Source organism: Nicotiana tabacum, chromosome 22 (assembly GCF_000715075.1).
Source record: "Nicotiana tabacum cultivar K326 chromosome 22, ASM71507v2, whole genome shotgun sequence".
In the NCBI taxonomy this organism is placed as follows: Eukaryota; Viridiplantae; Streptophyta; class Magnoliopsida; order Solanales; family Solanaceae; genus Nicotiana; species Nicotiana tabacum.
Genome location: NC_134101.1, coordinates 181,928,735 through 182,000,823, shown reverse-complemented (window position 1 = coordinate 182,000,823; position 72,089 = coordinate 181,928,735). Strand labels below are relative to the sequence as shown.

General features: G+C 39.0%; 5 protein-coding genes across 5 annotated transcripts; 3 read left to right on the top strand and 2 right to left on the bottom strand.

Moving 5' to 3' along the window:
- The first annotated feature begins 25,371 nt into the window (after window positions 1-25,371).
- On the top strand, window positions 25,372-26,905 carry LOC107788092 (uncharacterized). Its single transcript, XM_016609752.2, has 3 exons — window positions 25,372-25,452; window positions 25,602-26,092; window positions 26,380-26,905. The coding sequence occupies exons 1-3, from the start codon at window positions 25,372-25,374 to the stop codon at window positions 26,903-26,905; spliced, it is 1,098 nt and encodes a 365-aa protein (XP_016465238.2).
- An 11,678-nt stretch (window positions 26,906-38,583) lies between these two features.
- LOC107784776 (3'-5' exonuclease-like) lies at window positions 38,584-39,564 on the top strand. The gene is made up of 2 exons (XM_016605957.2): window positions 38,584-39,183; window positions 39,487-39,564. Exons 1-2 carry the CDS (start codon window positions 38,584-38,586, stop codon window positions 39,562-39,564), a joined length of 678 nt encoding a protein of 225 aa, XP_016461443.2.
- Window positions 39,565-40,620: 1,056 nt separating this feature from the next.
- Window positions 40,621-44,934, bottom strand: LOC107784775 (peptidyl-prolyl cis-trans isomerase FKBP62). The gene is made up of 13 exons (XM_016605956.2): window positions 44,547-44,934; window positions 44,359-44,445; window positions 42,929-43,189; window positions 42,764-42,838; window positions 42,601-42,681; window positions 42,329-42,523; window positions 42,133-42,231; window positions 41,855-42,030; window positions 41,646-41,768; window positions 41,404-41,550; window positions 41,193-41,320; window positions 40,986-41,103; window positions 40,621-40,899 (listed from the first exon to the last, which is right to left on the bottom strand). Exons 1-13 carry the CDS (start codon window positions 44,716-44,718, stop codon window positions 40,849-40,851), a joined length of 1,713 nt encoding a protein of 570 aa, XP_016461442.1. The 5' UTR covers window positions 44,719-44,934; the 3' UTR covers window positions 40,621-40,848.
- A 4,677-nt stretch (window positions 44,935-49,611) lies between these two features.
- Window positions 49,612-55,213, bottom strand: LOC107784777 (peptidyl-prolyl cis-trans isomerase FKBP15-1). Its single transcript, XM_016605958.2, has 6 exons — window positions 54,985-55,213; window positions 54,767-54,816; window positions 53,660-53,722; window positions 51,901-51,991; window positions 50,717-50,821; window positions 49,612-49,927 (listed from the first exon to the last, which is right to left on the bottom strand). The coding sequence occupies exons 1-6, from the start codon at window positions 55,196-55,198 to the stop codon at window positions 49,851-49,853; spliced, it is 600 nt and encodes a 199-aa protein (XP_016461444.1). The 5' UTR covers window positions 55,199-55,213; the 3' UTR covers window positions 49,612-49,850.
- Window positions 55,214-57,786: 2,573 nt separating this feature from the next.
- Window positions 57,787-61,304, top strand: LOC107784778 (receptor-like kinase TMK4). The gene is made up of 2 exons (XM_016605959.2): window positions 57,787-60,219; window positions 60,463-61,304. The coding sequence occupies exons 1-2, from the start codon at window positions 57,966-57,968 to the stop codon at window positions 60,960-60,962; spliced, it is 2,754 nt and encodes a 917-aa protein (XP_016461445.1). The 5' UTR covers window positions 57,787-57,965; the 3' UTR covers window positions 60,963-61,304.
- The last annotated feature ends 10,785 nt before the right edge of the window (window positions 61,305-72,089 follow it).

The window sequence follows — 72,089 nt, the reverse complement described above, 5'->3', positions numbered from 1 at the left end:
TCCTGGTAGTAAGCTTTGAAAAATTCTTTTCAAGACAAATTTTAGGAAGAAAAGATAAAAGATAGCGGAAAAAATCTGTCTGAACCCATATTTGGTGGGGAGAAGAAACTCAAAAGAACTTATCTGGAGGACATGACTGGTCCCCGTGATCATGACGTGCACCAAGATTCCCGACCCAGTCTATTTGTATCAATCGATTTGCCGTATAGTCTGACTTGCTGGGGATGATAAATGACTGTCCATTTTGTTGCAAATGTGGTAGCTTTTGCTGATTCGTTTTGTCGCCTCATAGTGCCCTTCGAGGGGTTTTCACTAATGAGACTCTCTCTTTTCTCTCATCTCCCGGCGCCTTATGGTGCCTGTGAAGGTTTTCACCAATAAGACTCTCTCATTTCATATCCCTCATCTTACATCGCCTCTCGGTGCCTGCGAAGGTTTTCACCGATGAGACTCTCTTATTTTATTTCTTTCGAGGGATTGGGGCGTTGTAGATACGACCCTCCTGTCTGGAGATTCCCTTGACCATCAATTCATTTCCAACCTTACGATCCTCTTCTTTGCTGGGGATCAGTGTATTATTCTCGGCCTTATTCGCCGGACTTGGCATCTCTCGAACATTGATCGGGAGGTCTTTTGGATGTTGATGTTGGTTCTGGTGTGGGGTTAAAGAAAGGCTATAAAATTGAAAATAATTTGATGGGTGATGTGCTACAACTTTTGGAATCCAACCTTTGTTGGAACTTAAAAACATAACCTCTGCCCCAGTTTTCTTGCTTGGGGAATTTTTTTTTTTACTTATGTTGCGCTATGTGCGTTACGCACGATGTGCTTATTATGCACACTATGTACATTATGCATCCTATATTCACTATGATGCGTACTATGACCGAGCCGTGAGGCGCCTACGTATCCTCTTTGAGGAATCAGGTCAAACGTAGTTCCCACGGTTTTATATTCCTTTATTTTTTCTTTTCTTTCTTTTCATTTTCTTTCTCTTTTCTTTTCTTTTCTTTTTTTTTCTTTTTTTTTTCCATGTCTTTTCCATTAGTGATTCCAAAAGAGGGGTATGAAAGAATTACTTAGGCTCGAAGGGGGAAGCAAAGGTTAAAAGTGTTTGGATAGAAGAAAGAATTGCCTCCGTCATCTCATTATTCAACAAATGCCAAATACAAACAAATAAACCAAAAATTGCCATAATTAAAGAAATTACGCATAATATCTCTTGACTGCATCTGAATTGATAGCCATGTCGACACATCTACCTTCGACATCTGTCAAACACAAAGCACCGTTGGACAATACTCTGGTCACGATATAAGGCCCTTGCCAATTTGGGGCGAATTTGCCTTTTGCCTCGACCTGATGTGGGAGGATCTTCTTTAATACCTGCTGCCCTACCTCAAACTTCCTGGGGCGCACCTTCTTATTATATGCTCTTGTCATTCTCTTCTGATACAGTTGACCATGGCACACTGCTGCCAATCTTTTCTCATCTATCAGGCTCAACTGTTCCAATCGAGCTTTTACCCATTCATCATCATCAATCCCGGCTTCAGCGACAATTCGGAGGGACGGAATTTCGACCTCCGCTGGTATCACGGCCTCAGTTCCGTACACCAACAAATAAGGAGTTATGCCTATGGAAGTTCGGACCGTAGTGCGGTAACCCAACAAAGCAAAGGGTAATCTCTCGTGCCATTGTCTGGACCCTTCCACCATTTTTTGCAGTATCTTCTTGATATTCTTATTGGCTGCTTCGACTGTTCCATTTGCCTTGGGACGATATGGGGTGGAATTGCGGTGTGTAATCTTGAATTGTTGGCATACCTCTTTCATCAGGCTACTATTAAGATTCGCACCGTTATCCGTGATGATCACTTTTGGGATCCCAAATCTGCAGATGATATGAGAGTGAACAAAGTCCACCACTGCCTTCTTGGTTACCGATTTGAAGGTTTTAGCCTCAACCCATTTGGTGAAGTAATCAATGGTCACTAGGATGAACCTATGACCGTTGGATGCTGCCGGCTCGATGGGCCCAATGACATCCATGCCCCATGCCACAAACGGCCAAGGTGCTGACATCGTATGTAACTCTGTTGGCGGAGAATGAATCAAATCCCCATGTATCTGGCATTGATGGCATTTCCTCACAAAAGTGATGCAATCGTGTTCCATGGTGAGCCAATAACACCCTGTTCGAAGGATCTTTCTTGCCAATACATATCCGCTCATGTGCGGTCCGCAAACTCCCGCATGTACCTCTGCCATAATCGTCGTTGCTTGACTGGCATCTATGCATATCAACAATCCCAAATCCGGGGTTCTTTTGTACAATACTCCTCCACTGAGGAAGAAACCATTCGACAAACGTCGAAGGGCTCTTTTTTGGTCTCCAGAGGCATGTTCTGGATATATCCTCATTCTGAGGTATTCCTTGATATCATGAAACCAGGGTTTGCCATCTGCTTCTTCTTCTATGGCATTGCAGTAGGCGTGCTGATCACGGACCTGGATGTGTAGAGGATCAACATAGATTTTGTCAGGATGGTGCAGCATTGATGCTAAGGTGGCCAAAGCATCCACAACCTCATTGTGAACTCTAGGGATGTGTTTGAACTTCACCGATCGAAATTGCTTGCTCAGATCATGCAAGCATTGTCGGTATGGTACGAGTTTTAGATCTCGTGTTTCCCATTCTCCCTGAATTTGATGTATCAAGAGGTCCGAGTCTCCCAAGACCAAGACGTCTTGGACATCCATGTCGGCAGCCAGGCGCAGACCCAGAATGCAAGCCTCATACTCGGCCATATTGTTGGTGCAATAGAAGCGTAGTTGAGCCGTAACAAGATAATGCCGTCCTGTTTCAGAAATGAGTACTGCTCCTATTACAACCCCTTTTGCGTTTGCAGCTCCATCGAAGAAAAGCTTCCAACCTGGTTCCTCATGTAATTCCAAATCATTCGCATGCATTACCTCTTCGTCAGGAAAATACGTTCTTAAGGGCTCGTATTTTTCATCAACGGGATTCTCTGCCAAATGGTCTGCCAGTACCTGGGCTTTCATGGTCGTCCTCGTTACGTAGATGATATCAAACTCTATGAGCTGAATTTGCCACTTTGCCAACCTTCCCGTGGGCATAGGTTTCTGAAAGATATACTTCAACGGGTCCAAGCGGGATATGAGATAAGTAGTATATGAAGACAGGTAGTGTTTCAACTTCTGAGCTACCCAAGTTAGGGCGCAACATGTTTTCTCGAGTTGAGTGTACTTGACCTCATGTACTGTGAATTTCTTGCTAAGATAGTAGATGGCCTGCTCCTTCCTTCCCGTGTCATCATGTTGCCCCAGTACACAACCAAATGAATTTTCCAGGACCGTTAGATAAAGAATCAAAGGCTTCCCTGGCTTAGGCGGGACCAATACGGGTGGATTAGACAGATATCCTTTGATTTGGTCGAAAGCCTCCTGACACTCTGCCGTCCAACCTACCGCAGCATCCTTTCTCAGTAGCCGAAATATGGGCTCACAAGTTGCTGTGAGTTGAGCGATGAACCTGCTGATGTAATTGAGTCTACCCAGCAAACTCATTACCTCTGTTTTGTTCCTTGGCGGTGGCAAATCTCGGATGGATTCAATTTTGGATGGGTCTAACTCAATCCCCCGTCGACTGACGATGAATCCTAGCAACTTTCCCGATGGAACCCCGAATGCGCATTTGGCCGGGTTAAGCTTGATATCATACCTCCGGAGTCTTTGGAAAAATCTCCTCAGGTCTGCTACATGGTCCTCCTGACGCCAAGATTTGATGATCACATCATCGACGTACACCTCTATTTCTTTGTGTATCATGTCATGAAACACAGCAGTCATTGCTCGCATGTACGTCGCCCCGATGTTCTTCAACCCGAACGGCATTACCCGATAGCAGTAGGTTCCCCATGGCGTAATAAACGTTGTCTTATCAGCATCCTCTTCGTCCATTAGGATCTGATGATAACCCGCATAACAATCCACAAAGGATCCGATCTCGCGCCCAGCGCAATTATCGATCAGGATATGAATGTTGGGTAACGGGAAATTGTCCTTGGGACTTGCTTTGTTGAGGTTGCGGTAGTCGACGCACACCCTGATTTTTCCATCCTTCTTTGGGACTGGCACCACATTGGCCAACCACTCGGGATATCGAGTGACCCGAATGACCTTTGATTGCAACTGCTTAATCACTTCTTCTTTGATCTTTACACTCATTTCTGTTTTAAATTTCCTTAGTTTTTGCTTGACCGGAGGGTATGCCGAGTCAGTGGGTAATTTGTGAACCACTAAATTGGTGCTTAATCCAGGCATATCATCGTATGACCAGGCAAAAACATCTTTGAATTCCCTGAGAATTTTGATCAATTCTGCTCTGACATTCGGCTCAATGTGGATGCTAATTTTTGTCTCTTGGACGTTATCAGCGTCTCCCAGATTCACAGCCTCGGTGTCATTTAGGTTAGGCTTGGGTTTCTCTTCAAATTGGCACAGCTCTCGGTTTATTACTTCGAAGGCTTCACCTTCGTCACATTCAGATTCACCGTCACAAACGACCTCTTGCATTATTGAGTCGGTTTCAGATCGATTTATTAGACTAGGTCGAAGATCCGCGGTGCATGCCATGACATTAGAACCAGTAAAAAGAGAACTGTTCAGAAAGAAAAAAGAACAAAACAAAATTAAAATGGGACGAAAGAAAAGAACTTTATTAAACTTGCGGGATAAAAAGGGTTCACACTTTTACAAAACGAAAGTAAAATTTGGATTACACCCTTGAATAATCCGATCAAACAAACAAAACATTAATCAAAGCCTACTACCAAGACTCCCATCGGACAGGAAGAGGAGTAACCGTCCAATTGTTGTTCTTGGCCTCAGGCCCCACAAACTGTATCTCTGCTCTGCTGGAACCTTCTCCAGCTTCCACCATACTGACATCCGCGAATAGCCTCTCAAAACTCTGATTCAGGTCTTCATTTATACCGATCAAAGGTCCTCGAATCTTTGGGATCGCTGACCCCTCGGCACTTGCTTTAACAAAAGACCTTGAGAGGCGTGGCACTGGTTTAGGCAAAAACCAGACCCTCTTCTTCATTTTTCGCGCTTGCTTCCTGTCTGTTGCGGTTGGTTTGAACCCCAACCCGAAAGTTTCCAGATTTTTAGGAAGGGAGACAGGTTGGACTATCCCTTGAAGCTCGACTCCCAGGCCTTTTCCCGGTACAAATCCATTACCCAGCATTTCCGAGACCATCATGACTGTTGCGGCAGCTACCCTAGGGTGCGGGATGATTTCTCCTTCAGAAATTTTGTTGGCCGACCCTGTATCGAGAATCTGGTAGACCCAAGGACCTTTGTCATCAGCGGTCTCTATGAAAGGTACAATGGTTCCGCCCATGGTGCATGTTGTATCCTCGCCGTGTAACACGACCTCTTGTCTTTCCCACTCGAACTTCACTGTCTGATGTAGGGTGGAAGGCACCGCTTTGGCTGCATGAATCCAGGGTCGTCCTAACAGCAGGTTATAAGAAACTGTGGCATCTAATACCTGGAATTCCATGGTAAACAGGACCGGCCTAATGGTCAGTTCAAGTACAACATCCCCCACAGTGGCTGTTCCGTTTCCGTCAAACCCCCGGACACAGATGCTATTCTCCCGGATTCTTCCACGGTCAATCTTTAACTGGTCCAGGGTAGATAATGGACAAATATTGGCGCTTGAGCCGTTATCCACCAATACTCGAGTTACCACCGAGTCTTCACATTTGACAGCTAGGTATAGAGCTTTGTTATGCTCTGTACCTTCCACCGGCAGGTCATCATCTGAGAATGTTACCCTGTTCACCTCGAAGATCTTGCTGGCAATGGTTTCCAGGTGGTTTACAGAAATCTCACTGGGTACATGAGCCTCGTTCAATATCTTCAACAGGGCCCGACGATGCTCCTCAGAATGGATCAGCAACGACAATAGTGAGATCTGGGCCGGTGTTTTTCTCAGCTGTTCGACCACAGAATAGTCATGTACTTTCATCTTCCTCAGGAATTCTTCAGCCTCTTCTTCGGATACGGGCTTCTTGGTTGCCACTGGGTTGGTTTTTCTTAGCTCCACCGGAGCAAAACATCGACCTGATCGAGTCAGCCCTTGCGCTTCACAACTGACTTCTTCCACCTGTTTTCCTTGGTACGTCACCACTGCCTTTTCATATTTCCAAGGCACCGCCCTGCTGTCAATCATCGGCAGTTGGACCACAGGCTTTATGGTCACCCGTTCTCTACATACCCCTTTCAACACGACTGCCGGTGTGGGCAGGATCCCTGGTATTACCAACTTGCTTGGCTCGGGTTTGCTTGCTATGATGGACGGGCTCTTCCCCAATATCACTACCGGCTTGACGCCTTCTCCCTGAGACTGTACACTTGTTCCTCCACTGGTTAAGACTTCTTTCGGGGCGGCTTGGATCATCATCACTGTTTGTGAGGGTTTTCTTAATTCTCCTCCCTCACACACCAACTCAATCATGTGAGTTTCGTGGTGCGCTGGCAGTGGGTTTTGGTTGATGTTAGGAGCCTCCGGTGTCTGGACCTCGATCTTATTGGTGTCAATAAGATCCTGTATGGCATGCCTTAACTTCCAGCACTTCTCGGTATCATGCCCGAGCATCCCTAAATAGTATTCACAACTGATTGATCGATCCAAATTCTGAGGTGGGGGATTTGGTTCTCGAGTCTGGACAGGACTAACCAAACCCAATTGCCGCAGCTTGTGGAACAAAGCGGTGTAGGTTTCTCCCAGCTCCGTGAAGGTTCTCTGCTTCCGCAACCTGTCATTCCTAGCATCTGGATTTCCCCGGAAGCCTGCCCCTGAAGGGTTTCTATATGCCCTTGGCGGAGGGTAGGTGTTTTGTGGTGGTGCATATATGTTCTGGGGAGCCGGTGCGCGCCATTGTGGGCGAACCGGAGGCTGAGTGTATACCTGGGCTTGGTGTACGGAACAATGTGGTTCTCGAGGTGGATAGAAATTTTGTGGTGGGTTGTATGGGTAGTTTGACCTGTGAGGCCTGGGTTGGTTGTAGTGCGGCCTGCCAGCCCTGGACCAACTGCCTGCCTCGATCGTGGCGACTTCTTCCTTTTTTCTTCTCAACGCACCTCCCGTGCCGCTTTGAATAGCCTGAGTTGTGGCCTTAAGTGCCGAATAGTTCAAGATCTTGTCCGACCTCAAACCTTCTTCTATCATGACCCCTATTTTGACCACCTCGTTGAAAGATTTTCCAACTGTTGTCACCAAGTGACCAAAGTAGGTTGGATCCAATGTCTGCAAAAAATAGTCCACCATCTCTCCCTCTCTCATGGGAGGATCGACTCTAGCTGCTTGTTCTCTCCAGCGGAACCCGAACTCGCGAAAACTTTCCCCGGGTTTCTTCCCAGTTCTCAATAACGTGAGACGGTCAGGGACTATCTCCAGATTGTACTGGAAATGACCTGCAAAAGCCTGCGCCAGGTCATCCCACGTGTACCACCTGCTGAAATCCTGCCTGGTATACCATTCCAGTGCAGAGCCGCTCAGACTTTGGCCGAAATAAGCTATCAAAAGCTCATCCTTGCCTCCTGCCCCTCTCATTTTGCTACAGAATCCCCGCAAATGTGCCATGGGATCACCGTGCCCTTCATATAAATCAAACTTGGGCATCTTGAACCCAGCCGGGAGTTGGACATCTGGGAAAAGGCACAGATCTTTGTATGCCACGCTGACTTGATTACCCAGCCCGTGCAAGTTTCTGAAGGATTGCTCCAGGCTTTTGAACTTTCTCAACACTTCATCCTGTTCAGGGGCCTTAACCGGCTTCTCAACCTCTGCCGGTACTTCCAAATGGGGATTGTAAGCCTGTGGTTCGGGTGCATGGAATGTAGGCTCAGGGGGATAGTATTGTGTATCGTGAGCCTGAAACAATGGCTCACTGGTCGTTCGCTGCAAAGGGGCTGATGCAGGTCCCACAAAAATGGGAATATTGGGTGTTGGGAGAGGTTGATGGGGTGGTGGAGCTTGGGAATCATGAGGGCTTCTTTCTTGATGATAGAGGGGATTTGGGCGGCTTGTGGAAGGGCCAGAGTGAGGGTACTCCGGCATGTGTCCCAGTGTTTCAGGACTCTTTTGTGTTTTAGCTAGGGCTAGTTGCATTGCATTCATTTCTAGTCCCATCCTTTCAATCTTTTCCATCGCTTCTTTTAACAACTGGCTCATCGGCCTTTCTTCCTCATTGCTATTCTCCGAAGTAGTCATGCTTGTTACTACCGGTCCTTTGGATCTGGTTTGGTATGAATGTGTTACCAGAATTCTTTAACAACTAACTGTCTGATATCAGACAACAAAAAACTTTGTTAGTGTTAGAGCTTAACAGATTTGATCATAACACATAGAGGATGCAATGCACCTAGGCAGTTAATCGTTTCTACATGCTTTGCCTCAAACAACATGCGTCATCCCGGTTTGCTCATTCGTCCTTTTAAAGTATTTGGAAACTCTGTGTTTTATTTTATTATGTACTTTATTTTCTTTCTTTATTAAAAGCGGTCGAATCTTATGGGGATTGCCTACGTATCACGTCCCCGCGTGAATCAGACCAGGCGTAGTTCTGCCTCAAAGTAAAGACACATAGAAATTCTTCCGGAGTCACTTAATTTCATTATCAAAATTGGCTATTACACATTGCTTAAACAAAACAGCAACAACACAGACTCCACGGTTCTTTGACCCTATTTGATTGAAGGAAAAATAGAAAACAACATAGGGGAAAACATTAAAGCTCAACTAAAACCAGACTCGACCAAAGGTTAATTTTCCAGCTTAGGGACCTGTGAGGCATCATTCGGCCTTTTCACGGTTCTAGGTGCGAGATCCCTTTCAAGCTGTTCCAACTCGTGCATGGTCTGTTTGACATAACCCACCACTGCTGGGAGAACGGTAACGCAAGTCATGTTTTCACACCGCCGACACCTTCTGATGATGGCATGGGCGATGGCCCTGATCTTGTCTCTGGTTTGTTTCTTTTCTATGAGTAGGTGCCTTATCTGATCACTGCACGTCTTGAATACCTGTGAGTCCTGTATATGCTGAACCCTCAGCTGCCGCACTTCTTCCTTCATTTGGGCCAACAAGTCGTAACAGCATCTACTCTCTATTTGGAAATCCCTGGCCTGCTTAACTGCTTTAAACTCAAGTGTAGCCATCTCCCTCTTTATTTTGGCAACAGTCTTCTCGTGGTCACGTTTCAATTGGTTCAAACATCGGCGATGCTTATCTACTCTTGTTCCCCACCGTGCCTTGAACTCTGTCATGACCTTTTCGGATTCTTCTAACCTGTCTCGCCATTCCGTGATCTCTCTTTTCAAACCCTTTATCAACCGCTGGTCTGATCGACTTCTGGATTGCTCATCAAGAGACAATCTCAATTTTTGGACTTGGGCCTTAAGTTCTTCATTCTGTTGGATCAACCTATTATTTTTGCTTTGATCCGCCGCGATTTGTACGCTGTTATCGAATTTCAGACTATCTATTTGTAGCTTCAAATCGCCAATCCCTGCCCGATAAGCCTTCTCTTTTGCTAACCAGTTCCATTGCCCTTGGGATGATTCTACGAAATCTTTGAGGTGCGGCCTCTTAGCTGGTCTTTCGTAAGACAGGTTACCCCTAAACCAAGCGTGATATCCTGGGGCGACTTCCCCTTTTGCCGTATCAATCACACAAGTGTTTGCTGTCAGATATTGGCATTCACTCAAGATTTGGCGAACTTCTTCTTCAGGGAAATGACCGTTCGGACTGATTTCAATCACTTGGGTACTCAAATCTTCATCTTTCGGCACCACTTGGTACCTCCCAAGTTGCCTCAAAACCCGATACGGCGCGTAGGGTTGGATACTTTTCAGCACCATCAACAGAAAGTGAGGCCGGGCTGCCGGCATGTATATGATTTCCTCGATAGGTGACCATCCGAGCGTCCATTGGATTTGGCTGGCAGTGAGAGTTCGGAGAAATGAGGTCCATGATGTGACTCCCTCAGGCAAATTGAGCCCCTTGATTCTCGTGTAGAATTCTCCAATACAAGTTTTCTCTGGCGAATCATAACCCAAAAGTGAGGAGCGATGGCATAAATGATCGGTCATCCACATTTGTAACAGTAGGTTACATCCTTCGAAAAAGTCACCCCTGGCTCGACAAGCAGTGAGGGCCCGGAAGATGTCAGCCACAATCATAGGCGCCAGAGTACTTTTATCTTGGGTAAGCAAAGTATTGACGACCCCGGTTATCTTTAGATCAATGTTTCCATCTTTCCTAGGGAATACTATAAGACCCAGAAAGGCTGTCATAAAAGCCACTAGCCTGTGTTCGTCCCACTTTTGTCGGTTGCCTTTACTGCACAGTTTGAAATCCGGCTTGTTGAATCCGCTCACGTGGTCGTATCTAGCATATATGAGGTGGAGACTGCAGAATCCTTTGGCAAGATCTGGATGGTGGAACGTTCGAGGTATTTTTAGGAAATCCAGAAACCTGTGTACCGTGACAGCTCTAGGTGCAATCAAGTATTTGAACCTAAAAGGGGCTTCATCACTCCCGACATATCCTGCCATTTCTTCCAACGTCGGGGTGAGCTCGAAGTCCGAAAAATGGAACACGTTATGTGCGGAATCCCAACAAGTGACCAATGATCTGATGATATCACCCCGAGGCTGAACGTTTAGTAGGTTCGGGAGGCCTTTAAGATATTTCCTTACTTTGTCTTGCCCTTCTTTGCCTAAGTCGTTCCACCATAACCGCAATTCAAACGGGATCTTGGTCATTACTGAAAAAGGTTCGTTTTGTACCGTGCTCATCCTGCACATTTATTGGGGTGATTATGCCAAGTGAATAAAAAAAAAATAACACTTTATTTCGTTTTTTTTCTTCTTTTTTTTTTGAAAATTAAGGGTCTAAAAACTCTCAAGACTTTTGGCAAGACAAATATTTTTTGCCACAAATAAAGACATATATTTATTTACATATATGTATAAATATATATATATATATATATATATATATATATATATATATATATTAAAATAAGACTCTTTTTCATTTTCATTTTTTGTGACAGGACAAACTATAAAAAAACACAGAACAACGACCCCTCTCTCTTTTTTTTTTTTTGCTTTTCCTTTGCTTTTAATAAAACAAAACTAATAAGACATGCTCTTTTCATTTTCTCAAAATTTCGGCAGAGTTTTGACGGTATTTTGGCATTGGCTTTTTTTCAAAAATAAACAATTTTTCTTTTCATTATTCAAACCCCGGTCAGCATGCGGGCTCGAGACAAATAAATGCAACGAAAAACAAATAGGATGGTCCTTTCATATCAGGTTGCTAGTCCTAGACGGACCCAACCCCTGTGTTGAGTCCCCTAAGTCAAATGCAACGTGATGCAAATAAGCGTTCTTACTAGGGATCCGGCATGAATTCATGTTATTCTATGTTCAAAAAACCTGGGTCAGTGTTCTAGACAGTGTACCCGAGTGGACAACTCGAGTCGAGGAGGGGCAACTTACCGGGAACCAAAAGGTCGTCCGGCTTCGTAACTTATCCGTCCTCTTTCTTATTTCGGGTATTGACACTAACAGAATAGGGAGTCTCGACCAGCGAGCTTCTCCCCGGAGGTAAGAAGAGAAAGGTTTCGGCACAGTTTATATACAGTTCAAATAATATCAAAGCGGTAAAAGCAGCATTTAGCACATTAGGCTCAAAACATGTAATAATCAGATAATAAATAAAGCCAAATAATAACAATTATTCTAAGCTCGAATTCTTAACCCTGAACCAGTGGTTCTGGGTCCCAGATCCCCAGCAGAGTCGCCAGAGCTGTCACACCTCCTTTTTCCGCACCCGCGGGGGCGCACGGGAGTTTTTCCAATTAAAGGACAATCGAAACGGGATTGGTTTATTTATTTCAGAGTCGCCACTTGGGAGATTTAGGGTGTCCCAAGTCACCAATTTTAATCCCGAATCGAGGAAAAGAATGACTCTATATTACAGTCTGCATACCAGAAATTCGGATAAGGAATTCTGTTAACCCGGGAGAAGGTGTTAGGCATTCCCGAGTTCCGTGGTTCTAGCACGGTCGCTCAACTGTTATATTCGGCTTGATTATCTGATTTTATACGAGTGTGAACTTATGTGCAAAATTTAACTTTAAAACCGCTTTTGTCGTTTACTGTTATTTTATCAAGAATTGCAACGTCGTGAAAACATATCTCGAACCACGTTACATCAATGCACCCGTGGTTGTTGACATATTTCGACTCGGTTGAGATTTGGATTTGGGTCACATAAATGTGCACCCGAATTAAGGAGAACAAATTATTAGGACGTGCCTAAAGCAACGAGCGTATTGTTGTTTTAGGTAAGGCCGGAAAATTCGCTAAATGGCATGTCCCGAATTCTAAGTGTTTTAATATATATACAGTTAGAGGGCCCCGCAGCTGTGTATATTTTTATTTGACGAGGCTCGTCTCATTCTACTTTTAAAAGGAATTTGCGACGTCATGGATATGCCTCTCGGATCACGTCACAATCAATGTACCCGTGATTAGAAATACATTTCGAATCCGTCGAGATTTGGATTTGGGTCACATAAATGTGCACCCGAGTTTAAGAAGGTAAGGCTTATTAAAGCGTATCCTAAAGAGACTAACGTGTTGTTATTTTAGGAGGGTTGTGAGATTTGCTAAGCAACCCATCCTGGAAACTAAATGCTTCAATAATATACATTTAACAAGGGCCCCGCATCTGCGCGTTTTGTTTATTTTTCATCGAGGCTCGTCTCGTTCTTATTTTTAAAAAGGATATCCTATAGCAACTACGTTTCTTGCCGTGTTTGTCTCTATCAATTGAAAGCAGTAAATAGCCTTAGTCGATTATAAAACCGGATTTAAAGTGCTTTTACAGAATAATAAAACGTGACTGCACTTATGGACAACTAGTCGCAAATTATGGGCCCAAACCTAGCTCATGCGTGATGGCCAGACTTGGGCCCTGTTTTTCCGATACAGGCCTAGCTGATTTTTTCGATTTGGGCTCGGCCTTCCTGAGCCTAGAACTGATTCTTTGTTCTTTATCAATATATATGTGACAAACTAGCAAAAGGAGAAAGAACTTTAACTCATGTGGGTAGTTTTCCTACTTGGCCTACATTATAGAATATACTACACCGTCAGACTAAGTCTAAAATACAACTTATTACACTGGGAATATTTTTTCACCTAACAGCATACATACATGACTATCATTCATTAACCTACATTGATATACTGAGCATGTAGGCTACTTCTATTATCCAAACGAAAATGCAACTATTTTATGACATTTAATGTAACAGTTCATGTATACGTAAAAACAATCTGCAGGTCCTCTCTTTTGCATTCATGCTCAAACTCTCAGTTACATTGGTGGTATCAATTGTGTACCTGGTATAGAGGAACAGAAGAAGAAGGAAAAGGATCAGCTGAGTAGCACGCAGCAAACAACAGCAATCAGCAGATTCACAGCAACAACACAGCAACAAACAACCAGCCGATAATGATGAAGCTCAGCAAATAGTCGGACAACAAATGAACAATCCCAGTGGTGTCCACAGTCCACAGACAAACAACAATATTTCCCAGAACCAAAGAGGACCAGCAAATAGTCGAGTACCAAACCAGTGAACCCAGAAAAGAATGATGAAACAACAGCAACAACAGAGTATTCAATGCAGCAATACTACCAATTCAACAACTAGAAACAGTTCAGTCAATGCAAACACAGAACTTGGCCAAGACAGCTTGACCAAAAAGCACTCTTATACAGCTTTCAGACAGTGTTTGGTTGCAATGTCTTACTGGAACTCTCTTATGTTTTCAGTCTTTTCTTTTAACTCACAAACCTTTCTTAAGACTTAAAGATTCCAGACTCAAGACTCAAAATTCTTCCTTTTTTCTGAAGACTAAAAATCCACTTTGTTTTTCTCTTTTTTTGAAGACTAAAAGTCCAGCCCCGTTTTAGTTCTCAAATGGCCTATTTATAAGCCAACTGACTCAGTGCAGCTAGGCTGCCCTCATGCTGCAACTTGCAGCCTGCCCATACCCTGTTAAAGCCCATGCCTAAGCATCTTTTGGTGCCAGCCATTGGTTCCCCACGCCTGGTTTTGTTTAATCAAGAGTGATGGGCTCATTTTATTATTCATTTTAAGCCCCATACCCTTGTGTCTTGTTCCCCATTAGTATTAGTTTAATCTTAATTAGTATCCTACTTGTCAACTTCATTTAAACTAACCTTTTCTGCCCTTTTCAAACCCCAGATTACCCCGTTTAACCTTGATTATTACTGCCCTGCCTATTGCAGCATTAGGGCACTTTGGGCTTTGATTATTCGATTTCAGAACTGCCCCAGCCTGGCCTTTTAATTGTTTACAATGTAGTCACAAACTAACATTCATAGGTAATGCCCAACATTCAAATCACAATACATGCCCATTCAGAATATTTGAACATTCAGTCGTAGGAAACTAATCGACGACATTTATCAGGTCGACTACACTAATTATAACAGGTAATAATCAGTCGCTCATATAAACAATACGTTCAGGGACCTAAAGGGCATCAAACAACTTTTGTTCAATTACTGGGGCTATATGAATTAATTCATTTGACGACTAATCTAACTGATAATCATGTTTATCACAGAGTGTATTCAGAACACAAACAGAAGACAATCGACCAAATAAAAGGCCTTTAACAGAGATGGAAGAAATTAAGAAACCATCAGAAAATAACAAACAATTACCACAAAGCATGCTAATGACTTAATCAGTAGTTAATATAAACGAAAAGGGAAAGAAAAACTTACCGACAAAGTTTGAAATCAAAATGGACCCAAATCAGACTCAACTTCGAACTCTTGAGGCCGAACAAACTTTAATCAGGGTGTTCTCACATGAGAACACCTTGATTAAGGTCTATTAGACCTCAAACCCTTGTCAACCGGCCGGATTCCTCAGGTGCATGTGTTCTAAGGTCTGGATTTCCAGATCTGATTTTTAGGGAGTTGTGGGTAGATTCGGACCAAACCAAGCTTGGTTTGGTCACGAGGAAGGTCAGGGGAGTGGCTGATACAAAGATGGTGAGGTTTGGTGTAGATCGAGTTTTGTCTCGAATCTTCAAATCCAGATTCGAGACGATAGGAGATGATTCGAGGTTCGTGGTTAGTGGATTCGTGTTCAGGGGAGTGAGGGGGTCTTAGGGTGTTCAGGGGGTGGTCACCGGCGTTCGTGCCGCCGGCGTTAATGGCGAAGGAGACTAGGGCGGCTTGCTAGGGTTTGGGGTTTCAGGTTTGATCTTGGGGACGAAGGCATGGGGTGCTGGTATAGGGGGCGTGGGGTGTAAGGGAAGGTTTATATATGGTCTATGGGATTGGATCTGAGCCGTTATATCAGATGATCTCAACGGCTTGGATCTGAGGGTGAGAAATGAGACGGGGTCGTTTGGTAGTTAAACAGGGTCGTTTGGTTTAAGTGAGGGGTTGGGTCAGACCGGTTATTTGGGTCGGGTTTGAGAATGGGTTGCTGAAAGAGGTCCTGAGCCGTTGGATTGGCCTGGACGGACGGCTTAGATTGATTTGCCTGAAACGGCGTCGTTTCAGGAGAGGCCTGGGCAGCCGGATTTGGACTGGGTCTGAGTGCTGGTTGGGCCTGTTATTTTTTGTTTAATTTCTTTTGGCCCAACCCAATTTCCTTCACTTTTTTTTGTTTTTCTAATTTCATTTTTCTTTTAAAACAAAAATAAAAATAACCAATAAAATAACGAAATTAAAACTAAGCAACAATGCAACATTTTAACACAATTATCACAAAAATATTTAAGTAAGTTAGCTAAAAGCCTAGAACGAACGATGCACACATATATATATTTTTGAATTTTCTTTTATTGACCGAATTATGGTTTAATCATCCTGACATACACATTTTTCTTTTACTGACCGAATTATGGTTTAATCATCTTGACATACGTATTTTGTATTTTGTTTGCTAATGATTAAATGCAAAAATGGATAGATCCACAAATGATTAACAACACCTGTCAACGAAAACTTGAACAATTGTACAGCGAAACCATTTGTCACTATTTTTATTTTCTTTGGGAGCGATTGCTCGTAAAGCAAAAATCACGTGCTTACAACCATCACGAAGAAACTCATGAGGTTTTATCAGTTGAGCATGTTCTTCTAGCCAAAATTGGCTCACTATATTTGCTTCTTCAAATTTATCTTCTTATGGGAACTCGCTCTCTTTGTCTAGTTGAGGTTCTTCTTGAAAATTGGCCATTAATTCGTCCATTCTATCCTGCAGTCATTTGATCTCTAAGTCACTAAGAACTTATTGCTCGGCTACTTGCCTTATCATGTCATGTTTCTCGTCTACTACTTGCTTCATCATGTCCATAATAAGCGCAACGCATTCCATATCATCCACTTCTTTGCTCCTATCAAACTTATAAACATTATTAGAAACATTATAATAAGAGCTCTAAGAGGGATAATAAGAATTAGGACAACCATCCCAATGGCCACCTTGATAACCACACACGTGACAAATATTTCACACATCAGATTGAGATGCACAATTATGCCATAAGTGTGGTCCTCCACAATATGGACAAGGATCACCATAATAAGAATAACCAATATTCGACCAATTCTCGTTCCAAGATACTATGTAAACAAAGATAATAAAATATTAAACTAAGCTAAAATTTAAAAACTTGAATAGACAAAAAGTAAAAATCTAATCTAGTAGACTAGTTAATTTCTAAGTACCCGGCAACGGCGCCAAAAACTTGTTGCTCCCAAAAGCACACACAGGTATATGTGGTCGACAAGTAATATAAGATTGTAAGTCCAGATATCATACCCACATGGACCTGTGATTAACTTTCAACTAAATTAAACCCAAACAATTAACCTATTCAAGCGAATCTAAAGTATGAATAATTAACTCAAACTAATCTACAATAACGAACTAAGAGATTAAAGGAAAAAAGTTGGCGAATATTAGAGACAAATCAACGAGAGACGATATTCTAGAGCTATGGGTTAGCTAAAAATCCCGTTCAGTTTTCCACTTAAAATCGTCTAATTAATTTACCTGATTTATTGATTGACAGGGTTAATACTGCTCGTAGCCCTCTCCCTAAGTACTACTCGCCTATTCAAGCTAACCTAACATCTATATTCCTATGGAATTAGGATTAATAAGAACGCATTAATAATTCATGTATAGTAACCAAGCAAGGCGATTAGGTATATTCCTATCCTAACCGCAAATTCGTTCCCGATATTCGAGTTCAAAATCTTGCTCTACTCAATCTTATATGCAATCTAGAATTCCCTCTCCCGAGTTCAATCCTAGATTCATAGTTCAATTGGCGATCAGGCAATCAAATAATTAAGTGCAAGATTGAATAAATAAACCAATATGATAAAATAATATGAATAATTCAACCTTCAAACTATAACGTTCATGCATCACCAAAAATTCTAGAATTAATAAACTATAAGATTAAAAAGAAGAGAGGAGAAGAAAAATTAGTTAGAAGCCTCCTCCTAGCCTGGTGTGTGTTCCCGTATATGAATTCTCCTTCAAAGTATGTTAAAAGTTCAGAAATTAACGTTTTCCATGTATTTATACCAAGTAGGGTCGGACCTAGACGAAATCTCTCTTTTCTAGCTGAAATAGGAAAACTTGCAAACTTAATGCTTTTCATGCGTCGCACTAATGCTTTTTCCTGTCAGACGACAAAAAGCCCAGTCTCTGAATTTTGGAAATTTTTGAAAAAAATTTGCACTAATGCGTCGCACAGTGCCTCGCACTAGTGCATTTCTTCAACAGTTGCCTCTTCCTTGACTTTTGACGTCCAGAATTGATCCTCGACCCTCGAACACGATCCCGGCTTAATCCCTTAGTCTTTTACTCAAACTTCAAAGCTCAAAATAGCTCGAACTATCTCCACAACATGTACATAACTCAGAAATCATTCATACAAGGCATAAAACACACAATAAGTGCAAAACACTAACGATTAAAGCTCAAACTCAATTTAAGTATAGTGAATTAGAGTCTAATAAGCGACTAAAATACGTAATTATTGCCTACCATCAGCTATCATATACATAATTACTTCCTATAGCTACTATTCAGTTGTTACGGTAGCGTATTCGTTGTATTCATGTTGTTGTATTCATGAATACAGTAGCAAAAACCGCCTAAAAATCAGGTAGTCCATCTGTACACTCATGTATTCACATGTATTCACGCCATGTATTCATGAATACATCAGCAAAAAGCGCCTAAAATCAAGGCAGTCCGGCTGTACGTGCATGTATTCACATGTATTCGCGCTGCTGTATTCATGAATATAACAGTAAAAAGAGCTGAAAAGCAGGGCAGTCCAGTTGTACGCGCATGTATTCACGCCATGTATTCATGAATACATCAGCAAAAAGCGCCTAAAATCAAGGCAGTCTAGCTGTACGCACATGTATTCACATGTATTCGCGCTGTCGTATGCATGAATACAACAGTAAAAAGCTCCTAAAATCATGGCAGTCCAATTGTACGTGCATGTATTCACACGTATTTGCGTTGCTGTATTCATGAATGCAACAGTAAAAAGTGCCTAAAATCAGGGCAGTCCAGTTGTACGCACATGTATTCACATGTATTCGTGCCATGTATTCGTGAATACAGTAACGACAATCACCTTAAAAATAGGTATGTCCAGCTGTTTAAGAGAGTTGAAAAATATAAAAAGCGTATTTCATGCCTTATTTCATGTCTCAATAGTAGTATATATCATATATACTTATTTTGCTATGAAATATAAAAGGTAGCTATAGAAAATAATAGTTAAAAATAATTTGGTTTATAATAAATATGATGTATACATTTGCTATAGAAGGTAAAATTTCCTATATAAAAATGGGAAAAGGCCCAAAAAAAATAGTCTTGAACTATCCGCAATGGCAACTTTATCACCCATTTCGTTTTTGATCCAAAAATATCCTTATCATTAGTTAAGTAACTCAGAAATTCCCTTTTTACTAACGATTGCATTAGAACAAGGGAAAAGAGTCAATTTTGCCATGAACTATTTGAAATGAGATAACTTTATCCTCCATTCAAAATTTGGGATAAGTGCCTTTTTGTAAGAATTTGATCTAAGCTTTCTTTATAGATCTTCGAGAGGTTTTTGATATTAAAGAAGAAAAGACATTAAATTGCGCCGTTATAACCTAAAGGATCCTAAGGAAAATTAATACTTTGTACTTTTCTAAACAAAACAAAAATATTCGGGGAGAATCAACGCACTCTCGAGATATAAGCTATAAAAGTTGTACTTTTTAGTCCTAGATATATTTCTCTAAAACCAATTATTTCTCTTGTATACTTTTTCTTTAAATTGTCATCACTTGTATATAGCCAAGTAGGGGTGGGCGTTCAGACAGTTCGGTTTAGATATAATTTCGGTTTAAATTTTTAAGTTTTGGATTGAAGAAATGACAATCAAAATTCAATCCAAATAACCTCGGATTAGATCAAATCTTTTAAGTTCGATTTCAGATTAATCGGTTTGGATATTTCGAATATTCGATTTTGAGCCTATAAGTTGAGATTCTTTTTCTTCTTACAAATATGAATATTCAAATAAAATGTTTGCCTAAATAGTTCCTCATTCTCACCGCAATCTTCCAAATAAAGTATTTATGCAAGTAATGGAACAAGTATTAGAAAATGCAATAGAGACATTACTAAGGCCGATAAGAAGCAGTAATTATAATACCATACATAATAGACTTAGTAATTAATATTGAATATATGAGCTAATGCCTAATGGATAGAGTATTGGACTTATTCGTCTTGGACATATAGATAATAGAATAATATCTAATGTGTAACACTAAATATTATATATAACACTACAAAATTTCGGATATTCAAAAATTCTAAGTACCAAATCCAACACTCATTCTCGAATTCAAATGTCTTTAAAATTAAATCTAAAATCATTATATAATTCAAAATTCCAAACAAAAAAATTCGAAAAGTTTGAATTTCAGTTTGGATATCAAGTTGCCCAAACTATTCACCCATGCGACCATGAAAGATGTTCATGTATCATAACATTGTTCGACTTCCACAATTTCCTATAAAAACAAAAAGGAAAAGGCCCAAATTTAGCCTTTATTTTGGTATATGTTCACATCTTCCCTCCGTTATACTATAAAGTCACATCTACCATTACTGTTGCCAAAAATTTTCAAAATACCCTCCATCTAACAGAATGCCACCAAATGTTAAAAGTAATCCCTTTAAAAAAATATGTAACCCATAAGCAATTAAGCCCATCATACAAAATCAAGGGACCCAGATTTCTTAGACGCCTTGACACATTTTATTTATTTAAATAGAGACCGAGAAAGATGGTCGCAGTGGGATTAGTAAGAAATCATATTTTTGGTTTTTATTAGTTGTCCATACTGGCATTAGGGTGTCATGTTATCACTTACTATTGTGTTTTTTGTTGTTGTGCAGTTACAATATGAAATCCTTTGTCGAATGTAAAGTACACTTGACAATTGGTTTGTATGTTGATAACAAGTGATTTGTACTTTAACAGCAGTATGGGGTAAAATTAATTAGTGACAGTTGGACGAATAACGCAGTGACGCATGGAATTGAAGACAGGTAGGATGTGAGCGAGCAAATAATTGGCACCGAATGCAAGTATGTGACCAGTGCTGGATGAATCCCGAAGACGGAGTAGCCGAAAATAAAGGTTCAAAAATTTGATATCGGATAATATTCGATGAGCAGTCGTTATAGAGAATATCATCATTTATAGCCAACCGTTATACAACCATCAATGATGATACTTGAATATTATTGTTGCTTTTGCTACCAGAGAGGCTAAGTTCATAGTCATGCTTGTTTTTCCTTAATTTTATTTCATATTCTTATTCCTATTATTATTCATTTCTTACTTTAGGATCAAATCGATTCACTTGTCTATAAATCATATTATAAATTTAATTGTACTATTTTACAGGTAAACAACAATGCTTGTGTTTGGTTAATATATGTAGTTAGAGTACTTATATTGTTAAGTTACTCTCCAGCTTGTTACTACTTTCTTTTATTACCGATGAATTTATTAGACTGTAGCTTGATATTAAATTAAATCTCCTCTAATTTTTTTTCTAATTTTTGTTCATTATAAGTTCAGTTATTACTAAGGGCTATGAGTAAATCTAACTTTAGTTAGACGATAATTACTCGTTGCCCAAGTGCTTAAAGCAGAATAAGAAAATCATGATGCGTGAATACTCTTCAACAACAGCTCAGTATTGGAGGAAGAAACACCTTGGTAGCTGCCTTAAGACTTCAAAGCTGTCAACCTAATAAGATAAACATTTAGGTCATATTGGAAAGAAATCACGAATGAACACTCCACACAGTTCGAAATGGTGGAAAGAAACAAAGAGAGAATCCAGAAAAAAAATGGAAAAAGGTAGAATTTAATAAACAGAACAAGGATATTAAAAGAATTGGGACTCAATATAGAAATGAATATATGGGTATTAGTGATTTTTATGTCTTTCGCTTTTAGAGTTCAATAAGTGATTACGAAAGATATGACTAATTTGTAAGGAAGAAGTGCGGTAAACAAAAGGGGTTTAATGAGTTATGCCTTTTCTTTTTAAAAAAATTAGTCATTTTTTTGATCTGGTGGCTTTCCATGATATGAAGGATATTTTTAAAAAGTTTGGTTAGCGTTAAGGGTAGATATAGCCCCATAATATAACAGACGATAGATAAGAACAATATACCAAAGTAGAATGGTAAATTTCCCTTTTCCCAAACTAAATTACGCACTTACTTTCTTACTATTTCTCACAGACTCAAACTCTAAGGGATCGTTTGGTACAATGATGGGATATCCCATGGGATTAGATATCCCATGGCAGGGGCGACCCTTCCATAAAGCAAGTAAAACAATTACTTTATGCCCCACATTTATGGGAGACCATTTTTTGTTACACCTAATAGACTATGTATAAATTTAAAAAAAGGTTCCGTGAAGTGAAAAAGTTTGATTTCTTTCTTAACTGTTATGATTTCTACTAAGAAAATTGTACTTGAAATGAATATCGAACCCGAATTTCGTAGGAAACTATGATATATAGGAAGTAACATTTTGATGAGGATGTTGATAATAAAATCTCAAAATCTTTCGAAAAGGCCTTTGGAGTTGATTACTTTATACATAATAGACAAGGCTGTTTTTTTCACTTCAAAATAGATTTGAACAATATGAAAATATTTTTGATTTTTTATTTAGTGGTAAAAATTAAAATTATTAGATGATGAAAATTTGAAAAGAAAATATTGTCTTAATCTTGAATGTTCCTTAAAGCATAATAATCAATTCGATATTGATGGTTTAGATTTATTTTCGGAATTAAAAATATTAAGAAAAATAGTATAATTAGAAATAACAATTTAATTGATATACTCAGTCAAATAAAAAAATTTGATTCTTTTTCCAATGCCTATATTCCTTATGGAATAATGTTAATAACTCTTGTTTCCGTCGTTTTAACGGAAAGCATTTTTCAAAATTAAAATTGATAAAATCTCACCTAAGATCAACAGTGATTCGATAAAGATTAAATGAATTAGTTATATTGTCAATTAAGAAAGACTTATTAGGAGTTACTATTGATTATAAGAAAATTATTAATAACTTTGTATCTAAGAAACGCTAGAAAAATAGATTTCAAATAAATAAATATTTTTTTTAAAAAAAAAAAGTTAAGGCCCCTCATAAAATTTAACTTTAGGCCATAAAACTTGTCGTGTCGGCCATGTCCCATGGAATTGATTATCTCACCTTCTATATGAGATAATTAATCCCACCGTTTTAGTGTAAAAGTTATCCGGAGATTAGTTAATACCTCAAACCAAATATGAGATAAAGTTAATCTTAAACTTTAACCGAAAATTATTATTCTTATCCCATATACCAAATGGCAGCTTAAAAAGAAAAGCTAAATTTTATCGGTGTTACAATTTTTTCCCCCAAAGCCAATAATGTTTTTCTTGTCATGACTCATAGTTTTTGTAAAGAAAAAAAAAGGAAAACAAGAGCAGTTCAAACTCTATCAAGCCACACAACCCACCATTTAACAACTCTGCATTTATTTCTTACTCGGACATTAACGCCCAAATTTCACAACTGAGAGAGTCGGGGGATTTAAATTTATAGGACTTTTGAACACTTAAAGCAATTTATAAGACAAAAGTGTTAAGATTGGTGTAAAAAGGACACTTTTATTATTAGTGTTTAATCTTTATAACTAGGTTTAAAAAAACCCTAAATTTTTACAATTATCACAACTGCCCCAAATGGGGCCCACCCTCTCTAAAAAACTGAAACCCTCCCCAGCTCCCATTCCCGCTCCCAGCCCCATTCCTCATTCCCAATTCACAAAAACCTACATTTTTTCTCTTGTTCTTCTTCTGCTTCTTCTTTCTTCTGATGTGTTCAATCTCTTCTTCTTCTTTCTTTAATCTCGACATTATTTTTCACAGGTCTTCTTCTTTGAGGTTCTTGTTCTTTGTTGAGAAAGATTAGTGAAAAAAGAACAAGAACAATTGAAGATTGACCCTTGCACCATTGATAAACACTTGATCGTGATTTGCTACATTGACTTGTGCATTATTTTAAGGGAGATATTCAGTCCATTCATCACTATTGGTAAGTAAAGATTGATGTTTAATCTTATTTTTTTCATCTACAGATATCAGGTTTTTGTGATTCTTTAAACATCCTGTGAGATGTTTCAAACATCCGGTGAGATGTTTGACGAGATATTTCAAACATCTTACAGGATGTTTCAAACATCCAGTGAGATGTTTAAAATATTTTGTGAGATGTTTAAAACATTCTGTGAGGTGTTTAAAACATCTCACAGAATGTTTCAAACATCCGGTGAGATGTTTGACGAGATATTTCAAACATCTTACAGGATGTTTCAAACATCCAGTGAGATGTTTAAAATATTTTGACGAGATGTTTCAAATATCCAGTGAGATGTTTAAAACATTCTGTGAGGTGTTTAAAACATCCTTATATAATTGTAGGTAATTGTTTCAAACATCCTGAAAGTCCATTCAGGATATTTCAAACATCCTCTCAGGATATTTCAAACATCCTAAGTATATTCTCAAGATGTTTTAAACATCTTTTTAGAAAGTTTGAAACATTATTCGGATGTTTGCAAAAAATTGATTCTTTATACCAATTCTTTATATACTTATGATATTTGCAGGTATTCCATTACAAAATGGTTGATTATATTGTATTGGGAGTTGATTGTCATGGTGAATGGGTGGAGTCTTCTACACGTTTTACTTGGCATTTGAAGAGTAAAGAGACGGTTCTAATAAAGGTGCATAGAGATGTTACGTATGATGAGTTTGTTGACAAGATTATTGCTGGTTGTGAATTAACTTGTTATCCAAGTGATATGTCCATAACTTACATGCATAGCATTGGTGAAAAGCACACTAAAGTAGCTCCCTTTAAAATAAAGAATTATGATTGTTTGAGATATTATTTGGAAGATGAAAATAAGCCCATTCTAAGGGTATCTGTGGTTGAAAGATTGGTAGAATTTCCAAATTCACCTCTAATGGAACAACATGATAGCCATAGATTGGATGATATTGAAGAAGATCTTTTGAATAGCGATATTCCAAAAATGGATCCTTTGGATATGGATATACCATAAACCGAAGAAGAAGAATATGCAAACTTTCCTGGAGTTGAAAGAAACTCACAAGAGGTAGAACCGACAACACAAAGCAGCCACAATTATGAAGATGGCACGAAGTTTTACAAGGGTTTAAGTTTCAAAAACAAGCGCGAGCTAGTTGTGTCATTGAAGCTTGCTTCCTTAAAGGCTCCTTTCAGTTTCAAATCAGTGAATAGTACTAAATTTGTGTACTGCATCAAATATGTAGACAATAATTGCAAGTGGTGGTTGCGAGCCGTCAAATATATAAGTACTGACAGGTTTATATTACGAGGTACAAGAATGAGCACACATGCGGGTCACAACATCTTACAGAAAAGCATCCACCCGCCTCAGCGGATGTCATTGGTGAATACATCCATTCTAAGTTTGAAGAGGGCAAGGGTCCATCTAACAAAGAAATTATGGAAACAGTTCGTTTGGATTTGGGTTGTAATGTTAGTTATTGGAAGTGTATGAAGGGAGGTCATATTGTAAAGGCTATGGTAAGGGGGACTCTAGAGCACGGGTATGAAATTTTAGATGCGTACCGCTACGTGCTTAGGAAGGCAAATGAAGGAAGCAAGACAGCACTGAAGCTTGATAACAAAGGGAAGTTTCAGTATTTTTTGTAGCTTATGAAGCTTGGATTCAGGGATTTTTGTTTATGAGGAAAGTCATAGCTATTGATGGGACATTTTTGATGGGAAAGTATCGTGGAGTGTTGTTGTCTGCCGTGGCACAAGATTCAGAGAACCATATTTTTCCTGTGACATTTTGTGTAGTAGACAAGGAGTGTGATGCCGCATATGAATATTTTTTTGAACAATTGTCTAGCATACACCCCGACAGCGTTGAGTTGTGTATAATTTCTGATAGGCACATAAGCATAGCAAATGGGATCTCAAAATTTTACCCTCAGGCTCATCACGGATTTTGCATGAGGCACCTTGCTGAAAATCTTCGCAAAAAATTTCATTGCGGAGATTTGCTTCACCATTATTATTCCGCAGCTAAAGCATATAGGATTGATGAGTTCAATGATCATTTTCAACAAATCAAAGATAACGATGTAAGATTTGCCAAATATCTTGAGGAGGATGTTGGGTTTCACAAATGGAGCAGAGCGCACTTCCCTAGTAACAGGTACGTTAATGTGAACTCCCCTGGTAAAACATCTTTGAAACATCTCTTAAGATGTTTGACACATCTCTTATGAAACAGGTTACTGGACTTTCCAGTTCAAACATCTTACGAGATGTTTTAAACATCTAAGAAGGTGTTTCACACATCTTTTAAGATGTTTCAAACATCTCTTAAGATGTTTCATACTTGACATGAAACATGTTACTGCATTCCCATTTCTGCAAGATGTTTGACCCTTATTGCTTATATTCCAAATTCTCAAAAAGTCTTATATGTCCTTATTTCAGGTATGAAGTATTGACCACAAATATTGATGAGTCTGTTAACTCAATGTTTCTACTCGAAAGAGAATTCCCCATCACTGCCCTATTCGATGCTATTAATAGGAGGTTTGCTCAAAAATTCCATGAGAGGCGTATGCAGTTCCTCGACACTCCAACCATTTGTGTCCCTTCAGTTGAAAAGAAGATTAATAAAAATGCAACATTTGGCAACAAGCTATTGGTCCATCCAATAAGGCAACAAGTGTTCAGCATCACCGGTCATGGTGCGGTTGCAAAGGTTGATCTACACAACAGAACATGTTCTTCCAGAGAGTTCGACCTAGACAAAATACATTGCCCACATGCTATGGCAACCCTTAGAGTTGAGTTTGGTGATCAATACGGAACAAGCATTTATGACTATACTTCTGACTTTTATTATATAGACACATACGTGAATGCATATGTCATAGAAATTAATCCAGTGCCTTCTGAAGAATGTTGGGATGTTCCTCCGGAGCTTGTTGAGAGAAAAATACCTCCACCTTAATGTGAAATTCAACTGGGAAGAAGGAAGACAAAGCAGATTCCAGCAAGCGGGGAAGTAAAAAAGAAGCAAAATAGATGCTCCATATGCAAAAGGACTGGCCACAAAAGAACTACTTACAAGAAGAGAACTGAAGGAACAAGCAACTCCGTTGTGGCTTAATAACATTGTTGTTGTACTTGTTTTGATAATTTGATGTTGATTTTATTGGAGAACTAAATGATATCTAGATCTGTATAATTAACGTTTAATTAATCATAAGATCATTAGGTTGACGATCAACTATTTGAAGTATTAAGTAGGTTGATATTTAATGGTAGTTTGATGTTGATGTTACTACCGTCTAATTTCTTCAAACATCTATTAGGATGTTTGATATCGATTGTCGTTAAATCTACGAGATCAATAGGTTGACGATCAATCATTTGAAGTATTCAATAGGTTGATATTTACTTTTTCATAATGTTAATAGGTTGATTATCAATTATCAAACCTATTTACTAATCAATTTAATAGGTCGATGTATAATTATCCAAAAGATCAATAAGTGGATGATCAATTATTCGAAGTATTAAATAGGTTGATGTTCGCAAGGTCAATAGGTTCACAGTCAACTAGTTGATGTATTCAATTATTCTATGTTTAATTATCCACAATATCAATAAGTGGACGATCAGTTATTCGAAGTATTAAATAGGTTGATGTTCGCAAGGTCAATAGGTTCACGGTCAATTATTTGAAGTATTCAATTATTCTATGTTTAATTATTCATAAAGTTAATAGGTTGATGATAAATTATTTGAAGTATTCAATAGGTTGACACATAATTATCCACAAGATCAATAGACCGACGATCGATCCTTTGAGTATTTAATTATTCCATGTTTAATTAATCACAAGATCATTAGGTTGACGATTAACTATTTGAAGTAATAAGTAGGTTGATATTTAATGGTAGTTTGATGTTGATGTTATTATTTCCTTGTATTTTTTTTTCACCTTCAACTACCGTCTAATTTCTTCAAACATCCTGATAGATGTTTGAAACATCTGTGTTAGATGTTTCAAACATCCTAAGGATGTTTCAAATATCTAACGCAAATGTTTCAAACATCTATTAAGATGTTTGATATCGATTGTCATTAAATCTAAGAGATCAATAGGTTGAATATCAATCATTTGAAGTATTCAATAGGTTGATATTTACTTTTTCATAATGTCAATAGGTTGATTATCAATTATCAAACCTATTTACTAATCAATTTAATAGGTCGATGTATAATTATCCAAAAGATCAATAAGTGGATGATCAATTATTCGAAGTATTAAATAGGTTGATGTTCGCAAGGTCAATAGGTTCACGGTCAACTATTTGATGTATTCAATTATTCTATGTTTAGTTATCCACAATATCAATAAGTGGATGATCAGTTATTCGAAGTATTAAATAGGTTGATGTTCGCAAGGTCAATAGGTTCACGGTCAATTATTTGAAGTATTCAATTATTCTATGTTTAATTATTCATAAAGTCAATAGGTTGATGATAAATTATTTGAAGTATTCAATAGGTTGACATATAATTATCCACAAGATCAATAGACCGACGATCGATCCTTTGAGTATTTAATTATTCCATGTTTAATTAATCACAAGATCATTAGGTTGACGATCAACTATTTGAAGTATTAAGTAGGTTGATATTTAATGGTAGTTTGATGTTGATGTTATTATGTCCTTGTATTTTTTTTCACCTTCAACCACCGTCTAATTTCTTCAAACATCCTGATAGATGTTTGAAACATCTGCGTTAGATGTGTCAAACATCCTAAGGATGTTTCAAACATCTAACACAGATGTTTCAAACATCTATTAGGATGTTTGATATTGATTGTCATTAAATCTAAGAGATGACTCGATTAAACATAACTTATTAATTTAACAGTTATCGGGAGAAAACATCGTGATAGATGTTTAAAACATCTATTGAGATATGTTCAATGTTAATGCCAAACATCCATAAAGATATGTTGCAAATATCCATTAAAACCATTCAAAAAATTAGATAATATCTGTAAATCATATCATGGTTCCATATTCTTGTGAAAGATATCCACGGCCATTTTCTCCCTGAACTCGCTAACAATGTTGTCATTCATCTTGTCCATCAGAGTGTTGGTGATGAGGTGCTTAATAAACATTAAGGACCATGCTCCACAACTACTAGATGTGTCATCTCGTGGAAGATCAAAGACCCTTTCAGGTATCCAATCATCGTTCAAGGATTCTTTAGGCAAGTGCATGAAAAGGCCACATGATCGAAGGTATCTTGGAAACATTGTGCCAATGGGATACATAAATTCACCCAACTTTTCATCAGTATACACATAGGTATTACAGTCGCAAATAAGCATCTTTGACTCTTCAACAAGAAATACAACTGTAACATAATGGTTCTTCTCAATGTTGTATACACAGAAGATCCTCTTCGCACCATTCCAAGGTCGGCCACCACAGAAAGGCAACTCTCCTAGAGCATACTTTAGATCATCCTTATGAAATTGTTACTCATTCAAGATCATGGGAAGAGATAGAGCAGCATTCACCTTGTCCACCCCATCACACAATCTACTATAGCATTCCTTTAAGATACAAAGAAAATTACAATCCAGGATGATATCTGCTTGATCATAGTGCTTGGGATACCTTCTATGCCTGATACGCATAAGGGCCAAGAAATCCTCCATGTGCTGCAGAATCAAAATAACTAAATTACTAATCCACATACTAGTATTAAACATCAAACATCCATAAATATCAGTCACAGATCCATTAGGATATTTCAAACATCTCACAGGATGTTTCAAACATCTCACAGGATGTTTCAAACTTCTCACAGAACATCTTACACTGGAGCAAGTAGAGATACAAAAAATTTTGAACATTGAACTTACAAAGACTAATCTTATTGTGGATCAAACAATTCAGCAAACTATACACAATTAATCCTAGAGGATGTTTCAAATTGGGAAGTAAAAATCAAATCAAGATGAAAGGGTTACGATTATGTACCTTATCCTCCAACCAAAATTGAGAATCTTGAATATTCTTAAAGTCTTCATAATTGAACATCCCCCACGTGAATTGTATCTGAGGCCCCCTATTTTTGATAAATGTCGTCATGGGATTTCTCCTCTCCCAGTCAATCGGTTTATAAATATCAACTTTCAGCCTCTCCTTACTGAGTGCTTTGGAGGTTTCTTCCTTTCTAGTTTTCTTTCTCTTTTTGTTCCTTTTTTTTCCTTCAGTGTAAGGAGATTGAATAGCTCGGGAAAGAACCACAGGTCTCTTTTCTAGCTTTTTAACCAAATCATCCATTGTCATCTGCAAATAGTTCAACTGACTCTGCATCGCTTCCCTCCACTTTGTTTGCTCTTCTTCCTTTTTCTTTTCCTTTTCCTGACAATCAGAGCATGTGCAAGGACAATGGATACTAGATGTACCTGTAACAATACGATCTTTTATTTTATCACCCATTTTTTCCATAGAAGCATCTCCTCTGCTATCATCATAATTAGAACCATCCCCCTGTCATTATCATCATTAAAGCGCATTCCACCATCACCACCATCGTCATCAACAGCTTCTTCTCCCATTTTACCATCTCCACCAATAGATTTTTCTGCTCAATCATCATATCCTCCAACCACATGGCTATCTCCAACTTGTGGGGTTTGCAAACTACCCTTCTCTATCTTAAGGGCACCACCCAAATGCCTTAAGACTGTCACTCCATCCAACTCTTTACTTAGGTTATCTATCATCATGTCCTCTTTGTCAGATAAGATAACAAGATTTTGGATGTAATGCTTCATCTTTTCAGCTTTTGTAGGGTAAAGAAAAGGGTGTACCACCTGGGTAGATAACAAAAAATATTAGAGGCATGCTTGATGTTCAAACATCCTATGGAGATGTTTCAAACATCATGTGGAGGATGTTTCAAACATCCCGTGGATGTTTCAAAGATGTTTCAATCATCTAAATATTTCAAACATTAAACATCTGTCAAAATGAGCCTTACCAGACGATCTTTGATTTGAAATGGGTCAGGCCTGTCTTTTTCTACTTTTTCAAATAGCCATCTCGTCATCCTCGGCAATGTCCTCTCTTTTGGATAGTCTTTTGGCCGCAATTGAGGTATAGCTTCAAATGCCCAAGCCTACATTGTGTGATAAAAAAGTAAATAGAAAATTGAATAAATAACACTAAAATAGAAGTAATGAACAAGATTTATTTAGTTACCATGAAAGCCCAAGGAAATCCGTAGAGTTTATACGAGTCACCCTTATATTGTTGACGCTCTTTCATATCATTCATAAGATAATCAACAGTCAACCGGAAACTATTTCGGCCCCATGGATAATTATAAAAAGCCTCTTCTGTGGAGGCCAATCTAACTGTAGTTTCAGATACACCACAATTCGAATCATTTGCCAATAAAATATAGTGGACAAACCAAATCAAGCATAATGCATACTTGTATTCTTGTATTTTTTGGATTTAGATTTGATCAACTCAAGCACCATTTTACCAGTCACAGACCTTTTTCCGTTTGGCAATACGTTTCCACAACTCTTCACCATCAAGAAGGTACTTTTGAAGCTTCGAATTCGTGTAAGAATATCCACAGTTGAGTCTAGTCATTATGGCAAACTCACGAAGGCCGAAACAAACTGTTAATCTTTTATAATCAAACCATAACTCCTGGGTCTTCTCAGACAATACTCTATGGAGTAGAAGGCCATGCACTATAGATGCTTGAAATAGTGGCTTCTCAGGCAAATCCAAAAAAGGCCCGAAAGGACTATTCCTAAACTTGTTTCTAGGCCTTCATCCTGCAACAACTTTCGGAACTCACCCATACATGCTAATCCTAATGAGGATCTCACAGTGATCTTCTTGTTGAATGTCTCATTATCATCTAAAAATGTCTTGTACTTTAAGGGTGGAAGTTCCGATCAAAGCTTTACAATTTCAACCTCGCAATTGCCAGACTCATCCTCAGGCATCTCATCTTGTACCTCGCAATGTCGAACAGTCATGTTTAGTGAACATCCTAGGAAATATTTCAAATATCTAGACATAAACTTCAAACATCCAGAGAGATGTTTTAAACATCTAGAGAGATGTTTGAAACGTATTAAGTACCTTAATAGATTGAGAAGGTGCATTATCATTCTTTCTCTTTTTTCTTCTTTCTGTCGCTGCCTCTTTTTCTTCTTCTTCACTTGAAGCTTCTTCTTCAGTATTTGCTACTGATGCTTCATCATCAATATCTGTCTCCTCTTCTCTTTCATCAATTGTTGTCTCCTCTTTTGATTCTTCTTCCTCAACATTTGTCTTTTCTTCTCTTACTTTCCTTTCTTCCTTTTTTTCTTCCTTTTCTATTTCCTGTTCTTTTTCCTTCTCAATTTCCTCTTCATTTTCATTTTCTTTTCCTTCTTCTCCAGCATTCCCTCCTTCTACTACTTGAAGAGGTTTGGCTTCCATTTCAGCTACAATTGATTTTTGTAGCTCATCCTCTTGAGATGTCTTAATTCTTTTGCTAGATCTTTTGGAAGGAGATTTATCTCTTCCTCTTCCACCTGTCTTTGACACACGTCCCTCCCTACGTCTCTTTGCCATTTTATCTGCGCAAAAAAAAAAGTAACGACCACCAATAAAATTAATAAATAATTTGTTCCTTTACATAAAAAAATAAAACTATAAATATTTAAGTATTCTTTGGTGAAACATCTCAGTGAGATGTTTGAAGCCTCATATAAGATGTTTCAAACATCTCATTAAGATGTTTTAAGATGTTTGAAACATCTTAATGAGATGTTTGAAATATCTCTAAAGGTGTTCCATTGAATGGTCATACAAGATTGAGCTTAAGAGGCAAAATCAATTTTCTGCCATCTACAAATGCTAAGCAAGATAGTAATTTAAGTTTCTAGCTAGTTAGATGGAATTTGAAAACAAGCTAGCAATGTTCATATTATAGTTCTCCAAACTTCTTTATTTATACATCTCTTTCAATAATTTTTTTAATCGCTAAAATAATCAACCATCTCATTGTGATTATCAGGTATCTTTTGGTGAAACATCTCATGGATTGTTAAACATCCTTACAAATGTTTCAAACATCTTAATAAGATGTTTCAAACACTCAACTCAAAATATCATTAACCAAACCCAGATAAACATTGCAATAAGTTCATAACACATAGGAACAACAATAACAACACGAATATTTAACAATATTTTAAGATGTTTCAAACACTCAACTGGCATGTTTGAAACATCTGGACAAAAAAGCATTCCACAAATCCAAAATAGAGCAATATAATTGTTTCAACATCACAATAACTAATTTTATGGGCACGTGGAACAACCACATCAAAGGCTACAATTAAAAAATATAAAAATACCAAATTTTCGCTCAAAAATATCAACTACACAACAACTCTAGAATTTATGCACAAAAACTACACAACAACAACAAAACGATACAAAAACACCCCAAAAAATCAATTTAAGGTTGAAATAACAAGTTTAGGGTTTATCAATATGGTAGAAAAAAGAAATAAAAAAACTTAACTTGATAATGGAATCTCTACTTCAAAGCAAATCTGAATGGAATGATGCCGATTTTTGAAGCCCTATAGTACTCTTGAATTTGGAGATTGAATTTGAGAGAAAAATTGAAGAAGTTTGGGGGAAAATCACATGAGTAGAGTCATGGGCTGCTTTCCAGACACACCCCATGACCCCTTGGTCGTTCCCCATGGCGGCCTAGCAAGCCTCACAATGCCTAGAGCCATGGTCGGCCCCGTAGTCTTGGCTGCACCAAGTGACAAGCGCGCATGCGCCTCTGTCGCCCCACCGATGCCTCTCGCCAGCGCCCAAGGGCTGGCCAATGAAAACAGCGCTGCGCGCCCTGACAATGTCGCGCGCGCAGATCCTAATGCCTCGCCAGCGCCCAACTGCAGGCCCATTCCAGCAGCGCCTCGCGCACAGACCCTGATGCCAAGCACCAGCGCCCAACCTCAGGCCAACACAGCAAGTGTCGCGCGCGCCCACAGCTACGCGCGCGCAGACCATGACTCGCAAGACAAAGTTGCTGCCATCGGACTTAGTTCTACCTTGTAATAAACTAAGTCCTTTTCATTGTAATTATAGGCTAGTTTACATCATTTTCATTCAGTGTGCTTCTACAGATTTATTAGGACTAGTCATGTAATATTGGTTTATTTTTTTTAAGCATTATTAGGGGGGATCAAACAATCAAACATTTTCAAGCAAGCAATTTTCTGTACTGGTGTCTCTCCCCCTCGACACCGCATCTTTTGTAATCAGCATTTTAGTCATCAATAAAATCATCATCATCATTCAAAACCCAATTCTCTCTCAGCTTCCGCAATTGCTCGTGACATTGGTTTTCTCGCACGGCACTGACAATCTAGTATAGCGTGCGGAGGGGACCTCATTGGCGGACAGCAACCGCACTGACATCGGTTGCTTAGCCTTATGTTGCCCTTTCAAAGAACATCAGGAAGGCGTTGCGTAACAGTTGGTATCAGAGCCTAGGCTCGACATCGGACGAGGGAACACATTTGTCATCATCAGCATTTCTGACCATGGTGAATCATGGGGAGCGTCTAGCATCCCTAGAAGAGACGGTTGACTGATTATGACCCATCGTGGATACGGTGCCTGATCAAAACAACAACCTAGTGCAAAGGTTGGATGACCTGTACCGCTGAATGCGGCAGGCAGAAAATGACATTGCAAACATCAGTCGTGACTCTGACGATGACCGACAAACGGCATCCATCGAAACTGCCACTATTCAAGGCAAATTTGAGGACCTCCAACAGGAGCGTGCCGACGATTTAGCCCATTGGCAACAAGAGGCAGACAGACTAACTGCCATGCAGCAAACCATAGACGACTTGACAGGCAAGCTCAATGTTGTCAATGCTACCCTACAGAGCATACTTCGAGGATGCGACAACCACATCAAGGGTGCAGCAAACCTCACCCCCATTCCACAAAAGCTTAAGATACCGGAGCCAAAGCCATACGACGGATCCCGGGATGCTAAAGAAGTGGAAAACTTCATCTTCGACATCGAACAATACTTTGATGCCGTGGGCCATTTGGAAGAATCCAAAAAGGTAGCGACTGCTGCCATGTATCTTCAGGGCGATGCCAAACTTTGGTGGCGGGTCAAATACGAAGACATCAAGGTCGGTGAAGATACTCTCGAGACATTGGGTGAATTGAAGGTAGCCATACGCCTGCAGTTCTTCCCCGAAAATGTGGAATACAATGCAAGGAGAAAGCTACGAGAACTCCGCCACACCAAATCAGTGCGGGAGTACGTGCGCGAATTCTCCGCACTCATGCTAAACATACGCGACATGGGGGACAAAGACAAACTCTTCGCATTCATAGAATGTTTGAAACCTCATGCATGTATGGAACTACAGAGACAACGGGTAGACACCCTGCCCAAGGCCATTCAAGCTGCAGAATGCCTTGACGATTATCATTTGGGAACTCAGAACGACAGGCCCCAGCCGTCTGTCCGAGAGGGATTCAACAGGAACCATCCCAACAATGGTGGCCCAAGCAAAAGTGGGGGAGATCGGAGTGCATCCAAAACTAAGACTCCTCCCTCCAGCAGCAACAGTGCTGCATCCATCAATAACAATCAGGGGAGAAAGCCTCCCTCAGAATGTCGTCATTGCGGCGGGGCACATTGGAACAATGAATGCCCAAACATAAAGGTCAATGCTCATCAGACTGTCGAGGATGAGTCAGACGCATCAGACACATCAGAAGAAGACCAGGTAGGCGCCTTCAATGCAATTGTTGGCTCTATCTTGCATGTCTTAGCGGGGACCAGTGCATGTCCTCCTAAGAAAATATCAGTCCCAATCACCAAAAAAGGGAAGGAAAAGATGAACGAGAGACCTCCTAAACAAGCGAGGACCCTAATGTTCGTCGAATTGAAAGTGAACGGCAAGCCCCTTCACGCATTGATAGACACGAGTGCCACCCACAACTACTTGTCGTAAACTCAAGTAGAGCGCCTGGATCTTGTTGTGCAAAAGAGCAAAGGCCGCGTCAAGGCTATCAACTCACCACCCCAGACATTGGGTGGAACAGCTACAAATGTCCCAGTGAAACTTGGCCCATACAAAGGAAGCATCGACCTGCGCATCGCAGTCATAGATGACTTCGACATCATAGTGGGTTTGGAGTTCATGAGGCAAACCAACACCATACCGGTACCATATGCCAACATGCTCCTGATGATGGGAGAAAAAGGGGCCAAGCCCTGCACCATACCATGCTTTCCCATAAAGATGGCCGCTGAAAACATCTCGACCATGCAGTTGGAGAAGGTAGTCAACAGACATGAACCCCTGGTTCCGGCTACCCTTCGCAGCAACAATCAGCCATCATGTCATCGGCCTCAAGAGACTGGTGACGCTCCTCAGCGTGTGAAGACTTGTCAGCTATGCCACAAGGACAAGTCGGATCACTCATCATAGAAAGGACCCTCACAGCCATTACATGTCCCTCAGAGACCATGGGAAAGTGTTTCCCTCAGATTCATCACGGGATTGCCCCAAGTCGGTAATCTTGCATCCATCATGGTTGTCATAGATCAGTTTTCAAACTATGCAGCCTTCATAGCAGCCCCGCAGAACATCTCAGCAGAAGATACAACTCGATTCTTCTTCTCGCACATTGTCAAAACATTGGGGCCTGCCCAAAGACATTGTTAGTAGGCACGACTCACGCTTCACTAGCAACTTTTGGACCCATCTCTTCAGGTGTTTTGGGTCAACATTGAGTCACAACTCAGACATCCATCCAACATCGGATGGCCAGACAGACCGGTTAGATGACATGCTGGAGGAATATCTCCACAACTTTGCAACTGGATCACAGAAGCATTGGGTGAAGCTCCTGGATGCTGCTCAACTGTGTTTCAATTCTCAAAAGAGCCATCATACAAACAAAAGCCCTTTTGAAATTGTTACCGGACAGCAACCGCTTCTCCCGCAAACGGTGAATGCATCAACCATGCCGAAATCTCCTCGAGCTGCCAACTTCTCGAGCGAATGGGAGCGCAACATGGGGATAGTGCAGAACTATCTCGTCAAAGCCCAAGAGCGGGCAAAAAAGATTCACCGAACAAAATCTTTGCTTTGCCCAACATCAAACAGGGGAAAAAGTAATGTTATGCATCCCAAAGCGATACTTGTTTGCAGAGAGGAACCATGACCCTCGCCTGCAACAAAAATACATCGGGCCCCTGCCCATCGAAAAACGCATGGGGAAGTCCACATACCAGGTGAAAACTCCATCCTGGTGGAAGATCCATCCAGTCTTCCATGTCAGCCGCATGAAATCATTGCGTCGCTACAACAGCAAGTTCACAGAACAGAGGGGCGCAGACCTCCCATCCAACAACCACCAGAAGCATCATCATCATCATCATAAGGCTCCGAGGACGGTGCCAACTCAGGTGGGGGAGAATGTCATGGGCTGCTTTCCAGACACGCCCCATGACCCCTTGGTCGCGCCCCATGGCAGCCTAGAAAGCCTCACAATGCCTAGCGCCATGGTCGGCCCTGTGGTCTTGGCTGCACCAAGTGACAAGCGCGCATGCGCCTCTGTCGCCCCATCGATGCCTCTCGCCAGCGCCCAAGGGCTGGCCAATGACAACAGCGCCGCGCGCCCAGACAATGTCGCGCGCACAGATGCTGATGCCTCGCCAGCGCCCAGCTGCAGGCCCATTCCAGCAGCGTCTCGCGTACAGACCGTGATGCCAAGCACCAGCGCCCAGCCTCAGGCCAACACAGCAAGTGTCACGCGCGCCCACAGCAACGCGCGCGCAGACCCTGACCCGGAAGACAAAGTTGCTGCCATCGGACTTAGCTCTACCTTGTAATAAACTAAATCCTTTTCATTGTAATTATAGGCTAGTTTACATCATTTTCATTCAGTGTGCTTCTACAGCTTTATTAGGACTAGTCATGTAATGTTGGTTTATTTTTTTTAAGCATTATTAGGGGGGATCAAACAATCAAACATTTTCAAGCAAGCAATTTTCTGTACTGGTGTCTCTCCCCCTCGACACCGCATCTTTTGTAATCAGCATTTCAGTCATCAATAAAATCATCATCATCATTCAAAACCCAATTCTCTCTCAGCTTTTGCAATTGCTTGTGACATTGGTTTTCCCGCACGGCACTGACAATCTAGTCTAGCATGCGGAGGGGACCTCATTGGCGGACAGCAAACGCACTGACATCGGTTGCTTAGCCTTTCGTTGCCCTTTCAAAGAACATCAGGAAAGCGTTGTGTAACAGTAGTAACGTCTGGTTTGGAAAAAGGAAGAGAGAGAAAGGTTTGAAAAGTGAGATTAAAAGATGGGTTTTGTTATTTTGTAATATTTTAAATTTTACCCCAAACTTTTTTTATTTCTAATTTGACCCAAATCACCCCTAATCCTGATTAACTAGTCGGCCCTTTTGTTAACGATAAAGGGTGCTAACACTTCAAACGTCTTTTATAACACATTTTTACGAGAGTCTAGGTCTTGCTTTTGAACGCCATGAGTGTGACGATCAGAGACTACGAATTGACCTTCAACAGTCACAAACTTTACGATGTCTATTTGGACGACACCGAAATCAACACCGTCGTCACTCGTGATCCCGGTATGGTGTGCACTTGGATCAACAACACCGAAGCTGCAAACGAATCCCGTCGCCACCGCTTGATTGTCGGGCTTGACATCGAGTGGGAGCCAAACTTCTACTCACAAAACCCCGTCGCCACCCTCCAACTCTGTGTCGGAAGAACCTGTCTTATTTACCAAATTCTTCACGCCCCCAGTATCACCCGCCTACTCCGCAACTTCCTCCAGAACGAAAACTACAGATTCGTTGGGGTTGGTATTGATAATGACGCGCAGAAGCTGTGGGACGACTATGGGATTCAAGTGTCGAACAGGGTTGATCTCCGGGGGTGGGCGGCAGAGGAGTTGGAGAATGAGAATCTTCGTAATGTTGGGCTCAAATATTTGGTGAAGGAAATCGTGGGAATAGAGATTGAAAAGCCTAAGAGTGTGACTTTGAGTGCTTGGAGTGAGCGTTGGCTTAGCTATGATCAGATATGTTATGCCTGCTTTGATGCTTATCTTTCTTTTCAAGTAGGGAGGTTCTTAAGTTCCACAACAATTCAAATTTGACTGCTTATCTTTCCTACTGGTATTTGATTCCAATTTACGTTAACTCTGTCAAAAAGTACAATTCGCTTATAAAGTATTCCTTGCTAACTTTACTGTTTAACTGATAAGATTAATGTTGGTTTACTCAACACACATAAGGAGGATTATCAAACTGTTGGTATATGCTTAGCATTAGCATAATGTTGGTATATGCTTAGAATTAGGGAGATGGAGTACTATGTCTCTGGCTCTCTGCTATGAGATTGCGCAACTGGTTTACTACAGTCTGCAGCAACCACATCTCAAGGTCTTTCACATCAAATTCCATTCAATCTTGCACTTTCTGAAACAATTGGATCATAGCTACATTGGATATTATGCAACTTTGAATTGCTTCAATTGAACAGATGATCCAATTTAAGCTTTGGGTTGTTCTGGCCTTGGCGTTTTAGTGGGTCTTCAATTCTACTCCAACCTTTTCAATTTATGTGGAGTAGTTTGACTCGAACAGAGTTTAAAAACAAGAAATTTTGTAAAACTTATGGTCTTCAACATAATAGTATAGTATTGGAATGGCTATAAAAATATTCAATTGCATGGGTTGGGGGTTGTCATGACCCATGATCCGAGTCCTGAGACCAGTCGAATAAAGGAAAGATTGCAAAGATACTAGTGACGGTCAGTATTAGTGTTTCACCAATCTCAGTTAAAGGAAATACCATGCTGGAGAGAAGAGAAGGCACTCAGGACAGGCAGCATTATGAACTATAACCAATTCTGGTAAAACTCCCAGTTGTCTCTGCAGTTTTCTTCCTTCTTCTGCAAATTCTCATGAACTTCTTCAAACCTTATTCAGTCTTCACCTTTCTTCTTGACTCTAATCTTCTTCTCCATCTCTGATTAAGTCATCCCTTGCGCCAGTAGTAATAGTTAATGTGCCTATTTGAAAGTTACTATAGCGTTCCATTCATTCTAGAGGAAAGAGTAGAGTTATAGGATTCTAGCTGAATTCTACTTAATCTGATATCATTGGTTGCCTTGCTTGATCGAAATAGTTTCTATATAGTGTACTGACTGATTGTTAGTTGCCCTCGAAATAATTTGTATAGAGAATTGATTTGTTGGTCGCTGTTAGTTCACTCATGGAGTGTCACATTCTGTTTCTCTCCAAAAGAAACGAATGACAAGTTTTACTTTATCCCTCAAGTTTTCAAGAAAAGTATGACTTCAATTGCGACCTCCCAATGGGTTGAATATGCAGTGTGGTGTTCTATTGGGATGGCAGGCTTTTAAAACTTTGTCGTAGTATATCACAACAGTGTTATAGGGTCCATCAAGATAGCAACACATTTAAGTCTAAAAGGAAGATGTAGATCAGGTAGCTTTGACACTATCATCAAACTTTAAAACCCATGCAAGTAGAAGAATTGCCATGATTTCGACAATATTAGGCGAGCTCAGCAATTCCGAATTCCTAGTTCTTAGCGAATAAAATCTGCTACATTCCATACAAGAGATTAAATTTTTTCATAGCTAAAAACTAATTCCATAAACCCAGTGTGATTCTCCCGCATCAGAGATCCAGCACTCACTAGCATTCCCTACACAAAAGATGCCATAAAAATCATACTGGTCTGCTTATAACAGTCATGCCTTGCTATCTATGCTCATCGGTTGTGGTTCCTTGGAAGCAGAATTCTGCAAAAAGAGAAGCGCATCATGAACTGGTCACCAAACATGATGGAGCTGCATAGACTCTAAAGATCACAAAGCTTGAAACTTACATTTGAGTTGACATCCAACTTATTTAACTTGGCAAATATGTTCCCATAGAATTTCGCATCCTTCTTATTGTATTCCTTAACTTTCTCCTTCAGAGCTTTGTATTCAAGTTTCACGTCCCTTGTCATCATAAAAAAGGTACAACCTTCAACACCATGAAAGAAATGCAATAGATTTGGACACCAAGTACAGCAGAAACAATACTATACCTGTTTGCAGGATCAATCTCAAGAGCTTTTTTAATGTCAAATTCAGCCAGATCAAAATCCACCATGTTAATATATGCTTGAGCTCTCCGGTAAAGAGCTTTAACATTTGTACTCTCGGTCTCCAACACCTAAAGACACAGATCATTAAAAAGGTAAAGCGGGGTCAACGAAAATGAAAAAGCCAGAAGGGGTATTCTGAATCTAATGGAACCTTGGTACACAGCTTCTCCGCCTGCTTGTAATCTTTCAGTTTCAACTTGCAAGCTGCGTTATTTAAGTTACAAGTGATCTTCAAAGCTTTTGACTGTTTCTTTTCCTCCTCGCTAAAGTTAGTATCATATTCAATAAATTTAGCAGCCTGCATTTTATTTAAAATTTTGCTGTTAGGCAAAACTGGATCAGAACCCAGCAATTAATTCTTTACTAAGTAGGAGCACCGTATGACTTGCATACCTTTTCGTATCTCTTTGATGCTCTTGCATATTTACCAGCCTTAAACAGCGCATTTCCTTCCTCTTTCTTTTTTCCGGCAGCCTCAATTTTCTCCGGGGTATTCATATCCCATGATTCCTTTTCCTACAGGCCACATTAAAGATATGAAAATACAATCAGTGGCTGGCAGAAAAGAGTTATTATATGAAAAATTATGTCATATGACATACCTTCACAAACGAAACAAGCTCAACCTCATAATACACAGTTGAATTGGGAGGAACAATACCCAAGTCTTGCTTTGATTCAGATGAACCGAAGGCATACTCGGCCGCAATTATAAGAAGTGCCACTTCACCCTTCTTCATTGACATGACAGCTCTATCTAGCCCATCGATAACTTGTTCTGTTCATGGCAGATCAGCAGTGAGTGCAATCAAATAAGGAATTACAGACAACCAAGAAAAACACCAAATTATAATGACAATGAAGTAGTCAGGATGCATACCTTCATCTGTCTTAAACTCGAAAAGGTCATCTTCATTTTCTCCATCGTGGCCCTTCTTTAAAAAGACTGTGCCATCTTGCAGCTTGCCAATCAATTTCACTACAGGAGGCCAATTCAAAGGAATAGTCACATTATCGTGTATTTAAATTAAAAATTCAGATGTCTGCAACACAATAGTTAGTCCTGAGTAACTAACATTTAACCACAGCTCCTTCATTGGGTTTTTCATATCCTTCCCCTTCTTTCAAGATCTTCTTTATAACTTTCTTATCATCAGTGACACTTGAGACAGTCTTCCATGAGACTAACTCCAAGTTAATTTGCAGAGTAGCATTAGGTGGGACAGCTCCTCCATCAGTAGAGGCAGGTTTACCTTTCTCCCCAAAGCCATCTGCAGAAAACAAATTAGACATGTTATTGACACAGCTTTAACTACATACAAGAATGTTTCTTAGAAGAACCACTTACATTGTGGCTTCACAGTCAACTGGACTTTTTCTCCTTTCTTCATAGTTTTCACAGCCTTTGCAATAGCCGGGCAGAAGTGTCCTGTCCCAATAAGAGTGTTAGTGCACGATAGTGCATCTATAAACCTTGCAAACAAGGTGCTACTATGAAATCAAGGGGTTACCTTCCTGAACAGCAAACTCCACTCCATCTGATTTTCCAATCAATGAGCCATCTTCAAGCCGAGCTTCATACTTGACTGAATAAAAAGATCAAAGGAAATGCTCACTCAATGCTCCAGTACATAAATACACTCAGACCTCTGATGAAACTAAAAAACAATAGATACCTAGAACTTCGTCAAGATCCTTGGGGTTTTCCCATTTCTCTCCCTCGGTAAGGATCTTCTTGAAGATACCACCATCCTTGCAGATGTCCTTTACACTCACCCATGATAGCAGTTCAACATCGAATTGGAGAGTGGCATTTGGAGGGATAGTCGGAGGAGAACCAGACTCCCCATAAGCCAGCTCTGGAGGAATGGTGAAAATGGCATTTTCACCCTTTTTCATTGTCTTAATACCTTGATCCCATCCCTTAATTACTTGTCCTATGAGGAAAGAACGGCAGCATCAGCAAAACATGCAACAATATATCACACATCTTGATTCACAAAACAGAGATATGTCGATACATGACAGTTCCTCATAAAGAAAAAGTCATAACTTCTTGGTTTTAATAGGGCTTTTATTAATCAATAATCTCCAGTAACTAGTAAACTTATGAAGGAAACCAAATTCAAAATCATGAATAACTTACTCACAAATCCAACTGTACATATTCTTTTCCGAATACACACATGCATGGAAACACATGTACACACATGCATATGTGAGTGTGAATATCAACTCTCAATCTCTCACAGATATATTGTATATGCGTGCATATGCAGTAAACATCAATATACATGCTGCTGTATAACTATTTCAGATTCTCATGAACAACTTCCGAATCATATAGTATCATAAGGCTCCGTAATTATATGGTCTTAGTGCAAGCTCCTTGCACATCAATGAGAAAAACAAACTGACGGTATCAGTATATTTAAAAGTGAAAAGCTCAAGAAATTCACAAGGTCCATTGGTCGCGAAGCAAAAAGCAATTCTTTGAAGTGAAGCGCACCATCACAACATTAGGAAGAATACTAAACATATGTGAATTTGGTAATATAATGATTAACTTGCAATTAAGATAATTAATTTGTATCTCCAATATGCAATAATGATACCCACATACTCAAGTTATAGTGATCCTATTCGCATCATTATTTGAAGCACACATTTAAACCAAGCGCATGGGATATCCCCTCACACCATTATTTAGACCAAGCGCATGGGATATCCCTTCGCATCATTATTTGAAGCACACATTTAGACCAAGCGCATGGGATATCCCCTCACATTGAGGGGACAACAGGAAGGCTCTTCATAACATTGGACGGAATAGACAAATCAGGCCCTCTTGATGGCTTGGTACAAGGTTAGCTTGCAAGGAAGTCCAGCACTAACACAACGTCATATTTCTTAATACTAGAGGACTTCGATAAAATATTCAATAAATGTTTTAACTCATTGATTTTCATTCAAGCAGAAGCAAACATATTAACACGGAAATAAATTTCATTAACAATGTCGATTTACTACAAATATTCTATAAAAGACCTTCGTCTACGAGAAAGAAAGCAATGAATGTTAAAAAGGTAGAGGAAGTTTTTCCAACCTTGACCGAGAGTAAACTTGAAAGGAGTCCCCCTATCACGACTGGAATCGAACTTGGTCCCATCAAGCAGAGTCCCAGTATAATGAACTGAGAATTAATTGAAATCACAAATATCAGCACAAAAAAAACAAATTGAGATTAGTTAGCATCGTAAACAATTTTTTTTAGTAAGGCTAAGATTAACTTACCTTCGACTTCATCTCCAGGTTCAGGAGTGTCCCATTTTTCACCTTCCTTAACAAGCTTCTTCTTCAAACCTTCTTTACCGATCTCCTTCTCTTCGCCGACTTTCATTATCGGACTTTCATCCGGCAGATCCATGTCCTCATCCATCGCCGGAATATCAAAACCCTCATCCATTCGAAACAAATGCTATTGAACTCAATAAAGCAGTGAATCTCGAATGATTGACGTTGCTCAGTGAAGGCGTGGAGGAATGGGTCTTAAATTAATGGCGTAATGGAGAGAGTGTGCAATAGGCTTTAGGTTCTAGAGACTTCCAATAAGGTTTTTTAGTAGATTGAGTTTGAGACACCAATCGCAAATGACGCTTCTAGAATCTCGAATTTTGACGAAAAATAAGGGGTTAGCTTTGATCTAAATCTAACGGCAGTCCTTTGAAGTAGGGTCCACAGTGTTGACTACTTGCCCTTTCAAGTATCATAAATGGAGTTGCTTTGTAAAATAGGACATGTTAGTGAACTAGTTACTGGGTTAACCGAAAGATGAAATTCTTTAGGTTACTGACCACAATGTAAGTTTCATTTCGAGTCCAGAACCAAAGTGGCTTTTTTGGACTCAAAATACAAAAATATGTGAAAAAAATAAGTTGCGACCATTTTATGTATAGTGCATGTCGTTAAGGTATAACGCATGTCATTCATGTGTTATACTTCTTAATTGACTGACCCACAATAATTGATGAATATAGCGCATAGGTTTACTGTGCTATATATAACGCGTTTAATTAATGCTCTATACCCTCCAATTATTGTACCCTCCACATGTTTTTTGCTTATTTAAGGAGTTTCATTCTTTCTTCAAAAATTCGGTCTTCTGCATCCTTTTACTTTTCTTTTACTCATTCCAAAATATTTGTTTACTTAACTTTTTCCACATTTTGCCATAATGTCTGGAGAGTGAAAAATTAAGGTTGCGTTATATGGGGGGAGAGGAGGTTGTCGTGGAGAATAACTCAATACACTATAGTTGTTCTCAACAGTGTGTTGTTAAGTTGTCACTTACATTAGAGTACGATAGATTGGTATCGTTGTTATATAAAAAAATGAGTGTGAAGAAATGTTCGGTTAATATTAAAGTAACCAGAAGATATCCATATTCTCTTATTCAGCAAGAGGTTGCTTGTTATGTTGAGTTTAACTTCAAAGACAATGAAACTCTGAAAGATTTTTTGAGGATTCCGGATGAACATCGGGAACTTCCTGTGATAAAAATGTTGAACATGTATGTCAAGTCTGAAGACGTTTGCAATATTAAGGCTCCTTAAAATAAGGATAACCCTCAATCATCGGGTGGTATTTTTGGAGCAGTTTTATCTGAACAGGTTCCGTTTGAAAGAGTTTGGCCAGATCTAAACATATCTCCACGGACGAATAAGTTGCGGGGACATAATTTCTCTCAAGTTTACATAATTCACACACCGAGTGGTAAATTTCAATTTTCCTTTGTCTTAGTATTTTTTATATATATCATATTCGTACTAACACTCATATATTCTAAAGGGGTTACCGGCCAGATATGAATTTTACAAGTTATGTGTCACGACCCAAACCGAAGGGTCACGACGGGCACCCGATGCGTTACTCAACCGAGTACCAACGTAACATATCTTTCTTATCGTACTATCATTAGTAACTAGGCCAGCATGGCCACGACTTGTAATGTATAACTATAAGTGGGAAAGTACTATATCAATGAACCATTTTTCTTAAAACATGAATACATATGGGCCGTCACGGCCTTTGACATACTGTCCAAAATGAACCTCTGTCTACAAAGTCTCTAAGAGTATTTGACATCAAATAGGATAGGGTACCGACCTACCTATAAGTATGTAGCAAATTTCTGACATGATGGCTCATAGACTCGGCTGCACTCCGAAAGAGGTGGAGTCTTACCGATCTTTCGCTGAATGCTAACCTCGTCTACTATGAGGGCTCGTCAAACTGATCGTCTATACCTGTAGGCATGAATGCAACATTTCCAACAAAAGGACATCAGTACGAATAAGGTACCGAGTATGTAAGGCACATAAATAAGTATATAAAAGACATGGATGAAATATGGAGTAAATGACTTAACTTGTAAGTCTGAATAACTCTGTAAATCATGAAACACTTATAGTATCATGCATATGCATATAAATATCATGTCGTGCATAGGTACATGATTCATAACATCATCAAGCCTCTGAGGACATCCCATCATATCATCTCGGCCACTGTTGGCAAAATTATCAACGTATATCAGCTGATCAGGTGGTGGTGCATATATAACGACGTAACATTTTTCCATATCCCATATACATACATATATACGCGTATATAATGTCATCTGGTCGTGGGTCAATGTACATGTATAAATGAATGTAATGCATGAGAAGTACATCAATAAAATCTCTCGGAACGTCATAAGATCATTATGCCTTTGATTAATATCATGAAGTAAACTTTATCAACTTACGTATTTTCTAAGACTCATGAACAAATGATAAAATAATAGGACACATGGGGAATCAAGAACATAGGCATCTCTAGTACTTCTATGAATAGAGTCATTTATTGGAGTTGATGCATTTGCTCATTTCGTTTGCTCGTGTGGATCATGGCAAAAGAAAAGAAGGGATAGCCTTAACATACCTGAGCCGATTCTCTTGACAATCTCTCTAACACGCGTCAATTGCGGCAACACATAATGGCAGATCGAATTAGAGGAAAAACCATATGATATTCTTGATATCATAGCATGTTATTTCTTATTCGACTAATATTAACTCCATCGAAAAATAACACTTGCAATGATGAATAACCATTAAACCCCTTAATCACCAACGTTGCTGGTCTAAGTTATAAAGTGGTAAGAATGCCATGACTTCCTTCTTATTCTCCAAGTTATATTACTAATAAAGAGACCCAACTAAGGTACTTATCCAATGAGTCTTACGTGTAGACAAGACATTTTAGGTCTTATGACTCATTATTTATATTGGTGCCACCTTGGAACTTGACTTAATGCCATGTGGTAGCCCTAAAAAGATTCTTATCCACTTAATTCTACTTAATATCACAATTATCCCCATAATTAATCAATTATCCACATAATTAATAATTATCTCAAATTACTTAAAATACTACTCACTTTCAACACACTTTATATATCTTACTATCATGGTCATGAGGTACCTTGTATGGTACTAGTCCATAAATACCGGGTATTTTAGCTCGGGTAGTATTTTATCCCAAATTGACAACCTTCAACGAAATTCATTTTCTTTGATTCGTTTACCCTTTAACCTTCACAAATTTACTTATCACTTATTTGAAATAGTGTAATACTTATAATCCCAAAATAAATCTCATTCCCGAACTTACGACGAAACTTTAACGTATGAAAATGCGGAATGTACCATCTCATTTCCGAGCTTACATCAATTTACTTATGGCGTACTTCCACGTACAAAAACATAGGGTGTAATATTATGAACCAACAAACAATTGGAATATGCCCAATTTTGGTGTTTTGGATCATGGAGGTCCATCCGAGAATCATCAGTAACTCGATAATGTGCATCACGGGATATCAACAGATTATGAATTGTAAGTTAAGAGATAAAGTTAATATTTAATGTTGGGATGAATTTGAGAAACTCATTACTTTATTGGTCGTGCTGTGAAAACGAGCAACTTGAAGGTCATGTCCTTACTCAATTGCCCGAAGACATATTTAATCAGGATCTGGTAAATGCACAGAGTCAAGAAGATAATAGTGATTATGACAACAATACTGGTGAGTCTGGAGATGATACACCCTTCCCTGATGAGGGCGACGATGATGATGAAACGCACTTTGCCGATGAGAATGAGCAACCTAATTTGCCGAGGGAGCATGATGCCACCAATGAGCATGCTCTATCTATGCAGACTCTACCTCCCATTAGACCCAGAGTGTACAAGTCCCATGTCCCTTTCATTCAAGGGTGATTCCCTACCTTGATCAGTTATCCAGTATGCCGGATGTGGACGCCCTCACAAAATGATCTTGATGACATTCAGACATCAATGTGGGATGAATCTAGACCAACTGTGTTTTCAAAGAATATGCTTTTTGCTGATAAAACACGCCTTAGCAGGTCGGTGCAAATATACAGCATAAAAGAGTGTCGTGAGATCGAAGTTTATGAGTCATCTCCCCGAAAGTATATAAGGGTTATTTGTCGTAGATGGTTTCAAGGTTGATGGATGTTGCGTGCCAGAAAGTTGAAAACAAATATGTGGATTGTGGGGAAATACATTGGCACCCACACTTGTGACTTGGACATATTCAATGGGATCATTTTAACTTGAATGTTGACTTGATTTCAATTCCACACATTGAATCGTCCATAAGGTACAAGATTAAAGAGTGTATAACATCTGTCCACCAGATATATGGTTGTACCATTACCAAAAGAAAGGCATTTCTCGGGCGTAAAAGTACGTTTGAGATTGTTTATAGTAATTGGGATAAGACATTTGCCGCTCTACTCAGGTACATGGCTGCTTTGCAACACTTTAACCCCGAGATTGTTGAATGGAAGCTTGAGCGGAGTCGTTGATCGCCGTTGCAGTAGATGCAAATGGAAGCATATTTCCCCTTGCAATTGCTATTTGTGCCAATGAAAATCAAGAGACTTGGACATTGTTTTTGAACCACTTGACGGAGCACATTGTCAGACAATGGTCAGGTACTTATCTAGTTGATATTCTCTCAAGAAGAAAATATGTGCCCCAAATTCGAATAGGGATGACCTTATATTCATTGTTGGTAATTTTGGGGGTGTTGCCGCGTTGGGATTGGAAATGTGGTGAAGGCTACTACACATTGGAAGTCATCGACATGCTCGTGGAATTTGACAAGATTTTTAGTTAAGTACTTTAAAGCTCCGCGATTGTTACGTAGACATACTCTTGGTATCCACTATCATATACTTTTGAGGTAGAAAAGACAAAGAAAAAAACTATCAATGTACCAGAATTTAAAAGTAATGATGGCAAAACCATCTTGGGAGCTCATCGTCCATCCACTTAACTTTAGCAGAGGAAAAAACTAGTGACAAAAGGAAACACACGTGAGGCGTCATTTTGCCAGCAGCCAATACTTTAGTATCTAAATTATCAAAAAGAAGCAAATACAACTATTAGATAACCTAAAAGTAGATTCGTAGAAGTCGCCTCCATACTTAAGCTAATGAAGAGTGTAGAGACATCGTTAAGTCACAGTTCACTATCAGCTGCTGATTTCTTTCCATTCACAGCAACCAGTTCAGTGTCGAAGACAAGTGTAGCACCACCTATAAGTTTGAACAGATAAGAAAATATTGAGATACGACTCTAGCCTAACTAAAGGAAAAATACACATAACAAGGGAGAGTACAAAATTCAAGCAAGAAGTAAAATAAAGTTACATTCTGGATAACGGATAGATGTTGCATCATATGTTCTTAAGCAGCATTAAACCCGCATGCCGAATACAGCCTACTGCCCCACCCCCCACCCCCACTGTCTCTCTCTATATATAGAGGAATCATGGAGGTGAATTCAGTTATTAATCCAGACAGCGGACCCAAAATTACTTTGAAGAAAAACCTTTACGATGTTTTGCTACTGTGGCAAATCACATATAAATCAAAAACAACGCCAGCAAAGACAGTTCATTCTGGGCGAGACTTTTACAATATTTGGCAAAACTCTGGAACATTTTTTCGAATTTTTGTTTATTTCCAAGTTTTTGAAGAAGAAGAAAAGAGACCTCCAAGCTGGAAAATTGAATGTCACCAAACAACACTTTTTGAAAACTAAAAACAATTGCAAGAAATGTTTGCAAAATCCTATTGCAACTTCTCCAAAAACTCAAAAACAAATGAAAAACCTTATTAGATGGAACAGAAGAAATGCCACTTAGGATAGTACATTTACAGCTACTGAAGCGCAGACTATTAAAACCATTTGTTCATAATTAGAAATAAACACCGGAAAATAGTTGACCAGTGTACCAAAGGATAATGCTTAAAGCTTGTGGTCTGTAGGGTTAGCTAATGCATTAAGCAAAATTTAAGTTACTAAAGAAGAACCGATGTTACCTGGGATCTTTGGTGGAGATCCACTCTCACCATAACCAAGTTTAGCGGGGATCTTCAACTTTCGCTTCTCTCCGACACACATTCCAAGAAGTCCTTGATCCCAACCTGCATGGCGACATTCATTATCAAATGGCTTGTTCTGTTCTTTTGTTAACTAACTCTTTAAGGACAGCTTACCATCATTCACATAATGTGATTTTCATAAAAAGTAGTAATATTCTATATATCTCCAGTAAAAATCTATATTTGTCTATGTCCTTAAAAGAGACACTGTAGACTGCCAGAGTATTATATTTAATGATTAATAAAAGGAAATTCAGAATAGGGAAACATAATTCTAGCTTATATGAATTCGTACTATAGACTACTTTACTTCATGAGGATTAGATGTGTTACCTTGAAGGAACGGACATAAAAAAAAGGTTCCCATACTCCATGTGGAGCCAAAGGCCCAAAAGGGCTCATTTCTTTGAAGAGACGCACAACAACAAAACAACAACAACAAACCAACAACAACAACAATAACAACCCAGTAAAATCCCACAAGTGGGTCTGGGGAGGGTAATATGTACACAGACCTTACTCCTACCGGGATAGAGAGGCAGTTTTCGATAGACATTTGAAGAGACACACACTTTACAATTTTATGGTTTCAGTTTGTCAGATTTTATTTACATCTCAAGCTGTTTTTTCTTTTTCTTCTCTAGCTAAGTAACAACCAGGCTATTCTTTTTCCAACTTTCACTTTGGTGTAAGAGAGAATTCTTTTGTTAAGCCAACTTTCACTTTGGTGTATTATAAATGAAAGATTTTTTGACATATCAAAGGAAAAAGTTATACAGTCCAAGGTATATTCATAAGCTCCCACAAAGTAAAAAAGAACTAAATCTTGAAAAGCAAGAGACAAAAACAATAAGCCATCTTTTATTTTGTCACCACTACACACCCATTTACTGTGTGCGAATATTAGCGCTTATCATTGTCAAGAACTCATTGACTTTTCCCTGAGATTCTAGTCCCTAATATGCCTCCCACAACCGCTGCCAGTTATCATTGAGGGAAACCAACAAAGAAGAAAAAGAAAAACAGAAAATGCACCAGTGTAATTATTTCACATGGGCCATAGTTCCAAAGGATTAGAAATAATGTACAGTGGGTATTGATTAGAAGAACGCAACACAAACCTTTAATCACTTGACCACTTCCAAGCTCAAACTCAATGGGGTCATTCCTCTCATAGCTGGAATCAAATACAGTTCCATCTGTAAGTTTTCCCTGCAGGCACAATAAGATATAGGGTAAATCACTTGGACATTACCTTTAGTTCAACAACAACAACAACACACTCAGTAATATCCCACACCGTGAGGTCTCGGGAGGGTAGCGTGTACACAAACCTTACCCCTACCTTGACCTTACCCCTAGCTTGTGAGGATAGAGAGGCTGTTTCCAATAGACCCTCGGCTCAGAAAAGCATAAGCACCACATTAATGAAAATATAGACAAGAAGGACAGTACCAAAAATCCATATAAAAGTAAAATAAAAACAACAAGAAAGTAAGGTGATCAACAATGAGAAAACAACGGTTAGTCATAAGAACCTACTACCAACAGAAAGCGAGACTGAGTGCCAATACTACTGTTATGAACACTCTAGAATACCTACTCTACTACCCTAATCCTCGACCTCCATATCTTCCTACCAAGAGTTATGTCTTCGGTCAGCTGAAGTTGCGCCATGTCTTGCCTAATCACCTCTCTCCACCTCTTCTTTGGCCTACCTCTATCTCTCCGTAAGCCCCCCAAGGTCAACCTCTCACACCTCTTCACCGGTGCGTCTGTGCTCCTCCTCCTCACATTATCTCTATACCCGTTAAATATAAATATGCCCGTTAAATATGGATGAAGTCAGCAAAATATTGCCACTGGATTGCCTAATTTCAACCACTGACCCTCCCTCCCCAATCCTTTCCCGTATGTTTATCACATATGCCAATGATAATGCTGCCGTCCTTCCTTTGTCACATGACATTTCCTTCATAGTTCCTGATTGGCATGTATTCGTTACTCCAAGTTCCTTGTGAGTTTTGTAAGACATGGAATGCCTTTCCCATATACATACAGTTAATTTGAGAGGAACTAAGCTATCAAAGCCATAAGTTGAAACAGAACCAAACAAGCAGGAACAAGATGAAGACAAGTGAGAGAGGATGGTTCAATCAAGATAAAAGTTTTAACTTTCTTTTGATCATTCAAGTGCCCCTAAGTTAGTTCGCTATTGAAATTAAAAGGAATCTGAAAGAGAAATGCCACAGGACCGAGCTTCTTCAAGCACACCTCCTCTTCTAGACCCCAACCCCCCTTTTCCCCTTCAATCATTATGTTTCTGATCCACGCATTTATAGGCTTTCATTTTTTATAAAAGAAATTGTGGTTTTGATCCAATGCTGAAATGTGCATGTTATCAAATAGATTTATTTTGTGTAAATGATTGACCTGCCTCCAAAGCTTTCTTTAGAGAAAAAAAGAAGAAGAAAGCAACTTTAGAAACAAGGAAAGGAAAATGAAGCTTAATAACTGAGGAAAGAGATGGAACTTTTTGCAGAGATTGAGTTGGTCCTAAGGAAAGAAAAGGACTGTGTAAAAAAATCTGAATAATCAAGTGAAATCTTTCACCTCACGACCCCATTCTCATTTTCTACCCATACGCATGAATATAATTCTCCAACATAATTGACAGAAACCCAGTAATCAATTTAAGGATTGCCATTGTTTTTGGATAAAGCTAAGTAAGTATTGCTTAAAGGAGTAAACACAATAATTTGCTAATCTACCATTAGGGATTGCAATAAATTAGAAACACCTCATTCTTAGTGGGTAACTTTCCTTCCATCCACAATTAGGAGCTTTTAAATAGTTAAGTAGAGAAGCACTTCTACTCACACTGTAGTGTACTGAGACTCTATCACCCTTGTGAGCCTTAAGTTCGCAAGATTTTGGCTTGAACTGCAACATACCAAGAAAACAATAGGTTAGCGTTTAGACTATGGAATCACCAAATGGAGGAACTTGTGCACAATTTACAAGCATTACAATCAAGATTGAGAAACATAAAAGAGTGACGACTCTATAAATGCAGAGAGTATTTATTAATAACATCATAATAGTGAAACATTTGAGAACAAATAGTTAGTGAGATCCCATGAGAGTAACAATAATCAATGTTTTTCTCCAGGTAGCTGTGGCACTGGATTTGATTAATTTATGCATACTTCATTCAAGGAGAAGTAGGTCACAATTTCACGGACACAGCAACACAGTTACTTTACTGCAAACTGGATCACTAATACATGCAATGCTCCGTGAGGGACAAAAACATAGATATAAGTCCCATAGCATGACAAAATATATTTAAATGACGGACGAATATGGAATGTAAGAGACGTGTAACAGAACGAAAGAATGCTTATCTATTTTTCTCTTGTTCACCAATTGTTCTCTGCCAAATACACTATTAGTCATAGGTATGAACCACCAAAAGATACTAGCTTTTCATGCTCTCTATCCACTCAGGTGTGTGAGTATACAGTTAATGTATATTCAAACTTGGTGAGGGGATTCACTCGAAGCAATTAAAGAAACAGACCCCCTCCCCCCATCTCTCTGTGTGCGGAATCGCTCTATACAATTCCGCTAAAGCTAACAGTATAGAGCAAATATGACTCAATTCTCAAATCATTAGTCTAAAGCAGAATGGGGTACGAAATGACGTGTGCAACCTAAGACTATGCTCCTTTTAAATTTTTAATTAAATTAAATACCTGCAACCTAAAACTATGCCTGATTCTAGTATCCTCCAACGCGAGCTTCTCTCTTCAGAAATTGAAAATATTAGAAACTTGAAATACAATAGTCCAATTATCATCGAGAGTTCTTTAATTGAAGAAGTTCAAACAAACGAAACTTAATACTATATAAACAAAACGCAGTTCATTCTTTAATCAGTTATAAGTACCACGAATCGAAGAATAGAAATGCCAAAAGTTTTACCTTCACACCGATCTGCAATTCCGTAACATCACCGGACTTCTTAGCCGTAACTGGAAAATACAAATCGAAACTTAGACCGTATTTGACAGTATTCCTATTGACTTAATATTTGATTTTTAGCTCAAAAGAGAAGAAAAGAATTTTAGCACGTTGAATATCGCATTAACAGATCTGATACAAAAATCAATAGCGTGTCGTATAATCTTCAAAGAGATTACCTATGGTAATAAGAAGAAGAACAAAGAGAACTGAAGCGGCATTGAATGCGCGGCTGAATTTCATTGTCGATTCTGTTTCTTCACACTGCGAATCTCCTCTTGTTCTTACTTTCCTTCCGCTAAATATAAAGGCAGATCCACAATAGCCACCGCGGATCTCCAACGTAATAAAAGAACCACGGAACCAATCATTATTTTCCACGTCATTGATCATGAAATCCGCGCGGACCAACAGTACAATGTCGTCCCTGTCATCAATAAAGGGCCCAATTAATTAGGGAAAATGACATCCAAAAAACTTCACCCAATGTCCCTTCATGTCCTATATTTAACTTTGATCCCCGTTAGAGGAAATGAGCTTTTTCACGGGCATTTACAATTTTTTTTTTTTTAGATTTTGTACATGTAAAAATAAATTCTTCATGTGTAAAAAGAGATAAAATCGTAAAATTAAAAATAAGTTTGTAAAGACTCTAACGATGGATGTACTGACGCGCCACATCCAAGGGAGGTGTCGTGGTGCATGCTATTTGCAGATGATATTGTACTGACTGACGAGACGTGAGACGGTGTCAACACGCAATTAGAGGTATAGAGACAGACCCTGGGGCCAAGACAGAATACTTGAAGTGTAAGTTCAATGGCGAGACTCAAGGAAGGGAGGAGGGGGTGAGGCTGGACTCGCAGGTCATCCCTAGGAGAGTAAGTTTTAAGTACCTTGGGTCTATTATTCAGGGTATGGGGAGATTGATGAAGATGTCACACATCGTATTGGGGCGGGATAGATGAAATGGAGACTCACTTTCGGTATTTTGTGTGACAAGAAGGTGCCACCGAAACTTAAGGGTAAGTTCTACAAAGTGGTGATTAGACCAACGATGTTGTATGGGGCTGAGTGTTGGCCAGTCAAGATCGCTAATGTCTAGAAGATGAAGGTAGTAGATATGAGAATGTTGAAATGGATGTGCAGACACACCAGGTTAGATAGGATCAGAAATGATATTATTCGCGACAAGGTGGGTGTGACCCCTATTGGGGACAAGATGTGTGAAGCATGGCTTAGGTGGTTTGGTCACGTGAGGAGCAGGAGCACATACACCCCGGTGAGGATGTGTGAGAAGTTGACATTAGAGGGCCTATAGAGAGGTAGAGATAGGCCAAAGAAGATGTGAGAAGAGGTGATTAGGCAAGACATGACAAATCTTAGGAATGTATGGAGGTCGAGGATTAGTGTAGTAGAGTAGGTAGTCTAGAGTGTTCATGATAACGGTAGTATTGCCACACAGTCTCACTTTCTGTTGGTAGTAGGTTTTTATGACTAACCGTTGTTTCCTTCATTGTTGATAACCTTACTATCTTTTTGTTTTTATTTTGCTTTTATATGACTTTTTGGTACTGTCCCTTCTTGTCTATATTTTCATTAATGTGGTGCTTATGTTTTCCTGAACCGAGGGTCTATTGGAAACAACCTCTCTACCCTCACAAGTTAGGGGTAAGATATGCGTCAATGTTTTAAAAGGCGGGGGCGCGAGGCGAGGCGTTTTACCTCTGACGAGGCGAGGCGTAAGTCTTGAGACATGGGGCGTAAGTCCCACATATCTTTAAATTTTACTAATTTCAAGAATTTTAAGAAAGTATAAAATAAAAAATAATTATAAAAATTACATTAAAATCACAAAATTATAACAAATAATCTATTTAAAATATTTATAAATTATAATTCAAATATGAATAATGCGAAAAGTATGACATATATCATAACATGCAAATTAGCAACTCAAACATCAAAAGTAATGTATTCGATATGAAATCTTATATGTATCTCTTAAGGACGATATTATAATTTTATATTTTTCTTAAAATACTCCTTTTATTTAATATGCTTTCTATTTGAAAGAGAATTTATATAAAAACATAATTCACAATTTAAATATGATTCTCTAGCATCAATTATTTTTAAGTTTCAACAAGTTAATAAAGTGACACATAATTCACCATATGTTACCATGCTAACTAATTATTTGTAAATAGTTACTAGCTAATACTGAGCTATTAAATTAATAAGTATTGTATCTCGTAAACATGATAAAGATAATTATAAAAAAATTATGGATCATATTATATAGTAAAGACGTAACAAAAGTTAATAAGTAAATACTTTTTAAAATGAAAGATTTATTTAAAATTAACTATCATAGTAGTCTTAGTGGATAGTGTGTAATAATTTTTATTTTAATTATGACATAAAATACTCTCAACTTAATGATTTATGATTAAGAAAAAAGTAATTTTGAATAGTCAACGATTTATTAAGAAAATTTGAGGATTTACAAGGTTAATTACATACAATTGCATAAAGTTCTATTAGGCGAGCCCAGTACGTTGGGCGTTGGGCGTGTCCGAAGCGTAAGCCCCGATGGCTGAGGCGTAAGTCTCGCGGAATTAAGCCTCACACATAAGCCCAGGGGCGTTTTACGAGTACTCCGCCCCGGGGCGAGTCCCGGACGAGTCTCAATTCTGCCTTTTAAAACAGAGATATGCGTATACACTACCTTCCCAGACCCTATAGTGTAGGATAATACTGGGTATGTTGTTGTTGTTGTTGTTTTTGTAAAGACTCATAAAACTGGATCATATGATACTCCATCAATTTCATCTCGTAAAATTTAATTAAATAGAACAAAAGTTAAATAAAGGCGAGAAAATCCCAAAGAGATCGAATAAGGGATTCAATACTGCGTCGTTTCATTTTACGCGTGGGAGATTCAAAAATATTTATTTGGCCTTCCTTTTACCAAAAGCAATTATGGAAGTTTTGGTAACTTGCCATAAACGAGCTCTCTCGCCATGCCATACATTCTCTGCTTTCCTTCCTTAATTCAAGCATTCAACACAAAGCCAAACCCTTCTCTCCTCTTTCTCCTCCTCTCTCACAAACCCTAATCATCGGAACAATGAGGTGACAGAGAAAGGTAGCCACAATGGGCAAAAAAAAGTACAAATTCTTCGAAATAATCCTCCTCTGCTACCTCCTCATAGCCATCACTGCCTCCGCCGATGATGGTTCCGCCGGCGATTCTGCCGTCATGGCTAAATTGGCTAAATCTCTTACGCCAACTCCTACCGGCTGGTCAGGTCCCGACGTATGTAAATGGCCTGGCGTTTCATGTGACTCTTCAGGCAGAGTTTCTTCAATTAGCCTCATATCAAAATCTGTTGCCGGTGAATTACCACCAGATCTTAACCAACTTTCTAATCTTCAATCCCTTAATCTCCAAAGGAACCGTCTTTATGGTTCGTTGCCTCCTTTATCAGACCTTTCTTCTCTTCAAGAAGTTCACCTTGATAACAATAATTTTACGTCCGTTCCTTCTAATTTCCTTAAAGGGTTAACAAGTTTAGAACATTTTTGCATTGATGAAAATCCCAGTCTTCCTCCGTGGACGATCCCTGATAGTTTAACGGACTCATCATCCTTGGCTGATTTTTCAGCGTCTAATGCTAATATCATGGGTCAAATTCCAGATATTTTTGGGTCGTTCCCTAGTTTGGAGAATGTGAGGCTTTCTTATAATAACATAACGGGGTTTTTGCCGTCGTCTTTTGCTAAGTCTGGGATTAAAAACTTGGTGCTTAATAATCAAAAGAATGGGCTTTCAGGTAGGATTGATGTTCTTGGTTCAATGGAACAGTTGACTCAGGTTTGGATCCATGTTAATAAGTTTTCGGGCCCAATTCCTGATCTTTCTCTTTGTATTAATTTGGTCGATCTTCAACTTCGCGATAATACCTTGACCGGGGTGATTCCTGCTTCTTTAACTTCCCTTCCTAAGCTAGCGAACGTGTCGTTGCAAAATAACATATTTATGGGCCCAATGCCAGTTTTTAAAACAGGTGTTCAAGTGAATCTTGGGAATATGAACCATTTCTGTAATCCTAGTCCAGGACCATGTGATCCACAGGTAACTGTGTTGCTTGAGGTTGCTGGAGCTGTGGGTTATCCCATGAGAGTGGCTGAGTCATGGGCAGGTAATAATCCTTGTAAAGGTTGGGACTTTGTTACATGTGATCCTAAGGGCAGTGTGATTGTAATCAATTTTGCTAAACAGAATTGGGTTGGTACAATATCTCCTGCTGCTGCTAATCTCACTGCTTTGAAACAATTGGTCATGAGTGATAATAATCTCATTGGTCCTATTCCAGCTAGCCTCACCAGTTTACCAGAGCTGCAGCTTGTCGATGTTTCAAACAACAATATTTCTGGGAAGATACCAAAATTTCGTCCCGATGTCATAGTGAAAACATCTGGTAATCCATTTATGGGGAAAGATTTGCCACCAAGTTCTCCACCCGGAAGTCCTAGTTCGCCTGGTGGGACAGATGATCCGTCTTCTCCAACAATAGGTGCACATAAAGCTTCTACGTGGGTGATTGTTGCTATTGTTATTGCTGCTATCATCTTAATCATAGTTTTGTGCTTGGTGATATATAAATACAAGCGTAATGGGAATTCAAAATTGAGTAAAGTTAAGACAGGCAAGGAGCAAAAACTGAAGAACAATTCCCCTAAAAATGTGAATGGTTATGGTGCTATTCCAAGCACGGCCAGTCAAAGTAGTGCTGCAAATAGTGAAATCTATATATATGATGGTGGGAATGTAACCATCCCAGTGGAACTTCTGCGAGAGGCGACAGACAATTTCAACGAAGAAAATATATTGGGACGTGGCGGTTTTGGGATTGTTTACAAAGGTAAACTCCATGATGGGACAGAGATTGCTGTGAAGAGGATGGAAGCTTCTATAGCTAGTAACAAGGGGCTGAACGAATTCAAAGCTGAAATTGAAGTACTCACAAAGGTTAGGCACAGACACTTAGTTGCACTTCATGGGTTCTGCGTCAATGGATATGAGAGGCTTTTAGTTTATGAGTACATGCCACAAGGGACATTAGGCCAGCACTTGTTTGATCATGAACATTTGGGATTTCCACCTCTCACTTGGAAGCAAAGATTAATAATAGCACTAGACGTGGCCAGAGGGGTCGAGTATCTGCATGGTTTGGCACAACAGAGTTTCATACATAGAGATCTAAAGCCTTCTAATGTACTTCTTGGGGATGACATGAGGGCTAAGGTCGCCGATTTTGGATTGGTTAAAAATGCACCTGATGGGAAGTACTCCGTCGAGACGAAGCTAGCAGGAACTTTTGGGTACCTTGCACCGGAGTATGCTTGTATGTACAACACTCCTTTACTATTGCATGAATTAGTTCAATTTAAACCACTAACACACACAGATCAAACAAAGGAACTACGCAACGACTAGCTTAACTATCCCTAATAAAACAAGCTAAGTATTTTGGATATTCATGTTTGATTAGGAATATGATTATTTATGTTCTTGATACATGTTGAGTTTACACGTGCTAATTATCCACAATTAGTTTCTGATATTATCTTTTTTCTGTTGAAACTAGCCACTGGAAGAGTGACTACAAAAATTGATGTCTTTGCATTTGGAGTGATGTTGATGGAGATGATCACTGGCAGAAAAGCACTAGATGAGAACCTGCCCGAAGACAGAAGTCATTTAGTCCCTTGGTTTAGAAGGATGGTAATGAACAAAGAGAACATTCGATACATTCTAGACCCATCCGTGGATCCAGACGAGGAAACTTATCAAAGCATCTGCAAAGTAGTAGAGCTAGCAGGACATTGTGCTGCTAGGGAACCATCTCAGAGACCAGATATGGGACACGCAGTAAGCGTCTTAGCTCCTCTGGTAGAGCAATGGACTCCAACTGCATCTAATGGAGATGATAGTTTCAATATTGACTTCAATATGAGCCTTCCTCAAGCCCTGCAAAGATGGAGAGCTAATGAAGATTCAATGCTCTCTGAAGACATGTATGGTGACTATACCACATCCTCAAGGACTACAAAGTCAATTACAGCACTTAGGAAGGTGTCAGAGTGAGACGAGCATGTTTAGTTATACAAAGAAACACCAGTGGATTAAAGCGAGCAATGTAAAGATACTTGATTGTGAGGAAGGGACATGTATATTAATGCCAAGGAACCCAATGACATAGAGAGACACTTTTCTGTCTCAGGTTTTCATTTTTTCTCTATCTAATTATTCTTACTGTTCATGACATCGTAGTTTCTGCTTTTGTAACATAAAATCTCGGATCAGGTAGGCATTTGGGTTTATAGATTTTGAATTTCTGACAAGAATCAACTATGATGCTGGAGAGAAGGAACCACAAAGTTTCATATTATCATTGATTGACTCTGAATATCATTACAACATTGTCCATTGACGACCGTGCTACTTACTCTGAGAGCATAAACTGAAATACATATTGTCTACATACTGGGAGTTACTCCAATCAAACACTGCAGGTTTCTCTCTTGCTTCCCATAAACGTGACAAGGCACTAATGTCGAGCATTTAAGAACTAATTACTTCTAGTTTATAAGAGTTGATTAAAGAATTATGTTTTTTTCTTAAGTTGTTTCGAATTCCTAAGTTGATCAAATCTTCATTTTTCAACAATGTACTGAAAGAACCAGAAACCCTTGTGGTGGAGTGACACACCTGACAACGTACTTGCTTAGTGATTTCCAGCTTCAATCCCTTTTGGCCAAAAGGGCAAAAGCCAAGGAACCACTAGTAAAAGTTATAAAGAGCAAAAAGGGGGACAACTCAAGGCATCCATTAGATAATTAGCCGATGTAAGATCATTAACAAAAGAGACACCCTTGTAGGACAATTGTGGTGGTTTTGCTTGCAACTAATCTATATATCTCATATTGTTTTATAAGTTCACTGACAATACATATAACTTTTGTGCACCATCATGTTATGTTGACCTACAAGAACAGGTAATTTCACATAAATAGAGTAACTTATAAAATAGAATAACAACCTGCTCTATCCAGTAAAATTGCATTCATAGTGTAAAAATTCTTCATTGATGGTACATAACAAAAAGTCCTGCTCAATTTGTAAAAAATCACAAATATAAGATTGGCTATAAACGCGTGAGCAGACGTGAAGACTTGCAAATAAAGGAAATCATTTAGAAGGGATGGGAAGGAAATCTGAAGCAAGAAAAAAACTGAAGTTACATTCTGCAATATGATAATACCTCGAGATAAGAAGGTGCAGAATTTAGTCTTAGACTATGGCCAATGAATGCTCAATCTGGTATTACTCCATTTCAACATCTGACTCACATCCCCAACACTTCTAGATAACCATTTCCTCTGATCATCATTTTCAGATAGAATAATCACCCCATTGCTTCTCATTCGGAATCCCTATACCAAAGAACAATCACCCTTTTTAATCAGCAATTTGGCTAAACCTTTCAGCCAAGAGAATGGAGAATATTCAAACTACCAAGACCAGTAGGTGTATCAAAGTAGATTCTTAGTCCAGATTAAGAAAGTATAAACCATTCAACAAGGACTTGTAACTCTTGTCATTGATTAACCTATCCCTCTTCTTAAATTCTTAAGACGCTCAAATGCATCATTCTCATCCCATTGCTCCACATTTCCTCCGACACAGTTTTGTAGGTCAGCTGATCAGATTATAATAAATTGTCTAATAGCACCCCAATCCATCCTCTACCCATTGCAAAACTCTAAATTAAGATTATAAATCCTATATAATGTCCCTCCTTTTCTTATAAAACTTCAGTCCCTGATTCACCCTCCCCTTCTCGCACAATACATCGAATCGATTATATAACTGTTAATGTAGCTGAATAGGCATTGAGCTCACAAAGCCGCTTCATGAAAAAACCTGAATGTTCTCATCAACCTCAAGACACTTTTGAATAGGCCTAACTTATCATATTCAATGCAAATGTATCCTGAATTACCCCATAATTCTCATTTGTTTAGCTAACAATAAAACAGTAGTGTGTTGGAATTGAAATAACTAGGCGTCATGTGGAAGTTAATAACCAAACATTAGTAACGACAAATCAGACAAAATAAAAAAGAGAATTATAAGACTAAAAAATGCATAATAACCATTGACCTACATAAATTTATTAGTATAAAAGAAAAAGAAAAACGATTCCAAAAGAATAGCTTTTTCTCCTAAACAAGACTTTCTTAAAGACTATATTGTGAATGTTATTATGTGTCATTGCCTAAGAAAGAAGCCTCAATTCTTAAAAAGTACAAAACTTCTTCTGTTAGGGATATAGAAGATATTCCATAGATCAAATCTCATATTTGATGATTTGAACATATTTTTGTGAACATTATTTGATATAAAAATATATGGTATTCTTTTATCATAGTTATTATTAATTGTTTGATTAATTTGATAAGGTCCTTGATTAAATTTTGAGATTTGTCATTGTGATAGAGATCATGATAATGAGAGCAAAGTCTCTTACAATTTAATCTAAATTTATTCTTGATCGTAGGATTATTAATTTGGACATTAGTAATCCGGTTAGATCAATATTTATGTGATTGTCTTTATGGGATAAAGATTAGTTGATCTCATTAACTGAATCACATAGATAGATGATGCATATAGAGATATGATTATTAAACCGACTCATTGGATAATTCCTAATGGTTAGAATTACCATAAACTGTCAATAGGATATTCTGAAGAATGTGATGTAAGAGTTTCCTTTGACCTGAGATCGTCATAGTAATTGACAAGTTATTTGTTGTGCTTTAATACTAGACACTTATAGCCCTAGGGCGATAGTTGAAAGGATATTGGGTACGATTGAATACTTGTAGAATTTAGTGATTGATCAAGATGAAATCTGTCAACTCTTGGTAATGAGTTTAAGCTCCATGTTGTCATGAATTATAAACGACCAAATTAAGACATTGGTCAGGGCAATTGAATGAAAGAAGAAAAGAGTTTCTTACGTCATTCAATGGTCGATTATACTTGACATGAACATATTGTTGGTCGCCTATTAGGATTTGACAGTTGAACCATATCCTAGGGTAATCCAGAGCTATAAGGATAGAAGGAATTACTACATTATTCTTCTACTGGTTCTTGAGAGTAAATTGTATACTTCATGCTATCCGGTCGTTAAGGAGTGTTGCTAGACGCCACCCTTGATTAGTATATTGATGTGGTCAATTTACTACCGGCTTAGTATTGAACCTATGGGGTCGCACACTAACGAGTGTTCTGATCTTTGTTAAAGGATTAATTACTTTATTATTTGATAATTAAATTAAAGAATTTAATTAGTCAAATAGCGTTATTAGTCCAAATGAAATATTATTGTATTCTTTGCTAGTACAAAGAATATAATTAATATTGTGAACAAATTGAAGTTTTCTATTTGGAATAGAAAATTAAATTATTTCTTTTGGTTGAAATATATATATGATATATTTTTTATAGTTATAATTAATGTTTATTTATATATAGGATATATAAATATTAATAAAGTATCCAATTTGGAATTGGATCGTAAACTACGTGAAATCTATTTTATGGGATTCCAACTTTCTATTAGTAAAGTATTATAATGACTTATAAGGAAAATCCAATAATTGGATTACTATCCAACTTTGACGTTGGACATGGAAAGTCCGTGTAGAAGGCTGCGGCCATTTAGAATAGGTTTTCGATTTTTAAATACAAAATTCCATGAAGTTTATTTTGGAATAAATTTTTACCCTAAGTAATTATTACCTCAACCAAATAGGAAAAGGGTTTATAGGTGGTGCTATGTTCATGATGAATAAGGAGTTTGGGCTCAAGGATGGCATTGGGCCATCTGAAGATGCAATAATTGGGCCAACTAGGAAAAGCAAAAGAACTAAAAGACCACCACAAAGACTTTCGGACTTTATATGGGATCCAGGTTAATGAATTGGGTACATTAGAATGAGAATATTAGCGAGGGCACACGAATGGTTAAATGGCCAAATAGTAGCACTAATGTGGGAGGCTAAATTTTTGTAAAAACTTTCTCTTTGTGGCCTCTCTCCCTCGACTATTTCTTCTGTGGCTCTGTCTTCTCATCCCCTTCTTTCTGTCCCTATCTTAGTTATGTTAATTTCTATCTTGTTATTCTCTAATTCCATGTATGAGTTTCAATTAATCAAAGATTAATTCTCAGTTCCTATTTACAATTGTGTTGTTTGTTAAATTCATAACATTGGTGCTTTCATTGAGAGTAATCCATGGTAGATTCCTTTGAGGCAGTTGTCATTTTAGATCGATTCACCGGTGGGAATCCAGCTGGCTGGATTTGTCAGGCAGAGTGGTACTTCAACTTTTGTCGTATCCCCAAGGACTGTTGGCTATCTCTCGCTTCATTCTACCTCGGCGACGATGCACTCGCTTGGTTCGACTGGCTTTACCGCAATGACCAGTTCTTTGATTGGAAACATTTTACTGAGAAATTGGTTATGCGCTTTCAGAAATGGGCGTCTGACCTATCTCTCACAGACTCGTTTTGACTATGTTCATTTTGAAATTTCGGTCCCTCCTAAAGCCCAGCGACCTGCCTTTTCTCCTATGAGCAATAGCCTCAATCCTTCTGATGGATTTGACTGTTCACCTACTGCTGATTTGGAGGCCAGGCTAACTAGTGATGACAATGCTCCAAAACCTCCAATAGAAATATCGGATGAAGAAGCTACAGCTATTGCGAGCAACGCTGTCCAACTATTTGATGAAAGTTCCGAGAGGTACATTGCTGCAACTTCTCTTGATAATGGTTGTATTCAACGACAACTTGAATTTGAGACCTTTGAAGATATGTATCTTGCTGAATTTTTCTTAGAACCTGAGCTTATTTCGGATTTATATCTTGATAAATTTTTTATGAAGAATAAGGATGGCATTCCAACAAGTGCAATGCATTCTGATAAACTAGCGCCTGAAATTGTGCATGAAAAATCCAATGGAGGAGTAGAACATGATGAAGGTTTTCTTTCAATCTGGACGGACAACATGGTGAGTGTACTACAGTTTGCTTTTCAGATATATAGTCTGTGCAAGTACTGTTCAAACATAGTGGTGGATGATTTCAAGGTAATTCTTAGGAAATCGGCTTGTCCTATTGATACTATGTTCAGTGATCAATATATTTGGAATCAGTTGCCATTTAATCCTACTGTGATGGATTTGTATGTTTGGTATCCAGGAATAAGTTCTATGTGTAAGCACGTGATTTTTGCTTCACGGACAGTCACTCCAAAAGAAATAGTAACAAAGGACTTCGCTGTACAATTTTTCGATCTTTCCGTGACATGTGTTGTTAGTCGTTTGTGAGTCTGTCCATTTTGCATCTAGTCCTTATCAAACAAAAATACAAAAAATATATGTGGCGTTAAGAGAAAATTCAAAAAAATAATAATATAAATATACGTGCATCGTCCGTTTTAGGTTGTGATTTAACTTACTTGGTATGATAATTATGTTGAAATGTCATATTGTTATTTGTTTTAATTTCATTTGTTTTATTAATTATTTTTATTTTTATTTTTATTTTTATTTTAAATTGGAAAACAAAAGAAGTTGAAATCAGTTGGGCCCAAAAAATAAGACAAAAACAGGCCCAAACCAACGATCTGACCCGGTCCAAACCCAGCCTGCCCAGGCACGGACTCAAACGACGTCGTATCGGCGTCCCCATTTGAAGCCGTTGATCTGATTCAAAGGAACGGTCCAGATCAGGTTGTCCAACTCACCTCAACGACGCCGTTTCAGGCAAGTTGAATCTGAGCCGTTTAACCTCATTGATCCAACGGTCCCTGATTCCCTCATGACCCGACCTATTTAGCCGGTTTAACCCAACCCCTCACCTAAACCAAAACGACCCCGTTCCCATACCAAACGACCCCGTCCTGTTACCCACCAATAGATCTAAGCCGTTCAGATCACTTGATCTAACGGCTCCAATCTCTCTTCCCCTTCCATATATAAACTTGACCCTTTACCCCGCACCCCCTATCCGAACCCCCCCTTTCAGTCATCTCCTTCCCCGAACCCTGAAACCCCCAAACCCTAACGCCGCCCTGGTTTCCTTTCCACCAAAACCCGGCGGCACGAACGCCGGTGACCACCCCCTTCACACCCCTAAAGCATCCAACCACCCTGAACACGAATCCACTAACCACGAACCTCGAATCACTTTCGTTCGTCTCGAATCTTCATTTGAAGATTTGAGTCAAACCCGGATCTATGCCAAATCATCCCATCTTCATACCAGACACTCCCCTGACCTTCCTCGTGACCAGACCAAATCCGAATCTACCCACAACTCCCAAAAATCCAGATCTGGAAATCCAGACTTTAGAACACATGCACTTGGGGAATCCGGCCGGTTGGGACATAGGTTTGAGGTCTAATGGACCTTAATCAAGGTGTTCTCATGTGAGAACACCCTGATTAAAGTTTGTTCGGCCTCAAAAGTTCGAAGTCGAGTTTGATTTGAGTCCGTTTGATTTCAAACTTTTTCAGTAAGTTTCCTTTTCTCTTTGTTTGGTTCTAATTAAGTTGTCAGCATATTTCTTTGTGTTTGTTTGTTATTTTGTTATTTTTCATTCGGATTTCTTCCATCTCTGTTAAAGGCCTTTTATTTGGCCAATTGTCTTCTGTTTGTGTTCTGAATATACCCTGTGATATACGTGTTCATCAATTAGATTAATCGTCAAGCAAGTTTAATTCATATAAGTTCCCAGTGTTTGAACAAATTTATCTGAGGTCATTCGGGACTCTATACGTGTTGTTTATATGAACGATTGATTGTTATGTGTTACGATTAATATAGTCGAGTCGATATATGTCGTCAATTAGTTTCAATCGTTAATGGTAACAACTTGATTTGTATTGCTTATTTCTGCTGTGATCGTATTTGAGTCTCATTAGGAACTGAATTGTATTGCCTGTTGATTTTGTTCAAATTAAATTAAAAGAACATCTAGGGGAAAGGTTATAATGGCAGATCCAGATTTTGGTTTTTAAACACAATGCCATTTTTGTTTGGATTGTGGGCAGCATGTGTATGGTTTGCTTTAAGGAATTAAAATAATCGGACAGCATGTGTTGTCAGATTATATTCCTACTGCCCATACGTTGTTTAAACAAACAAGTGATCAGTACACTTTAACAACCAAAAAGAGAGAGGGCTGTCAGGGATTTCATGGGGGCTTGGTTATTTAAAACAAGTGAGTGGAAAAGCAACATGGGGGGGGGGGGGCAATTTTGAGTTGTAAAACAGACTGTAAAGTGTTAAGGTTAGGCTATAAAAGAGGAGACCATCCGTTAGAAAAGGGGGTTCATTTTTTGAGTCTCGAGAGATACTGTGAGTAAGAAAATTGAAAAGGAAAAACAGAAATAAATTTCAGAACATTGTGAATGAGTATTGTCTAGAAGAAACTGTGTAAGAGTCCAGTTGGATCAGGTTGTCTTTGTGGTTTTGCTTTTCTGTCGTTTGCCAAGCTTTCTTGTGGTCATTGGATTTCTGTTGCTGTTACATTCAACATTCTGGGCTGTTATTTCCTACTCTGTTTTTCTGGGATTGTTTATTTGTTGCTCGACTCCTTGCTGAGCTTCATCATTGTTGGCTGGTCGTTGTTGCTGTGTTGTTGCTGTGAATCTGCTGTGCTGTTGTTTGCTGTGTACTATTCAGCTGATCCTTTTCCTTCTTCTTTTGTTCCTCTATACCAGGTACACAACTAATACTGTCCATGTAATTTGAAAGTCGAGCATGAATACAAAAGGGAAGATTTGAAGACATCTATGTCCACATGTAGTTGCTATATAGATGATTATGTAGTGTGTAATGGTTTACAATCTTGTTTGGGTATTGGAGTTGGTCCTTTCATATAGTGAATACAAAAAATGTAGTATGGTTTAATATCATATGTTGGTTAGGTTAACAGACAAAAGGATTGGCAGTATACTAGGCTATGTCTTGGAAATTAGTTGTGTTTTGTAATTAGCATTCTCTTTTAATGCATGTCAAAGAATAAAACTATCCGCCTTAGTTAATTTTCATTCTCTTTTGATAAACTGCCTCGTTATAATTATCAAGCCACACCCTTATAACAATTAGCACAAGCCCGCGCCCCTCAACCTTATGAAGGTCGAGCCCAGGTCAAAACAGACCAAACAGACCCGCCTCGGATAAACAGTGGCCCAGGTCTGGCCCATCCCGCATGAGCTGGATTTGGGCCCATAATGTTCGATCAGCTGTCCGTATGCATGGTCATGTTTCCTTATTCTGTAAAAGCATTTCGGATCCTGCTGTAAATAATCTGCAAGCATGTAAATAATTAAGAGATTTTCTTTTATTTTAGAGACGAACTTAATAGGAAATATAGTCATTATAGGTTTATCCTTTAAAATAAAAATGAGACGAGCCTCGACAAACAAAAAATGTAGAAGCTGCGGGGCCCTCTAAATGTATATATTAAATACTTAGATTCCGGGACGGGCCGTTTAGCAAATTTCACGGCCCTTCCCAAAATAATAACACGATAGTCTCTTTAGGTGCGTGTTTAATAATCTACTTTCTTAAAACTTGGGGTGTGCATTTCATGCGACCCAGATCCAAATCCCAAAACATCAAATAAAATATGTTCCAGATTGTGGGTGCATTTCATGTGACGCAGTCCAAGGACATGTTTTAAGCGATGTTCACATCCTTTTGAAATAATAACAATAAAGCGGTAAAAAGTTAAAATTGGCACATTGGTTCATAATGGTATTTAAAATCAGATAAATAAGCCGAATATGACAGTTGAGCGACCGTGCTAGAACCACGGAACTCGGGAATGCCTAACACCTTCTCCCGGGTTAACAGGATTCCTTATCCGAATTTCTGGTGCGCAGACTGTAATATGGAGTCATTCTTTTCCTCGATTCGGGATTAAAATTGGTGACTTGGGACACCCTAAATCTCCCAAGTGGCGACTCTGAAATTAATAAACCAATCCCATTTCAATTGTCCTTTAATTGGAAAAACTCCCCCTGCGCCCCCTCGGGTGCGGAAAAAGGAGGTGTGACAGCTCTGGCGACTCTGCTGGGGATTGGACCCAGAACCACTGGTTCAGGGTTAAGAATTCGAGCTTAAAATAATTGTTATTATTTGGCTTTATCTATTATCTGATTTTTACATGTTTGAGCCTAATGTGTTAAATGCTGCTTTTACCGCTTTGATATTATTTGAACTGTATATAAACTGTGCCGAAACCCCTATACTTTCTGAGTCTTCTAAATCATGAAGAAGGGCATACTTCGTATGACTTCTTTTCTGTATAGTGTCAAATCCCAATTTAGAACGAGGTTCGGATAAGTTGCTAAGCCGGTGAAGCTTCTGTATTCCCGGTACGCTGCCCCCCTCGGCTCGAGCTGTCCGCTCGGGTAAGCCAGGTCTAGAACAAACACCCAGGTTCTGAACCTAGTATAACAAAGCCACATGCCGGATCCCTAGTAGGAGCGTTTATTTGCATCACGTGCATTTGACTTAGGGGACTCAACGCAGGGGTTGGGTCCGTCTAGGAATAGCAACCTGAAATAGAAAAGGGACATCCTGATGCATCCTACTCACCGCTTGTGCATTTATTTGTTTCAAACATGCATGATGACCGGTTTTGAATGTTGGGAAAATTTTACAAAAAATTATATATATATATAAAATAAAAAAAAATAAAAAAAGAAAAAAAGAAAAAAAGAAAAAAGGTCACCCTAATAAATGTCGGGTCCAACTCTTTTTCCATTTTTACCAAAAAAGATATACCATAAAGCATATATGTATATATGTATACACATGTATATAAATAATTTTTTTTTTTGTTTTTGTCCAAAGATTTTGGTTAGAGGCAAAATAAAGGTTTTTGTTTTCACCTAAAAGGTCACCCTAATAAGTGTGCAGGATGAACACAGAGCAAAATGAACCATTCTCAGCCCTCAGCGAGGTCCCTCTACAACTCCACATGTGGTGGAATGACTTGGAAGCCGATAGCAAAGGGGTAATAGGAAGAATATTGGGAGGTTTTGTAAATTTGTTGGGTGTTGAGCCGAGGACAGATATTCTTGAAGCTCTAATACCATTTTGGGACCCCACCTGCAATGTATTCCGTTTTGCTGATTTCGAACTTTCACCGACACTTGAGGAAGTTGCCGGGTATGCGGGACTGAATGAGAAGTTAAGAGGGCAATATTTGCTTTCGCCAAGGCCAGTGTCCCCGCATGCGTTTCTGGATCTACTAAGCATTAGTCGGAAGGTACAACATGACGATTTGTCGAGAGGGTGTTGTGATCTCCATTTCTTGTATCAGCGGTACGGGACCCCGCAGGGTTTCGAGGAACCGAACCTTGGGCTAACTCACGGCGGGAACAGAAACAAATGGGAAGCAAGACGTACTTTGGCTTTTATCACAACATTCTTGGGAGTCATGGTCTGCCCAAGGAAGGACAAAAAGATAGAGATAGGTCTGGTAGGGATGGCCGACGTGGCAATCAAAAGAACCAATAGTACTGTGGTTCCTTTAATTTTGTCCGAAATCTACCGGGCTCTGACTATATGCCGAGAAGGAGGCAAGTTCTTCCAAGGTTGCAACCTGTTACTTCAGCTATGGATGCAGGAACACCTCCATCACCGAGTAGGATACATGAACCACGGGTTGACCGAGAGGAACTGTATCAGCGGATTCAAGAAGCGCATGACAGGCGCCAGATTTCCTGAAGGTGTCGAAGAATGGTTTACACGGCTAAGGTCAACAACATCTGACCAAATTGAATGGGCATTTGGTTGGTTGACTGATACTGAGGTTATCTACATGTCGGCTGAAGAATGTCATGTTCTCTTAATGGGGCTTCGCAGCATCCAGCCATATGCCCCTCATCGGGTATTACGACAACTGGGCAGGTTTCAAGTAGTCCCTAATGATGAAAATCTGAGCAAGCATGCCTTGGAATTGAGCCCGGGAGTCATATTCCCCGAGGGGAAGATTAGAAAACTGTGGCATGAATGTAGATTCTTGGAGCCCAAAACCATGGTACGAGAACTAGCTAAAGGTGAGGTAGACCCAAAGTACGATGCTTGGTTCGAAAGGAGGTTTCAGACTCGGC

Bases quoted from the DNA above. Each gene is read 5' to 3' on its own strand.
- LOC107788092 (XM_016609752.2), top strand. From the start codon at position 25,372: ATGGAAACAGTTCGTTTGGATTTGGGTTGTAATGTTAGTTATTGGAAG. The intron at 25,453-25,601 runs GTAAGGGGGACT...GCTTGGATTCAG, and splicing joins GTCATATTGTAAAGGCTATG to GGATTTTTGTTTATGAGGAA. The intron at 26,093-26,379 runs GTACGTTAATGT...TCCTTATTTCAG, and splicing joins GCGCACTTCCCTAGTAACAG to GTATGAAGTATTGACCACAA.
- LOC107784776 (XM_016605957.2), top strand. From the start codon at position 38,584: ATGAGTGTGACGATCAGAGACTACGAATTGACCTTCAACAGTCACAAA. The intron at 39,184-39,486 runs GTAGGGAGGTTC...GGTTTACTACAG, and splicing joins ATGCTTATCTTTCTTTTCAA to TCTGCAGCAACCACATCTCA.
- LOC107784775 (XM_016605956.2), bottom strand. From the start codon at position 44,718: ATGGATGAGGGTTTTGATATTCCGGCGATGGATGAGGACATGGATCTG. The intron at 41,321-41,403 runs GTTCCATTAGAT...CTGTGTCTTTAG, and splicing joins CGGAGAAGCTGTGTACCAAG to GTGTTGGAGACCGAGAGTAC. The intron at 41,104-41,192 runs GTATAGTATTGT...TATGATGACAAG, and splicing joins GAGATTGATCCTGCAAACAG to GGACGTGAAACTTGAATACA.
- LOC107784777 (XM_016605958.2), bottom strand. From the start codon at position 55,198: ATGATCAATGACGTGGAAAATAATGATTGGTTCCGTGGTTCTTTTATT. The intron at 53,723-54,766 runs GTAAAACTTTTG...GGTATGTTGCAG, and splicing joins AATTGCAGATCGGTGTGAAG to TTCAAGCCAAAATCTTGCGA. The intron at 50,822-51,900 runs GTTTGTGTTGCG...GTCGCCATGCAG, and splicing joins AAGTGGTCAAGTGATTAAAG to GTTGGGATCAAGGACTTCTT.
- LOC107784778 (XM_016605959.2), top strand. From the start codon at position 57,966: ATGGGCAAAAAAAAGTACAAATTCTTCGAAATAATCCTCCTCTGCTAC. The intron at 60,220-60,462 runs GTATGTACAACA...TGTTGAAACTAG, and splicing joins CCTTGCACCGGAGTATGCTT to CCACTGGAAGAGTGACTACA.